Here is a 60,489-nt window from a genome sequence, read left to right on the forward strand (position 1 = left end):
AGTCACAACTGACTTCTGTATTTATGTCGAGGACTGCATACTAAGTGCCTTGCCTCCATTATTTTATATACCGATAGATGGCAGCACCATCACCGGATCGAACAGTTAATGAGAATTTAGAACTAGTCCAGGAGCTAATAGCTACCTGGTGCTAGCACCCCCAGAGGTATCGTTTCACTTGGAGGACATTGAGACCACGAGCATATTTAACGTCGCCCAGTCCCCTTTAATGACGACGTGGGTCTTCGACCATCGAGGTTTGAACTCAGGACCCTTCGGCCCCGAATCCGACACTCTACCGATCGGGCTACCACGGCCCTTAAATTTATTTATATATTTCTTTTTTTTTACCGTTTGGAGGGGCGGCACTTTGCAGATTTGTCCGGGACGGCGAAACTGCTAGGGGCGGCCCTGACCGAAGTAATGTGCAATGAAGGCTACTTCCCTACATAGTCATTGTGACGATTGGACCATTTGTTATGTATTTGTGAACAAGCTTTGAAATACCCTCCTCGTAAAATGTTGCCCCCAGTAATTCGAAGTGAGTAGTGACGCTTTCTTTGATTCCTTGTAATTCTGGGAGCTTTACTCCGGAAGCCATTTCTTTCATAGATAATGCACCCAGTGGCGGATCCAGCCGATTGTTTTGGGAGGGGCCATCCGACATTTTTGAACAAACTCCGAACTTCCCAGAAAATTTATTAAAATGAATTAAAACCTCAATTTTCGGGGTATCGAGACATTAGGTGAGAGGGTGGATTTAGGAATCTCCCTCGAAAATGTTTCAAAATTTAACTTTCTGAGTAATTTTTGGAAATTAGGAAACTAAAACGCATTTTGTTTCTTTTTGATGATGTACGGAGAAAGGTCAGGTTTCAGACGCTACCCCCAAAATACGTTTTGAAAATAAAGCTTAGAAACCAAAATATTCTGTCATTATACATTGAGAAGTTAGAAGAGGAGGGGTGCTCTTCTAGCTCTTCAGCTGTCCAGCCTAAAAATGCCCCTTTAGGTAATGTTTGCTTACATTAAAGGAAGTGTGAAGGTGCTTAGAATCCTTCCTTCCTGGAAATATTTTGCCTTTGAGGCTCTAAAAATTCGATTTTTAACTATATTTATGCATATAGTCCCAAAAAATTTCACTTAAGTTGCTTTCAAGCAAGTTAAGTGATAAGGGCTGGATAAGCTAGTTTCCGTTGACATTTTTTCCAAATAAAAGACTTAAAATGCAATTTTTTGCTACATATCAAGGCATTTGTGAAAGGGCATGGGAAAAGGGGGTTCTCTCCCCAGTTCTGAAATTAAAACGATAAAAGCAAAAATTTAGACTCTCTTTGGTCTTGTGAACAAACGATATACTATGAGAACAGCAGCATTTAGAGATCGTCCAAGTATCTGTAGTTGGAATCTAGAAATGATGTAAAAAATGGAGAAAAATTTTGGAAATAAAAGTTTTGTTTTGAGGATAGAGATATAATTTATCTTTCAATCAAGGGCTATACTTCTTTTTTCAATAAAACACATGTATTACATTTTGTTATCTTCTCATAATATTTGTCTTTTTTCTTCTTAAAAAAATTCCTACAATCACAAGGCTTTGGGAGGGGCCATGGCCCCCATGGCCCCCCCCTCTAAATCCGCCCCTGAATGCACCTATGGGGAACCTTCGATTTTTAACCACTTGGGCACCTTGTTGAACAAGGTATCGTCTTCAGAGACAGACTTGCGGCCTTGATCCCCTTCATCTTGCACCGACTACTTTGAAACTTTCTACACCATTCAGGAACAACGCCATCACCACACTGCCAATTCTGATTCGTTCCGGAGACTCCCGAATTTTTATGCCTCCTCTCTAACTCCCAATTGAAGTAAATGTCTCCCGAATTTTCATCAAAATAGCTAAATTTCCCATAAACGGATTTTTTCCAGTAATTGAAATTTCGGGAAAAATTCCACAATTAAATTGATTGCGATCGTAAAAATGAAACTTTTTTTACACAAGACCCCGAAAAATGCGGGATAACGTTCCCGATTTATCTCTGAATTTCCTAAAATTTTACCTGCTGCAAAAAATATTTATTATCACTTGTAAACGAAAAAAAAGAAAAAACAAATAATGTCTCTTAAAAAAAAAATCAAATCTAAAACTTCAACAAAGTAAAAATAGCACCAGGCGTACAAGTATGAAGTGTGGATCCCCCCCCCCCCAAAAAAAAAAAGATTACGTATTACATTCGGAAGAAGGATAAGAAGCATTGAGAAGAGATAAAATAGAGGGAGTGAAGACTTTCATTCATGAAACCAAGACCCCAAGTCACGTGATAGATTTTAAAGCAAAGCGTTGGAAGAAATCAGGTTTCTTTCGCTTGTTTCGAGCAAAACGTACCAACCATTCGTCGTTGTTGAGCCACGTGACTTGAAGTCTTTGGGTCAGCTTTTGTTAAGGCTATGATTGGACTTGCTCCCTCCATTTTAATTCCTGCTCTATGATAAAAAGCGCTACATCCAAAGTATGCTCCATGACTTGCTGTACATTTCATTCATCTTTCTCACTCGATTTCCTTCAACTTCAACTTGTTAATACCATGCTAGTAAAAATATTCCTCGTTCGTTGCGAATCGTTCACAGAAATATTTTTTCCAAGCGCTGCTGCGCAAGTGCGTGACCCATCAGGCAAACAAGTGCTAATCGGAAACAGCCAAATCTGGTGAGTAAGGGGGGGGGGGTATAACTTCTCACAGCTCAGCACTAAAGTCTGACCACCACTTGACCCTCGGTTCCGCCTTGTTTCAGAAGCGTCCATTTTCGTGAAGGGGAGATATGAAGAGGAAAGTTAAAGAACGGAATTAGCAAGTGCGTCATTAGTTCTAGGTTCTAGAGTTTGAATACGTCACCTTGGAATTTAAGAAATTAGCCAAAGAGTTAAAACATTTTAATTTTGTGTTATCAAAGCAGATGTCTCATTGGACAGGTCACATCCTACGTAAGTGGATGGGTCTTGGTTTTACTTCTTTCAGCAGCCATTGGTCAGAGATAACAACGCCTACTGGAATTAATTTCAATCGAAAATTGGCGAGAGTAGAGTTGCAATAAATAATGCAAAGCCAACTCAATGCAATTATTGCTGCTCTGTAACTAAAAGAAATCTTAGGAACTGAAGTTTCGATTAGCGATAGTTTTGGGTTTGACAAAAATGGTAGACGGAACAATACGTAAGTTACCACAATTTCAATGATTTTTTTTTTTTTTTTTGTACAAGAAATTATTCACTTTTTCTGTTAAGAGTGTCATAACTGGAATAAATAGAAGGCACAAGCAAGTATTCATTAAAGAATATAAATATATATTTACAAAACTTTTCAAGCACATAACTTCATGATAATGAAACAATAGGTTTTCTTCAATAACAGCTTTTAAATTTCGGTCCTTAATAAAAACTTCATTTCATGATATACACAAAAAATATGCTTTCATTCTTAAACGTTCGAATGTCTGTCTTGAAGTTGAGCTGTGGTCAGCGCACATCTTTCGCACGTTCATTTTTCATACTTCAACTGAGGTTGAGCTGCTCACTGTAGATACGGCCCATGGTGACATCAACTGCAGCAATTCTAAGGATAAATAAAAGAAAATAACTCTCTAAGTTTTATAAATTATACACTCAGTCTGACCACCGATGAGACGGAAAGGCAAACATCCAGTGAACAGCCGAAAATGGACTCATATATTACTTTTCTGGGAAACCAGTTTTTGCAGGATGTATGTTAGCCTCTAAATCAAGCTGAGTCGAATTGAAATCGGCGGAGTACGCGCATCAAATTTTTACTTTTCCCCCTCATTCAGATAGACTCGTCTTAACTGGACGCTTGCCAATTCCATATTATCCGTGGGAAGACTGTAATACAGTGAAACCCCGTTACAACGAACTTGAAGGGACCGCAATTTTTGTTCGTTGTAATGGAATTCAAGCAAATGTAATGGCAATTAGATCAGGACTGAACATTTATTTCGTTGTAAGGTATACTTCCTTGCATTAGTATTCGTTGTAACGGGTTTCACTTTTGCTTCACCAACTTTTGCTCTAGAACTAGCAATTTTCTAGGTCTATCTGAACCAGGATTCAAAATGAGCACTCAAAAGTAAGACTATTGGGAACTAGCATTTTTTTTGGTGTAGTCTCCAAATAGTGTTGCTTGGACGTAATTTTCAAATGCAGTAAAATCCCATAACAACGAATACCAATAAACCGAAATATCCGTTTCAACGAACAAAATTTGCGATCCCTTGAGGTTCGTTGTAACGTTACTTCACTGTAATTCTTATCACTTAAGCAGAACTGCCAACTGCTAAATGATTAATTATGAAATAGTATTTCAAAACATCGCAACTTAAAATTACCGATAGGTAAGCGAACAGTTATTGAAAAGTATTTCACTATTGAAAATATTTGGGAAGTTATAATATTATTTAAATGTATGCAAGTATACTGATTGCAATTTTCTTCAGCAGACAGCAAAATAAAGTGCAAGATAATAAATAGTCTTGTAACGCAATATTTTTTACTTGTCTTCATGAACTAGTAAAAATCCACAATACAACGTTTTGAAATTCAGCGAGGAGTTGAACAAATTTGGGAACTGAATAAAATCCAGAATTCCATCAATTCTAGTTTTTCCCCATGAACTTGTGATGACCACTGTCACATGCCACTGTTAAAAATTTGAGTTTAGGTTGAAAAAAAAAGAAAAAGCTCCGCCCCCTGCTCGATTCGGTCGCCAACCCTCCGTTTACCGCGGGTGCTTTTCGAAGCGCTTTTTACAGTAATTTTGCTACGTGTCTTTTAATCAGGTTCTTTTTTTTTTCTTCGGGTGGGAGCGGGATTTTCATATTGCTCTATTTATAATGAACTCTAATTCCAGTTAAACTCTATTTTTGGCAAGAGAGGAAGCGGAACTTTCATTTTGTGATTACCGTAAGGAGTATTTTAATTTGATTCTTCCTATCAGACGATTCAATTCATTGCGAAGCAATCTTCGGCGGTTGGTGAGCGTGAACGAGTAGAGGGAAGAGCCCCCCCCCCCCCATTTCAACTAAATATATATTGAAAGACAAAATGTTTAAAAAAAAACCGACAGTCAGGTGCAATTGTATACGCAAAACTGTCATTCTTGTTCAAGTGAATTGAGCAAGTAACAGGTGTATTTTGTTGCCACCGTGGCTGGCATCAAGTCAGCTATAAATCAGTTTCCAATCCCGCGTCGAGTTCAATCCCCGCGGGATTTCGGGATTGTAAGGACTTTATTCTTCTGAAAGTTAAATTTTAATGTCAAATAGAAAAAGTTGTAGTTTTTAGAAAGGACTGCTTTTGTTAGCTTTTTTTAATTCCGTGCACCAACTGTAGAGTACTACAAAGTCATATAAACTATTAGCAACTATTGTTCGGTACACAAAAGTGTGTCCTAAAAAGTCTGATGCGCCTTAAGAAAGCATCGCTCGTATGGGATGGCAAAGAAACTTTGCGGGAAAAAAAAAAAAGCGCTTGATGAAAACGCGCGCTGTGGCTCCACTTAAGTTGGTTTTACGGTTTTATCCAATTTCTTCCCAGGTTTCTCCCCTCGAAACGTCACCTGTCAGATTGGCCATTGTATGCACTTATTTTACTGCTGAGATTAAATAATTGTCGTCATTTAGCAAAAAATTCTTATAAACTTCATCACCTTCAAAAATAGATTCTTTTTTAATGGGGGAGGAGGGGGCGGGGGCATGATTGTTTTTTGCTCAAGAACTGCAAATTTCAGACGAAAACGATGTCTTTTCAATTTGTGTAATGCTGTAACTAATTTAACTTGCATTAAGAATAACCTTGTAGCTTCATTAACGGTGGATAGTATGTGTGCATTTAATTCATTACAGCAGGGGGTGAACTGAACACTGATCGGTTTGCCCAAGTCGCTGTCTCAGTAAAAAATTTCGGACATCTTTGCTAATTCTGCCTTTTACTTTAGAGACATTCAAAAACTTCAGCAGCTTAACGTACTGCACTGTTCAGAGAAAAATATTGTCCGCTTTTAGTAAGTTAAAAGTTTTAAGTGTGTTCCTTAAGCTTACTGAAGTATTCCAACATTGTATTCAGGGTACTCCAGCTGGTGTGGCAATCTGTAATGCACTTTCGAAATTTTTTCTAAAGCATAACTTTCTAGGTTTCGAATTTTAGTGATGGTTTTCTCAAAACGTTTATAATTTATAAGCATTTTCTGCTGAACGTTATAAAAACAAAAACCTCGCATGAGAGAACCAACTCATTTTTAGAAAAATATACTCTTTTTTTTTGTGTGTTCTTCAATAGCGAATTCACCATTCATCATATGGGACAAAGTTTTTCGATCTCTTCTTGCAGAAACACGAGGAAGGTCACCCAAACTTCAACTGCTGCTTGTGAAGATATTAAGTGGCTAAAGTTGGAAAACGTTTGCATTGAAAATCTTTGCGGGATTGGGAATTTTGCTCTCAATCCCGCGGAATTTATTCCGCTAAATAGCATAAGGGATTCCCCGGGATTCGGGATTGGAAAATCTAGTGAGTACTTTTGCAGTAAGTTACCGCCCAAAGCCAGGGATAAGGCAGAAATACATAAAATACACCTCCAGCTCAGTCATTCCATCCAAGGACTGCAGTTTCGTGATTTTTAGCAGTCAACAGTCAGGAATACGAAGTAATTGAGCTGGAGGCGACAAAACCTCTTAAAGGAGCCCAGAGAGCCAAACAACCTAGTAGCTAATCTAGAATTAGCACTCCAGGCGAGTGGCCGCAGCAATGGTCTTCTTCTTCAAAGCCTTCAATCTTTGAGTTGAACCGCACCATTGCTGATGTCACTCGTCTGGTGTGCTAATTCTACATTAGCTACCTGTTTGTTTGGCTCTCTTGGCTCCTTTAAGAGCTTTTGTCGCCTCCAGCTCAGTTACTTCCTATTCCGGGCTGATGAGGCTAAAAAGCACGAAACTGCAGTCCTCGGATGGAATGACTGAGTTGCCGGTGTATTTCATTGTACCAGTGAGTACTATTGAAGTGATGTGGTACGGACGTGAATATCTACCAGCAGAGTGCATGTCGTTTCATCCGAACACCAGGCTCCACAGGGGCACGACTTTGTACTTATAAGTGTACCCAACTTTTCGAGTGCAGGTGGGGGCGAACCCGCTCCAGACCCCGTTCTGCAGGCAGGTCCGGACTCTGGATCCGGATCGCAAATAACCGTGTTCGCAGACGACCACACATCGACCACCGGGCCTGTTGTCGCATTCCACCAGTTCACCGTTCGGTGGAGGATACAACGGGGGACAGTTCTCGCCGTTGCCACCTTGTTCTCCTGAAAAAAAAAAAATGAAATCGATCGAAAGTGTTCTGCTATGGGAAGGTAAACAACAGCACTGTAATTTTTTCCTTTTTTTCCGATTTTTGTTATAAATTTTACTTAAGCTTTATTGCCTCATTTGCACTTACTTTACTCATTTGGAGTATGCTGTTCAGTTTTGGTCGCCTAATCTGAAGAAAGATATTTGTGTATTGGAAAGGATTCAAAGAAGGGTAACTAGACTAGTAAGGAGACTTTCAGATTTAAACTATGATACCAGACTTGATAGGCTTAATATGTATAACCTGGACCAAAGGAGGGTCAGAATGGACATGATTCAGTTGTTTAAATTTATCAAAATGAAAGTTGTTAATGGATTAAATTTTTGCACGGAAAGCAGGACAAGGGGACATTGTTTTAAGCTATTTAAATCTCAGGATAACCTGGAAATAAGGAAAAACTACTTCTTTAGTAGGGTCGTGGGCACTTGGAACAGCTTACCGGAAGAGGCAGTACTGAGCAAGGGGATGGATAGCTTTAAGAGGGCCATTGATCTTCATTGGGGACTTATAAACTGACTAGAAACAGCCTAGCTGGGCCCAGAGCCTGTTGCTGGTCGTCACCAGTGGCGGATCATGCGATTTTGGGGCCCCAGGCGCAACCTATCCGGAGGCCCCCTTTAATTGACACAACGAAAGTGATATGGTTTCCTATATTTACAATGCAAAAAATCATATTTTTTTTGAATCAACAAGCTTTGGGGGGGGGGGGGGATTATTCTTATTTAAAAAGGAAAAACAACGATATTTCTGACAAAAAAAGTTTACTGCGAAAAATTTTGTCTTTGTTTTTTGGTAATTTAGGTAGTGCAGGGTGTGAGATCCGAACCCCGATTTCAGACCATCTAACAAAATCCTAGCTTTCCCCTGTTTTTCAATGCGCATCATTCAGTGGCGCAACCAGAGAGAAAAAAAAAATCTTAGGGGCGGGAGTTTTTTTCATTTGGACAGAAAAAAAAGAGAGAGGAGAAAGAGAACCTTTAATTGGATAGAAAAAATAAGGAGAGAGGGGGGTTTTCCCGGGGGTTCTCCCCCGGGAAAAATTTTAAACTCGTAGTTTTAAAAACGCAATTTTAGACTTTCTTTGATGATGTTAGGGGGCACAAAGGTGCAGCTGCAGCAGGTCCGGATCTGCGCACCCGCAGACCCCGTAGTGTGGGAGTGCACCTGGTCTTTTTACGGCCCAAGAAATTGAAGAAAAAACTGAAAAAATCTAGCCCTCTAAGACTTATTAACGTTAGAAATATACACTGCTGGCCTCTGAGGCCCTACAAATTTTGTTGTAGGGGGTCTGAAATTTATAGATCCGGTCCTGGGTGCAAGGGTCTCAGCGGAAAGTTGTTGAAATTGAAGTCCTAAAAATACGATTATAGGTTATATTTATTGACGTTAGGGTAAGGGATGGAGCTCAGGGACTGCCTTTAATCGATTTTTTTCAAAACAATAGATAGAGATCAATTCCTCCTCCCCCCCTCCCAATTTTCGAAACTGTATAGTTTCAAAAATACAACAGTAGACAAACTTTACGGGATATTTAAAATCTGATGAAAACCTTCGTGAGAGATTTGCTTTTGTTTCTTTCTTGAAAATTGTACAGTATAATGAAATCCATACTTAAAGGATAACTTAATAGGCTAGACCGGTTATAGTTTAGACACATTTTACATTTTGATTTTTGTTATATTTGTTATTTTATATTTTTCGTTACGAGGGTTACGTACCAAATCAAAATTTCATCGGATGCAAGCAAGCACTATTTTCCTATTAAATAATGATTTCAAACCTTTGTAGAGATAATGTATTCGCAACAATAATATCTTAAATTTCTTCTCGAAATGTATTAACTATACTCAACGTGAGTCAAGTAGATACACAAAAGAATAAACTGTTGCGCTGAAGTAATAAGCGAAATGAAGTTTTTAAGGGTTGTTTTGAAAGAAGATTCTCACAAAATATTTTGTTCGAGTGAGATGCTAAAAGTAAATTTGATTTAGTTAATGTAAATAAAGTATGGCTATCTTCTCCAAATTACGCTCTTTTAAATATTTCTAGAGTAATTTCATTCATTTGAGGGTTTTTTTTTTTTTTTTTTTTTTGAGCAATCACGATTGCTTATTGTTCTCATTTGACTGTTTTTGCAGTGTTGCCAGATTGGGGGAAATTTCCCCATTTTGGGGAAATCTGGTGCTCTCTATGGAAATTTAGGGAAATTGGGTTTTGAGGGGAATTCTTTGGGGAAAAATTTTTTCCTTGGGGGAAACCTGGGGAAAAATTTTTTTTTCGTATTTAAATTCGCGTCTTGACATCTGGTAGTTACGTTGTTTGTATCAAACAGCGTTGGCGTAGCTTTGCTCAACTTTATGGAATTCGCATTTCGCATTATGTGGAATATTATGCTACGGAATTCGCATTAATAGTTCCGCGTGAGTAACTAGTTGATACGTGAAACAGGCAAAAATAAGTGTGATGAAGAATGTTCTTAGATAAATATATACAAAAATCATAGTTTAAATGTACATATAGAAGCAGAGTAAGTAAATGCGAGTTGAAAGAAAATATTAGGTTATTTCTTATCTTTCGGTCTTGTATTTATGACTAGTGGCACCCGCACGGCTTTGCCCGTAGTAGGAAATTAAAAGTATTTTGGTTCCCCTATGTATTTACAAATAATGCATGATGAATTTCTCGCCAATTGGTTTGCCCACGTCACGGTTCCGCATTATGATAACTTGGTAATTTAGTCGTCCATCTTATGAAAATTTTGCTCGGGAAAATGTTTGTAAAATTGGAATAGTAAAGGAACAAAATCGAATTTTCGAAAAATCGCTTAAAGGTGCACACCCCCAGCTACAAACTAATTCTTTGCCAAATTTCATGAAAATCGGTCGAACGATCTAGGTGCTATGCGCGTCACAGAGATCCTGACAGAGAGAGAGAGAGAGATCCGGACAGAGAGACTTTCAACTTTATTATTAGTAAAAATAAAAAAAAAAGATAAAGATAAAGAAGACAAAAAAAAAGCGAAAATGGGAAGAAAAAAAAGTTGGGGAATTTTATAAGAAAATTTGGCTATTTGGGGGAAAAAAAATTTTCAAGAGACAAAAATATCAGAGAAAGTCAACTCATTTTATGAAAATATTAGTGGAAAAATAATTTTTGAATTTGGGGAATTTTGGTAGAAAACATCGCTTTTTGGGGAAAAGTTGGAAGGGAATTGGGGAAATCAGGATTTGACCCTCTGGCAACACTAGTTTTTGGCGTTACGCTGATTTTATTTTCCCGCCAGCACCCTCTGCCAGCACCACCGTCGTGTCGACCGGCCTCACGATGCTGCTCCTCTTGCGAAAACCGTCTCCAGGTTGCGTCCATCTCCTACACACACACGCATACACACACGCCTACACACTCATGCCTGCGCACAGACACAAACACACACTCCTACACACATACACACACTCATGTCTGCACACAAACACATATGTCTACATACACACACACGAACGCCTACACACACAGCACTGCAGACACAACACGCACACACATGCATACATACACACACACGCACCCACACACATGCGCCTACACAAACATACACGCTCGTGATTGCGAAAAACATAGTTTGAATTCAAGATGCCAAAAATTCAAATTAATATATATATATATATATATATATATATATATATATATATATATATATATATATATATATATATATATTTTTTTTTTTTTTTTTTTTTTTTTTTTTTTGAGCAATCACGAATTACTTATTGATTATTTACTTGACCAAAGTTGATGTTGCTCTGATTTTTCAGATTACCATGGCGATGGCTGTTTTTATTATTTATTTAGAGAGCAAAATTTTCGTAGTCATAGTTACAAATCGTCTGAGGCCAGGGGCGGCAAATAGGGAGGAGGGTGAGAGGGGTGGTTGCACTCCCAAATTTTTCACTCAGAATAATAAAAAAAGGTCAATTCATTTACGATAACTTATAAAATCATTTGCCTGCATTTTCAGAACAGAAAAAACTGATTTAGAATAATTATTTTCCTTAACTAAAGAAGTAGTCTCTTCATATGGGTTAAATATGTCAAAAATGCGTAGTCTATATGATCGGGCCTCTTGTATGAGATGCCGGTACAGTGCTGAGTTGCAAACAAAAAAAGACAGCTTGGAATAATCATAACTCGGCAACAGGGCTGTGGAGTCGGAGTCGGGCTCATTTTAGGGTAAAGGAGTCGGAGTCGTTCGAAAACATGTCGACTCCGGGTTTCATTTTTTTTTTTCTTTAATTTTCCCTGACTCTCCTTGAATTTTTTGAAAAAATAACTACCAATTAATTTGATTACATGTATAAATACCTACTATTAAGAAAATAATTCATTGTGGCAACCAGCTGGCTTGATTGTTTATCGAATTTTCTGTAAGAGCTACCAACGCCGTCTCCTAGTTTGCTTATTTTCTAACTTAATTTAACTGACAGCAACTGTCAGCAAACAATTTTGTTGCCTAACATTTTCTAAATAATCACTTTGAAATAAAAGTAATATATTTTTTATCTCGTTCTCTGTTATAAAATAGTAAAATGAATACATGTATCGCTTGAGCAAGTCGAGAAACTTCTCAGGGTGCTTGGTAAATTCGAAAGAGTGTTGGTACGAAAGCACAAATAAAAAAGATCCAATAAAATATAGGGGATAATGTTGTACTTTGGAACACTTTTCATATTTTAATTTTTAACGTCAATTATTTGAATCAAATTTAAAATCTAAAAGTCACATTAAAATAGCTCAACATACTTCTATAGAATATATATTTTTTAATTCAGACAATTTGAAAATAAAATGTTGCCAGCCATTTAAAGTATAAGTTCCAAGCTACCCCAAGGTTCAACATCCTATTGTACCTTGGGACACATCCTGTTGTTCTATGGGAAAGTCTTCATGATTCAGGAAACAGCCTTATTATACTTGAACAAATTTTGCACCAGAAAAGAAAAAGTTGTTTAAAAGACTACATATAAGATTAGAACATTGTTCCATGTTCCATGTCTTAATTATTAAGAACCATGCATATGTTGTACCTTGGAACGTGTCCTAAGGTACAAAATGTTTGGCTTTCCCAAGGTACAATCACCACGTGGTTTAATGAAAACCAAAATGATGGTCAATCTAGAAGCACTATAAATAATTTGCTTATGAGAAAATAATGAAAGTACTTCTCTTTTATAACAGAATAAAATTCAGTTGACTGAATTTACAAATACATACAAAGACGGAAAATGAAATGAAAAGGAAGAAAATATCTATTTTTGAGTCATGAAATTCTCTTTCTCTCACAAAATCGTCAATTTTACTCATTTGATGCTGATTTTTACTATGGCACCATTTATGGTGAAAGGTTACTATTAGAGATTATAAAAACATGGCTGCTAAAAATAGATTCTTAGAAATTAGCAGTGCCCCAAGGTACAACACTCTCCCCTAAATGTTTTTTTTTTTTAATTCTAAAAATTTTATCTAAGAAAGCTTGGTTAACACTGAAAAGTACAAAATAAAATTAGTATATGATTTATTGCTTATAACACTCAGTAATTATAATTAATCCTAAAATCTTCATATTAAGGTTAATTCTTAAGCCGTCAATTAAAAAATTAAAATTAAAAATTGAACCAAGAAATGTAGGTACAGTTAAAGCTATTCGTACAAAGCTGTATACCGCAGCATTTTGTGTAAAATTTGCTCCAGACGTACATGTACACGACCTCTCTCCGCAATATAGTGCAATATTTTTGTTGAAATTTTTAAGATGAAATTTAAGATTTATTATTGGGTAATTTTTTCGGAATTAAAGAATCTCAATTTTTATAAACTCTGAAATTAAGTTGAGGTGTCACCCACCAGATGAGTGCCACCCGGGAGGGAGGGGGAGGGGTGCCACCTCTCAAGAAAAGTTTTTGACTTAGCAAAAAAGTTTTTTTTTCTTTCAAAACTCTTTCTCTCACTCTTCTCAGTGCTTTCAAAAATTGAAAGCACATGATTTTATCAGCATCTGTTAAACATTAAAGGAGAGCAATTTAATCTTTTTCATTTTTTTAAAAAATGGGACTTTTTAGTAATCTTACTTTAGAAATCGCACCTACCGGATAATTTGATTTTTATATTGAATTTCTAACGTTGTATGCATCTTAGGTTTACAATAAAATACAACGCGAAAATTTCATAAAAAGGAATTAATATTTGAATCTCTATTTAGGAGTTTTCCCCCCTTCCCATAAGGGGGGATTTGAAAAAAATAAATTTAAAAAAAATAAAAAAGCCGCAGTCGGAGTCGGATGTTTCAAAATCTTGGAGTCGGAGTCAACCATTTTCCTTCCGACTCCGCAGCCCTGATCGGCAGCAGGAAAAATTCAGCATCGTAAAAAGAATGTTGCGTAGGAGCATTGCCTCAAAAAGAACTTTCCCGACTCTTTTGAAACAATTTTGTTTTTAAACTTATGACCAAAAAGGAAAACGCATTGGAGAAAAAAAAAAAAGTGTGATTGCTCACCTAAATCCCAGGGCTGTTTTATTTTTGTAAATGCTTTTTTCTATCATTAAACTAGCAAGATTCTGAACACTGTTACAAGACAACACTCACTGACTGAACTACTGAATTGGATAGAAATGTACCGGACAGAATAGTTCTCGCGGCGATTTTCCAAGGTCAACCCAACCCCCCTGTCTTAGTGCCATAAAAATGCCTTTCCTTTTGTTACTTCTTATCTAACACCCCACTATCTCAGGGACAAAATTCGACCTTGAAGAAAGAAGGGGAATTCTCCGATCTCGGAAAAAATGCTGAGTTAGTGCGAAATATGCTAGATGAAGTTTTCCGGAGGAAAGAAACAAATATATATTTTGAAACTTTAAACCTTATACACATACAAAAAAAAAAAAAGTCAAAAATTTCTCTTCTGGAAAAATTCAAACAAATCCACCAGAAGCCTGGGGCCCCTTTAGATGCAGGGGGAATTATTGGGAGCAATCAGCCCGCACCTAAAATCCATGACTAACTGTCAATTTCCAGGAGTTTCGGGCATTTTCCACTCAAAATTATGATTTTCCAAGGCATATCCACAAAAAAAAAAAAAAAAAACTTTTTTCTTCCAGAAAAATCCAAACGAAGACAACTGAAGCCTGGGGGCCCTTTAGATGCAGGGGGGCCTATTGGGAGCAACCAGCCCGCGCCTAAAATCCATGACAAACTGTCAATTTACAGGACTTTTGAGCATTTTCCACTCAAAATTTTGATTTTCCATGGCAAATTCTCAAAAGAGAGTTTTTTCTCCCCAAAAAAAATCAAACGAAGGCAGCTGAATTCTGGAGCCCCTTCAGACGCAGGGGGGCCCTATTGAGAGCAATCAACCCGCGCCTGAAATCCATGACTAACTGTCAATTTCCATGACTTTTGAGCATTTTCCACTCAAAATTATGAATTTCCATGGCAAATTCTTAAAAGAAATTTTTTTCTCCCGGAAAAATTCAAACGAAGACAGCTGAAGCCTGGGGCCCCTTTAGACGCAGGGGGCCCTATAGGGAGCAATCAACCCGCGCCTAAAATCCATGGCTAACTGTCAATTTCCAGGAGTTTTGAGCATTTTCCACTCAAAATTTTGATTTTCCATCTTTGAGGAAGTGACGCGGCTCCGAGGCCCCTTGCTTTGCTGGAGGCCCCAGCTAGCGCCTCATGCGCCTATTCGGTGATCCGCCACTGGTCGTCACTTTTGTATTTGTACAAACTTATGTGTTTGGTTTCCACTTAAAATAAAACACGTCAAGAACGTCAGACTAACATTTCATCACAGTCAGTGCAGGGAATAAAAAACGCGTTTCTTCAAATATCGCAAAAACTCATTTTTGTAGATGCTGCAGTTGACCTGCCCACAGCAGGACTGATTGGTGCATGCTCGTTCATGAAAGTTACAACTTTTTAAATTGAAACAGAAAGCATCTTTTTATATTAAAAAACTTTCACTACTACTATTTACAATGCCACGTCTTAGGTAGCAAACAAAGTAGTAAAATACCGTAAATAATAAAATAATATACTTCGTTCTGGAAATTTCGTTTTGAATGCCTAACATTTACTTGAATGAAGGATAGAATAGAAATAAACTGCCCAGTTGACTTGAAGATTCGATTTTCGTATTGTTGAATGATGAGTTGTGTGAGTTCAGAACGAAATGCCACTTCGCTCGGTCTTCTCGAAAGTAGAGTTCAATTTAGCGCGGGGGTGGTCGGTGAGCACATTTCTGTGCTTGTAGTAGGACATTCTTTTAAATATTTCTAGGTATGTAACTTTGAATGGCGGTTATTCTAAAGATATATGCTGTTTGCGAAAGCATGTACATCCAAAGTGGGTTCGACAAGCAAAGAGAATATTTTCTTGAAAAGTTTATGAATAAAAGTGTGAACGGACGTGGATTTGGAGATCAACTCTCCACAGAACCCTCAGTTTTATAACATACTGGCAACTTAATAGAGTAATTTATATAATTCGAGGGATGTGCTGACCTCCCCCCCCCCCTCCCCACACACGAAGGTAAATTCTGAATGAGCTATCTTTTTTTTTTTCTAATTTGGGCTGCGTTTTAGGAGCACTACCTTTTGCAGACCTCGAGCGTTCCCCGGAAATAACACCTATTCTTTCATGTAGCACCACTATCGGCGGATGCTTTTACCACAACAGTTTTGACTCCCAGTACCCGATTAAGATATCAAGGGGCCCAAGGCCAAGGAATTTTTTGGGGCCCCTTGTATTCAAGCATTACAATTTTAGCCGTTTGATAAAACAACTTTAGCCACCGACTAAAACAGGTTTTTGCCATTTGGGGGCCCCTAAATAGCGGGGGCCTTAGGCCAAGGCCTAGTTGGCCTATTCAGTAATTAGGACCTGTTGACTCTCAATTTCCCCACCAGATGGTGCACCTCTGTTCCATTTCATACGAAATTGCTCTATGTATTTCATTTTCCCAGGAGATACGCAATGAAAAACGTGTACTCGAGGCATGCCGCATAATCATACGACATGGACACTGTCGATTTTCTACATCTTGAAAATCCACTGATTGGAGTCAGGACCGAATCTGCACCTTTGGGCGAGAGAGAGCAGCGTCTAACCACCTTACCACTCTGTCGGTTGAATGCACTAGTGGCAGCAGCATTAGTGAGGATATGGTCAGGAAAAAATGTCAAAGCAACCAATACGGAACCAAGAGGTATGCTGAATTCTCATTGGCGGTAAGCAAAAGTATGTAGAAAAATAACTCAAATTAGGGACTATAATGTCCTAAGGAACCATACATGTTCAGTGATTGAGAGAAATCGATCAGGGTTTTGAAGGGACTGTGTACTCACTTTGGCAGTAGGGTAGTGAGCTTGACCATCGTCCGTCAGGGAGGCATGTGAGCGTTCTCTGTCCCACCAGCTCGTACCCTTCGTCGCAGGCGAAAGCACACGTTTCGCCCACTCTGCCGGGCGAACACACACCAATCAATATTCCTCGGCTTGGAGCAACAAGACTGGGACAGTTGGTCGAGTAGGTAGAACCTAGGAAAGGACTTTTTAAAAGTTTCCTCTGGGTAGAATAATATGGTGCATTAACAAAGAGCTCTGATCGGGTTGAAAGGTAAACTTTTAGTTGAGGGGTTTGATCATCAGCTTAATTAATTTTCATGCAAATTATTTTTAAAATCTGATGTCTACACGCGTTGCTTTCTTGTACGCCTATTAAAACATCTATTGTCTAATACAATGATTTCTATTGAAATCTAAAATTTGAAATCTTTTGCCATGGTAAAACTTGTTCAACTGCTTACAGCAAAGTAATAAAAATATTATTGCTTAAAGATAGGCCAATACCCATAACTCTATGCTGGATATAGACGCACTATAAATCTCAAAACATAATAGCACATAATAATCCTATGCATGATAGTATACTCTTCTCATTTATAGTAGGGTTAACACCCCCCAGTAATTGGCAGGTCACCAGTGATTGGCACTTCCAACAAAAGTGTCCTAAAATAAGATTCGTATCCAATCTTTTTAAAGTAGAAGGCTATATACCAACTGAATGTACATTTACTTTCAGTGCATAGGAAAGAGAAACAATTGTGGCTTGTGTCAAATCAGCCATTTTTGTTGCAAAAACTTTTCCTCTGGCTTAAGGGGAAGCATGCGCACCAATCCATTAAAATCTGATTTAAAAAATATTTTAAATTTTCGTTGCCAAAAGTTTTGTTTTGTTGAAATTGGTTACTTTGAGTTGGTAGAAATATATTTTTGTCCCTTTTTGGATTTTTGAAATAATGATGGATGCCATTTAGTGGTGCTTTAGTTTTGCTAATCTCCAGTAATTGGCACATCTGCCTCTAAACACTAATGTGTTGTGCAATATGTCACTAGTTTGATTTCTGATACTTTTGCAGCAAGTATATTATATAGGTTCTACTATTGATTTGTAACCTACTGAATGTAATGTTAAATTTTTAAGAGAAACATTAAAAAACAAATATATGCGTGGCCATCAGTCAAGTACTGCAACTGTAGAGAATCGGTTCATTTTTTCTAATCCCTTTGAATCATCGGGTCAATATTCCTTTTTCTGAGGAAATAGCTATGATTCGTAAAATCGAAACTGCATACCGACTAATGAAAAAGCAATAATCTCGATATTTTTTTCCATGCAATGCTCCAAATTTATTTTTATTTCTCTAAAATACTTTTTCAACGTCAAAAAGTGTGATTAAACATTAATTTATGTAAAATTACCTACTTTAAATTAACATTAATTATGTTTCTTATGATGATAAAATTTGTATGTAATCTAAAAGTGAAAAATAAAGTGATTTTCCGGGTCTATTAATGTGTGCCAATTACTGGATCACAAGGTGTCATACACGGGGTATCAGGTGCCAATTACTGGTGATTTCGGTAACTTTTTACATACCTATTTTCATAAAAATATCAATTCAAATGTTTTTTATTTTAGTGAACGAAATAGATGCTCAGATGTGCATTCTTTAATACAAAAATATTTGCAAGTGAATATTTTTTCTAAGTAATGAAAACAGAGTTAAGTTGAAGGACATACTCTTAAAGTGCCAATTACTGGGGTCGTTACCCTACGTAGTTTTTTTCCGGATTAAAAAACTGCAATCATGGTGTTCTTTGACTGGGCCCAGTAAAATATAAGAACTACATTTGCTGAATATGGAGGTCCAATGGCTCTGAAAAAAGAAGAAGAAATAGAGAATGCAGGAAGAATTTCTGACCCTCGTAGACCATAGGCGGCTGGTGCACCAAAAAAGTGGGGAATCAAAAAAAATGTGGGGGTTAGGGCTGGGGGCAGTGTCCTTGAAGTTGATTTTTATTTTTCTGTAAAACTGTATTACATTATTGGATTTTAATATTACTGATTATCTGACCCCTAAAAAATTTGCAGTATGACCTAAAAAATCGGGATGGATGGCCACTGTAGACTTCCCCATTCCAGTTCAAAGTTCCATTGCTATGGAATAACATGATAGAAGTCCATTTATCTAGAATTTTTGATTTTTAATTTTGTGAAATAAATCAATCCACCTTGTAAAAAAATCATTTTTCATCCTATCATTAATTTTCAGCTCTGAAAAGTGAGGAGGCAAGGTCCTTTTACTTTTGGAAATGGGGGGGGGGGGCAGTTGCCCCCTTGCAGCCCCCCTCCCGTACGAGCCACTCGCCTATATCGAAGACGGTAACGACAAACTTAGCATCGACAGAATGAAGCACCGTTTTCGTTCGCCGACCGACTGATTAATAAGGGAGGCGGACAGAACGTACAAATCCAAAACGTCCATGGACAAAACATCCAGGTCCAAAACGTCCGAGGGACAGAACGTCCAACGGACATAAGTTCCAACGGACAAATAAAGGTCCACGAACAGAAAGTCTATATTTTTGGACAGCTAGCACATAACGTCCAGTTATCTGAGCAGGCTGGACAAAACGTCCGGATTTTAAAGTTTTTTCTTTGTCTCAACTAATTTTGTTGAATATTTGAGTAGAGAGAGAGAGAGAGAGAGTTAGTTCCTTCGCTCTGAAGTCATTCTCAGGCATGTATTTTGTGGTGAACCTGAGAAATTCTTTAGTAGTTGTGTGTTGAATTAAAACGCATTTTTTTTTTTAAATTTGATTTCTGAAAGAAGGTCATACGTCGGTTTCGAAATTGATTCATTTATAATGTTTTGTAAACTATTGTTTAGTTTTAGTTTGGCAGCAGATAAATACTAATGAAATAAAAATTAATTCCTTAGAATTGTAATTAACTTCAACGTAAGATGTTGGACCTAAATGATGAAATAGCGGTTTTTTTTAATTTAAAATAAAAATTAGTATGAAATCAATGTAAAAACGTTTCTGACCCAAATCATTGTGAGCATATAGCAACTAAAGGATCTACTCTTCTGCCAAGAAGTTTTTCAACAATGTCGTATCACGCAAACCAAGTTAACCAGGCAATGAAATTTCGTCATTAAGCCAAGAATAGAGCCAAATATGGGGCTCCGCTCCTTTCGCGACCACCATCTATGCTACCATCTTGACAGCAGATTTCTACTTTTCTAACAATAAAAGGTGCACTCCAACAGCAGGGATCTCACGCAGCTCTTGTCACTGCAATGAGGTTTTACACCAATTAGGGTAACGGCAAATGTAACAGCCATGCTTAAGACTTCGCTCTCAGGTTAACTCAATTTTCAGAACCTATTAATGTATTTAGACTTTTTGAACAATCATGATTGCTTATTGCTTTCATTTGACTGTTTTGATGTGTTATCATTTTATTTTCCCACCAGCACCCTCTGCAGCACCACCGTCGGCTGGGTGTCGCACCTCACGATTATTCTGCTCCTCTAGCGAAAACCATCTCCAGGTTGCATCAATATCCTACACTTACACGCATACATACATGCACGTACACACAAACCTACACAAACACGCACTCAAACACATACACACACACGCATACATGCAGACACCTACACATATACACACGCCTACACACAACTACCCACACACTCATGCCTGGACACAGACACAAACACATGCCTACACACACATACACATTCCCCCCACACAAACACTCATACACACAACTACCCACACACTCATACCTGCACGCAGACACAAACACACGTGCCTACACATACACATACCCCTACACACAAACACACATACCCCACACACACACATAAACACACGCCTACATACACACATACACTCGTGATTGCGAAAAACATAATTTGAATTCAAGAGATCAAAATTCAAATTAATTTTTTTATAGACTTTTTTTCTTTCACGCAGCTACATCTCATCTAAAGTTTGGCTGCTTCTGGATCCTCTAAATTAGTTCATTCTACTTTTATTTGTTCAATTCCAAAAAAAAAAAGGTCTGACCCTAGTAACAGACACCGAAAAATCTAATGATACCCAGTAACAGATAGGATGAGGAAAGGGTGAGTGATGGACAAAAGTCACTTTTCTCTTAAAGTTCTCTATTTTTAGAACTTAAACCTCATTAAATTCAAATGAACAGGAAACATCAGCTAATCTCGAGAGGGTTCATAGCCTTCCACCACTGCCTTGTAAATACCAACTGGCTCGTAACATTTACCCTGATAACACTAGACGATTGCACCGTATTTATGGGCCAGAGCAATATAAGTTTTACCCACCTAAAATTCTTATTATTTAAATCCAAACTTGTGACTGTCTGTTACTGGACCCTTGTCTGTTACTGGTGCCCGTTACCCGATATGCAGATCTTTTTGACTCTTGCTTTCAGTTGTAGTTTTTTCAGGTTTCTACCCGGAATACTGATAGTGAACTTGTTTACGTCACTGGGAAAAACTACTTTCCGAGGCAGAACATCATTTTACGTGTGGAATGGTTTTTATGGGACTGGTTCATTCTGGAGCAAAAGAAGGAAATTAGCGAGACATAAAATATCTTCTGAACGGGGTTAATAATCAGGGTGATTCTCGTACATGTCAGACTTCTTTCAATGTCATTTTCTACCTGTCACATGGGTGAAATGGCAGACGAATCACCAATGAGAGGTCAAATTCGTCCCTTGGCCGAGTTGAAAACCAAAGCGAAGTTAAATCCGAGAGTACGAGAATCGGAGTGTCTGTCATCGTTCTGATCATGGCCCCACTAAATTTCCGCTTACGCTAATCAGCCTTGACAATTGCTGACTTTTCTGTGTTAAACGAATGCAGCTCAAGCATCCACCAATCAGTGTCAACGTTTTAATACAGCTCATGCATCCACCAATCAATGTCAGTGTTTCAAAGTTTGTTTATTTTTGATTGGACATCGCCCATTTTGATCGCAAGAGGGAACCCCTGCATCAACCAATCAATGGAAAAATAATGGAAACAGTCGTGCCCTGTAGCTACCCCTTCTTTGCCATGGGTTTCAGCGATTGCCACGGCCTATAAGAATTAAGTGCTGCCATGCTCTGATATTCATACTCACGTATGCATGCCGGAGGTAGGGAGGACCACTGTCCATCAGGCTGGCAGTAGAGAGTGGCTATTCCACTGAGGGTATAGCCTGCGTGGCAGGAAAATGTGCAGGTCTGTCCTGCTAAGGCCTGGACACACTGGCCTGAATATTCTCCATTGGCGGGGGGACTCAGAGAAAGACAGCCCTGTCCTGTAACACATAGTTTGGAAGCATGTTAAACTTCGCGCTTATTGAAGTTGCATCAATTAATTTCTGAAGGAGGCAAACACAGAAATCTGTGGTATATACACTTAAAAAAAACGGAAACGTTTCTAGGCTTTTGAAAGGTTTCTGAATATTTCAGAAACGTTTTCGAATGGATAAAAAGAGGTGTAAGTAAATAAAACTAGATTCTTAGTAATTGAATGGTTTGTTTACCATTTTTGTATAAAGAAACTACTGCTGTCCCGGTTTACGATAATTGTCTGTCGGTAAATGGTTGAATCTAAACTTACACTTCTATCGTATGAAGTATGATGAAGCTAGAACTAATTTCGGATTGTGAAAATACAAATTATGATTCAATTGTCTTACACCATGTCTGCTCTCAATGGCTCATACATAACATAAGAACTATCTGTAGTTGGGGAAAACCTAACCTGACAGCATTGTGAAGGCTATGCAGATCTTAATCACAGCATTACGTCGCTGCCAGATAAGGTTTGCCCAGTTACAGTTGGTTTAATACTGTAGTAGTCGGTATGCGGAAGAATACATTTTGCAGATTCTATTCTCTAGTTTTGGGTTCAAATGCGCTTTACAACGTGCTTAGTCCATTCAGTTTCAGGGCAATATGGTAAAGTGAAATATGATTTTTTTTACTGAAACTATTTTAAAGGTATTTTATGCTCCTTAAACCGTTTAATAATGAACATCATGTAAAATTTCTCATATGTAAGGCATTTTACTTATTCAAGATGTTTGTTACCCTTCCTTCATATAGTAAAAAATATACTCTCTGAGTCGAAATGCTTTTGCGCAAATATACGTAAGGAAGTCATTCTTTGCCCGATAGTTATTAATTTATGTAGTCAAGAGCGTACTTTTACTTAAAACGGAACACGGATTAAGATCAAAACTCGGGATTCATTGCTGAAAGTGAACTTCTTCTAGGACTGTTGTATCTATGATTCGAAAAGATTGCTCGGACGGTATTTCAACTCGTTTTGAGCAGAAGATAACGAAACTGCTAAGCTACCAATCTAATTCGAGCAGAAGACGATCAACTACTCAGATTGCCTGCTGATTCGATTCGAATAGAAGACAACCAACCACTCAGATAGCAATATCCAGCTAACTTCTAGCAGAAGACGACTAACTCCTCAGGTTACTCCCCAATTTGGTTCTATCAGAATAAGACCAACAGTTCAGATTCAGCAAAAGGCGACCAACCACCCAGAAAGCATGTTAGTTCGGTTCCAGCAGAAGATGACTGCTCAGGTAGCATTTCAGTCAATAAATATATCTCATATAGCATTTCAGTTAATAATATAGTTCAGCTGTCCAAGCAAAAACTGAATTCTGATAACAAAAGTAAGAATAAATTCGACGGCTTTTCTCTCTCCATCAGACGATTATAATATTTAGTAAAACGAAAGACATCACCTGCACAGTAAGGGATTGATCCCGACCATTGTCCATCAGATCCGCAAATGAGAGTAGAGTCTCCCACCAGGCTGTAACCAGTGCTGCAGAAGAAACTGCAACTTTGTCCCACCAATCCGGGACTACAGGTGCCGGACGTCCCGCCTGACGCTGGTGGCGGCAATGGGGGACACGAGCGAACTGAAAGAGAGACAAGAAATGTTCATTATGCCTGAAACTTTGCCTAAGTTAAATGCAATATTCTGTACCTCAGAACCAGACTAAGTGAAGAAATTGCAATTTTCCGTTTCTAAGTGCATTATATGTAGGATATTATTCCGTATCGAGCCACTCCTAAAACGTACTCCTAAAAAACTCCTTTGTAATAACTTACTAATGATAAAAGAGCGCGAGTCCAACCCTTTATACGCTCCAAGCGACCGTTTTTCGCTCTCCTGTAAAATAGCGATAATGCGTAGGGTTTCCGATCCCGCGCCGAATTCAGTCCCGCGGGATTTCGAGATTGTAAGGAGTCAAAGCTCCGGGATCCCTTGGGAATGATTTTATTCGTCTAAAAAATTAATTTTAATGTCAAATAGAAAAAGTTGTGTTTCTCTTAGGAATGACTGATTTTGTTACTTGAATCAGTAGTCTTACCGAATTCCGCAACATTCATTGTAGAGCACTACAAAGTCTGATCCCAATTTGCAATTATCATTTGGTGCGCAAAAGTGTGCCCAAAGAAAGTTGCTAGCAAGTAATGAGAAAGCATTTTTGCTCAAAAAATACTACGTTCGATGAAAATACATGTGACTCCAGTGCAGTTGGTTTTACTGAGATTAAATTACTGTGGACATTTAGCAAAAGATCCCCAATTAACTTACAAAAAGTGCACAATATTTTTCTTATCAAATGCACTGATACAATGACAAACATTAATGAAGTCACAAGGGTATTTTCAAAGAAGTTAAATTGGATACAGGAAAACACATATCCAATAGACATCGTTTATGTCCGAAATTTGCAGTTCTTGAGCAAAAACTATCCATAAGAAAAGCAAAATCTCAGAAGGTGATGAAGTTCAAGATGTTGAGTGTATTCCTTAAGCTAACAGAAGTGTTCCAACGTTGCATTCAGGTTACTCCAGCGGGTTTCGCAATCAGTAATACACTTTTTACTTTCTTCTATATCTATTATATAGAAAAAAGTATTGGATTCGTGCAAATTTTCGAATTTTGACGGATTCGAACGTTTTGAGGTATACTGAGTCCATTTCGACCATTTTTGAGAAAATGTCTGTCCGTCTGTGTGTGTGTGTGTCCGTGTGTGTGTGTGTCACATCTGTGTGTGACCAGTTTTTTGTGGCCGCTCTACAGCAAAAGCTACCGCATGAAATCGAACGAAATTTGGTACACATATGTGCCGCTATGTTAACTTGTGCCCATTGGTTTGGGCGCGAATTCCTCCAAGGGGGGTGGAGCAATGGGACGTTTTTTGAGTTATAAGTGCCTGCTATTCCCCAGCAAGTAACTGTCGAAATCAAACAAAATTTGGTCCATATGTTGCCTCTAACAGGTACAGGTGCTGATTCAATTTTGGTGTCAATAGCTCAAACGGAGGTTAAGCTGCAAAACATTTTTTGTTGTCAATTGTGACTGCTGTATCTCCAGAAATAATGAACGGAATCAAACAAAAATTTATCGACAAGTAGCCCATAGAGGGTATAATAGCTGATTTTATTTTGGTGTCAAAAGCTGAAAAGGAGGTGGCGCAATTGAATGTTCTTTTTTTTCATTGTGAGTGCCATATCTCAAGAAGTAATGCTACGTTCTGGATGAAATCTGGAAATCCTGCGGGATTTTGCTCTTAATCCCGTGGGATTAATCCCGCTAAACATCATGTGGGATCCCGCGTTATTCGGGATCGGGATTGGAAACCCTAATTATGAGACTTACGTTAGTCTGGATCAGAGGAACAGAATTAAGCCTTATTTGCTTGCTACCGTCAAAATTTTGGGCTCAGTATTTGCCTATTCGTGATATTTCCGGGCTAGAGCGTACAAAATTCAAGCTAAAAAAAATTCCAAAAACTAATGCGTATGTTGTACATCTAAGAAGCAAAATTGTTTTCAGCAGTCTGAGACGCATGTCAAAAATAGTCTTTAGATATACTGACATTCGATTAATTGTAAAATCTAAATCGGCACCGGGAACTGCTTAAGTGTAAGAAGCTATTGGACGTATATATTACTTGTAATGTAGACCATATCCTGGAGCAAAACGGCACAAATCTTCTTTATGTTCAGTAAATTACCGCCCATTAGCCAGGGCTAAAGCAGAAATGGAACCTTGCCTTGCGTCCAATCTTCGAGTTGAACAGAACCATTGCTTCGGTCACTCGTCTGGTCTGCTATATTAGCTACCAGTTTGTTTCGTACTCTTGGCTTCCTTAAGAGGTTTTAAATCTCCAGCTCAGTCACTTTTCTATGCCGGGCTGATGAGTGCTAATAAGCACGAAACTGCAGTCCTCGGCTGGAAATGACTGAGCTGGCTGTTTATTTCACGTAAATCTTCTTTAGCTGAAATTCAAGAAGTTTACCTTTAAAAAACTAGAAAATCGCCCTTCAGAATATGACGGGTTAAAATTACTTCTACATTTGAACGAAGCAATTGTATGTTTGGTGATATTTTGATAGTTGAAATTGTAACCCTAACTCCAGTGAATTAACCCTAACTCCGGTGGATGAAACCTAAACTCCAGTAGATAGCGTTCATTGTTGACCACTTTTTCGTTTCTTCATTCCTCTGGAATGAGTCTTACCAGCAAAACAGTTAAGTGACTGGATCGAGTTCAGCCTTGTCACAATAAAGCCTGCAACTGATTTTAAACATTATCTAAACATATTATCAAAATATCAATCCGTGGCGGGTGTTTCATTGTTGATGACGTCAGGAGCGTTACTCGGTCATTGGCTATTATATATATATGGGGATTTTTAGGTTTTTTTTCCTCTCACAATTGCGAAATAGCCTGCCCCTTATTATTATGGCTTATGGCGCAAGTTGCACCATCAAAATGTTTGGGGAGATTTTTTAATTAATTTATTTAAATTTATTTTTTTATTTAAATTATGAATTTTATTTTATCTTACCCTGTTTATAGTTTATTTCATTTATTTATTTAGTTGGAGTGTGTGTGTGAAAAAAATTCAGACTCTTTTAATAAAATAATTATTAAAAATGATGATAATTAAAAACAAATTAATAAGTAAATAAACATTTTTTTTTATAAATAAATAAAATATAAAAGAGAGCTAAAAAATAAAAAATTGGGGGGGATTTGCATGGGGGGGGATGGGCACCCCTGCTTGGTGTGATAACTCATTGGCAATCAATGATAAGAACTGATTTATTACTAATTTAGTGATATCAACCCTAGAAGTACAAATAAATAAATAAATAAATAAATAAAACAAAAAAACCTCTAAGATGTAATAAGTGGTTTTCTAACTCTATTTAGTTCAGCGACATGATGTGTTGTCCCATGACAGTTAAAAAAGAACTTGTTTGATGTTGACGATGAAGCAACCCCGTGCTATCTCTATTAGATGTCTGTTCAAAATACCCCCCGTATAAATTTTCTCACCTGAGCAAGTAGGTATCGTTCCTGACCATTCTCCAGTAGAGAGGCAGACGAGAGTGGAACTTCCCGCCAGCGTGTTACCGGATTGGCAGGTGACAGTGCAGGACTGTCCGGCCCTCCCTGGATTGCAAGTACCGGAAGTAATGGCTTGGGGAACCACGATGGAAGGACAGTCGGAACCTATGAGAAGAAAAATCAGTTTGCAGAATTCCAAAAAAAAAAAAAATACTACTTGTTTCACTCATTCCATGAGCGTATCCAGAGGGGGGCAAGGGAGGGCAGTTTTAAATCTGCATAGAATTCTGTTTTTTACTATATTCCACTTAATATATATATATATATCAAAAACAATGTTTTTGTGCCGAATGACGTAATGAAATTTTTTTTTTCTCAAAAATTTACAGATATCAAAAGTGAAATTTTTTTACTATTTTTTTCAAAGTGTCAAGTTAAATTTCTTCTTTTCTCTGATTCAGTGGTTTCCAATACAAATGTATTCATTATTAGCTCATATATTGTGTATGAATGTCTTTGTCAGGGTTTGAATAATTTTAATTGATCAATAGTTTAGAAAAATGCTCAAATTTTATTTCACATCAAGAGTATGAGCCGTGAATGATAGTTTCATGAAAAATCTTGCATATTTATGTTCTTCATCAATAAAGATTAGAAATTTTTCACAAATATTAGTTTTACTCCGTTTGAATTGAACTGCTCCTAGGACACTGACTAATTAGCCTGCCTACCTTTTTGTGCAAAATGAAAAAAATGTCGTCAAATGAGAAGACTTCCAACGATGGAGACGACAAACTTGCTTTGCTTCATTTCGGAAAACTTTCGGACGGAAATGTTTGGCGAGTTTTATGAGCTTAATCTTAATTTGGCGGTGATTTCAATCTTTCAGTTTTACGGAAAATGGTTGATGGGATAACATACGTATGTAGTACATTTTCAGTGAGATCCACACTTTTACATATCAATGAGCCCAAAAGTTATAACATATTTCACATCAGTTGTGATTGCAGATTTCTGATATTAAAGGAAATTTATTCCATCTTTTTTTACTTCCTTTTACAAAAAAGGAAGTATTGTATTCGCGAAAAAAAATTCACTCAAAAATCGGCCTTAATTTCCATTTTGCTCACTTCCGAATGAATGTAGGGTTTTTTTTTCAACTCAACGTGGATAAGTGCCTAAAAACGTATAAACACCCAAAACATCCATTTTGACCATCCCCGAGGTAATTACATCGAGTTTTCTCGTGACGTCCGTATGTATGTGCGTATATGCGTATGTGCGGATGTATGTCGATAACTCAAGAACGGTATGTCCTAGAAAGCTGAAATTTGATACGTGGACTCCTAGTGGGGTCTAGTTGTGCACCTCCTTTTTGGTTGCATTCGAATGTTCCAAAGGGGGTCTTTTACACCTTTTTGGGGGGAAATCAATGTTAATTTCAATGAAAACTCAAGTTTGTTACAATTTGGCAAACACTTGGCGATATATCGCCAAGCTTTTGGTAGTCAAGTTTTGTCGCCAACTTGGCGACAAATTTGGCGGTTTTTTTTTTCAAATTTGGTTTTATCTTGGCCACCATTGGCAATATTTAGAGTGTTGACCATTGAATCCCATTAAAATGTCCAATATTGGGAAAATTAATCTGTATAAACGTTTTTTTGCTCCGGTTCGCAACAAACTTGGGGTAAAAATATTTCAAGTTCTTCTTTGCTCAATCCAAGGCACTATTATCATTAAATTGACGTAAAAGGAAGCTCGTTTTTTTCTGAAATCTGAAAAGAGACCATAATTTCATAATGTTTCCAGTAATATACTTACCCACACATCTAGGAAGATCATTTGACCAAAGCCCGTTCGGTTGGCAAACCAGGACGCGTGTGTCCGTGGGTCTGTATCCGCTCAGGCAAACTAGCTGACACGTATCGCCACTACCAGCAGACCTACAACTACCTAGTAATCGACCACCAGGTGGGGCGGTAAGCGATGGGCATAGCGCAGTAACTTCAGTCACAGTACCTGAAATAAGAATACTCTATTTGCAGTAATCAGTATCTGATTCCTATAAGTTCAAGATGGTGTTGAAGATGTCGGAAGCTATTGAATTTGTCACGTTTTGTAGACTTTTTAAAAATTGGCTATGGGGGATTCTAGTAGTTAATATATCGGACTAGGGTATCAGAGGAGCCATTAAGACCGACCAAGTACATGTGGGGTAAGTACTTGCCAAGTTTATCCGCGCGAAAGTCCTGTGACCGGTTGCTAGGCAATATGTCATGGGTACGTGGAGACTGGAAATCTTAAACCTCGTGTCTAAATTATGAAGGTGGAGAGATCTGGTTAAGCCATTTTTCGACTGTTACGCCATGGCTTGGAACCATGACCATCATGCACACGACAAAAGGCAACCTGAGTTGTCTTGTCGAAACAAACAATCACGATACTTTATATATATATATATATATATATATATATATATATATATATATATATATATATATATATATATATATATATATATAAATTATTTGTCCTTGTCTCCCTCTTATCTAGATATAAGGTCTTAAAATCTGCTGGAGTTTTGAGGAAAGTTCTCAAATTTAAAGACTTGACTAGAAAGGAAAGTATCATGCGGCATCAACATCTTCATGGGACTGCAAGATGTCTTCCATTCTCAGTTTGGCGACATTTCTTAAAATTTCGACAGAATCTAAGAATATATATTTTGATAACGGGGACACGAGGGCAAATATAATTTTTGCGTACAAGAACATGTTTTACAATGCTCTATCGATTGTTACTTATTTAGAATGTCACTTCCGTATGGTTTCCTAGGTATATTCAAAAAAAAATCAATCAACTGAGACGCAACCCGAAACTCATCTTCACCAGTCCGCTGCTCGGCAAATCACGAGTTTGCGAAATTTGCTTTAGCAGTCGATAGCCATAATAAAAAAGTTATGGACTTTTTGGTATATTTATAAATCAATTTGACTCTAGATTCGTAATCAGTGGCGGCGGATGGGTCTTATAGAAGCGGTGGCAAAAAATATTTGGAAGTTGAAGACTTTATTTTAGGCTATATTTGTGTGACTCAGGCTTCTGAGGCTCTCACCAAGAAATTCTTTCTAACTGAAATCGTAACAGAAACGCTTGGGCTGTCTCTGGTGAAGTGAGTGTAAGAGGATGCTCTTCCCGAAAACAATCCCTAGCAGATGTTTCGAAAAGCAAATTTAGGCTATCATTAGCAAACTTAGGGCTAGTGGTTCAAGGATTCTCTCCCGAAAATTTTGCGAAAATGAAGCTTTGAAAACTTTATTTCAAGCTATCTTTGGGTGACTTAAGGTGAGGGAATGGGTTTTTAGGTTCTTGATGGTAAGTTTTTTTAACTGATCAAGTCCTAAAAGCTCAATTTTAAACTTCCTTTGGTGACTTCGGAGGATTTTTCACGGGGCAACTTCTGGATTTTCTGCTGAATTGCGGTCTGGTAAAAGCAACTTTGTATATCTTTATTAATGTAAGGCTAAGGGTAGTTCGCTTTCTAGAAAACATTCAAAAACTGCAGAGTTAATAAAACAAGTTTAGGCATCTTTGAGGTTGGGGGAAGAATAGAATGCGTTCGGATTGCTCTCCCCCGGAAATTTTTCGATATTGAAGTCTTAAAATTTCAATTTTAAGCTATCTTCGATGACGCTAGGGTTCGGCAGATCTCTCCGGTAACTTTTTGAAATTAAAATCTTGAAAGCGTTCAGGCAATCTTTGAAGATGAAAATAGAGAAGGTGCGGTGGCCCCCCTTGCCCTCCGAGTCGCCGCAACTGTTCGCAATGTTAATAATTGAAGCCTGATCGGTAGGGCATTGGGCTCGGGACCGGAGGGTCTCGGGTTCGATCCTCACTGGTCGAAGACCCACCGTCGTCATTAATGGTGACTGGGCGACGATAAATATGCTCGTGGTCACAATGTCCTCCAAGTGAAACGATACCTCTGGGGGTGCTAGACCAGAAAGTAATTCGGCCTCTGGCCTGGTTCAAAATTATCGAACTGTCCGTAGATGGTGCTGCCATCTACGGACTGAGCCAAATCGGACTTCCACCTAGAAATAGGCGCTCGATTAAACGGAAGCCGTAACTCCTCTGCTTAAAATCGAGTAGCATTGCTACTCGGGCTCGGGTTCCCGAGTGGCATTTGTAACATAACACAAGCAGAACTAAACGTGAAACATTACTAATCTTCATGAATACTTAAGTGTTCATGTACACCAACTAATGAATTATTTTCTGTCCCATTAGGCACAAGAGATACAAGAACTCACGCCTGCAGTCTGGAATCTGTTCGCTCCAAACTCCCGTCGGGGTGCAGGTGATGACGGTGGACCCGACCAGGACATACCCGTCGTGGCACCTCACTCGACAGACAGTCAGACCACCCTCCAGAGCACATCTGGCATATCCGTGGCGAATGGTCAGACTTTCGCACATGAACACTGCACAATGGAAAGAAATAGAGTAGGTGGATGGCAGGCTACCAGAAAGTCAGTGGAATTCAAATAAGATGATCACTGATTTGGGAGAAGGCTATGAAATTTTGTGCCTCACTTGGAAACGGATGTTTGGATGTAATGTTCGGGTTTCTAAACAAGATTGTATTTTTGCATATATCGTCGCCACAGAGCAACATCTAATCCCAGGAATGACACTAAGACATCCTACTGTTGCTCTGAGGTGGCGATATATTTTTGTCTTTTACTACTTTTTGCTGTGACAGCTTCAGAGAAAGTATTAGAATAGAAAGCATGAACCCTTTTGGAATCGCGATAAAATTTTCTGTGAAGACCGGGCACATTCTTCATTGTTACGTGACAGGGCTTTGCATTCTCTTTGGCGCAAGAAGTCACTTGCGTTCATCAATTGCTAATGGTTTAATTTGTGTAACCGTTTGTGTAGTACCGTAAGAAGATAGAGGACAATATCTGCATTTTTTTTCTTTGTTCTTTTGTCAACTATTGCACTTTAACTTTATTATACATGCTTACTTATTTGGTTGCCACTGGGGGAAAAAAAAGCACGGAAAAAAAAAAAAAAACAAAAACCCTTCTAAGTCCCTATTGTTGGCGGGGAATCCAAAACGCGTTTCTACGTTCTCAAAAACTCATTTCTGGAGATACCGTGCTTTATCTTTCCATGGCAGAGCTGAACAAAATATTTCGAAGCGATGAATTGCGTTCCAGTTTTAATGAACGCTTCATATGCAAGAAAGTACTTTTTCGTAATACAGGCAGACAGCCTCTGCTGTATGTAGGGCAAACGAGAAAACGTTCCCGCGCTTTCTGATTAATAATTACGACGTCCGGGGGGGGGGGAGTGTAAAGGCACATATTGATCTGTTGAAGATATTAGAGGTTCTAATATACATCTGGCGAGCATCGCGCTTCTGGGGGTGCACCATGTCGCATTCGAAGGGGTGCGCCATCGTTTTTGGAGTCCATCCCTGGTGTATGTTGGTAATGTCTTCATGGAGGTGCAACAAGATGATCTGGTTTTTGTTTGCGTCCAAACCCTGTTGCAGTGCTCCTTGTAATAACTTTTACCTTAAATCATAAGCAGATTCTGTATGCGTTTCAAAAGAAATAGTTAAAATATAATTTCCGAGTGTCTGAGAAACAAATGACTGCTTTCTAAGCAAAGTAACAGAAAAGATACCAATGCGTACAGTCAAAATTGGGCCTGTTTTCTTTTCTTTTTCGTGTTAGCGAACTCTCAACCTGGATGATTAAAATGAAAAGTCATAGGCATTAGAACCTTTCTGATGCCTATGACTTTTCTGGCTTTTCAGAGATTTTGTAGACATATGAAAGTTAAGTCAGAACAAACAACGGAAGTAGAAGCACAAATTTGTAAATTACAGCAGACACGTGTTTCGGCGTAACGCCTTTTTCAATGCAAAAAATAATGAGCTTATGGATGAAAAGACATCCGACAAAAGCCAAGAGCAGATAAGCATACAGCTTAAAAGATAAAAACAGCAGATTAGACAAACACCAATGACAAAGTTATAAACCGATCAGGAACCAATAGGAATGCAAGCAAAGTCCAGGAGCTTTCTCTTAGGTACGAACCCAGAAAGAAAGAATTCAATTGGACAAGGATTAAGCCGAAGCTTAAAAAAAAGAAAAGAAATTGTCAGTAACCGTGAACCGCAAGAAAGGAAAAGCAGAATGGAAAACCATGAAATAAAATAAACAGAAACAAAAAATATTCGAAAAAAGGAAAAATAAAGATAAATAGAAGAAAATTGGGGGGGGGGGGTGTCAATCAAGACAAAAAGGTAAAAATAAACAAAGGAAGATAGATAAAAATGAGTGGGAAAAAAGGGGAGTATTAAAGATATGGGAGCCAAATGTTAGAAAAATATGGAACTGAACTAAGATCGTTAACTAAGTTAGAACTGTTCCTCAAAATATGAAAGGATTCCCAAAAGTCAAGATCTGATGAATTGGGGCATTTTTGGATAATCTGATAAGAGTTAAAATCAAAAGAGTGATTCGAATCCCAACAATGTTGAGAAATACTAGACTTATTTAATTGTTGTTTTTTCACATAATTTTGATGCTCTTTCAAGCGAATTTTTAAAGCACGCCGAGTCTGTCCAATATAGGCAAGTTTACAACTACAATTAATTCTATAAATTCCACAACAATTAAGAGGGTGAATAGGATCTTTAAGAGAAGAGAATGAAAGTTTATTAATAGGAGAGAACACCACCTGGAATTGGAAACGTTTTAGAATCTTAGCAACCTGATAGCTTACAGATGGAAAGAATTTATAATAATTCCCTAGCCCTGAAGACTCATTTTTGCCTTGTTGTTATCGGATCAAATCCAATCAATTTATAGTGTAAGAGACGACTAAAATGGGTACTGGGGTACCCCTGTCGGGGAGTTTGTCTGGACATATCGCTCCTGGGGAATTTCTCAAGAGACGGGTCCTCAGGTTTGAGTTATGCGTGGGGCTGAAAACGCCGCCCTTTGAGTGATTTAAAGCGCGTTACTCCGGATTGTCTCAAAGTTCTAAAGTGGACAACTAGGAAACGAAATAAAGGATTTACAATTAGATCATGGATAATTTGCACTGCCGTAGGAAAAGCTGAAGCAAAGACCTCAATCACATGGCTCAATTTCAAGAAATGGGAGACACGTTTTACGTTAAACGAGTGGAAGAAACCTGATTTATTCCAACACTACTTTGAACTTTATCACGTGATTTGGGATCCTTGCTTCAAGAATTGAAAGCTTCCCTCTCCACCTTTTATTCCGTCTCAATGACCAGCAGAAGTGCAGAACAGAGGAAAGCTCTGAGGGAAAGCTTTGGCTCGCCATCGGCTGTAGTGAAGTTATTGAGAATGAGTATGAAGTATCAGGTGTTGCGCGAAACATGAGTAACGCCTAATCGATCATTAAAACATTAACGGTCAACTTACCGCTGTTTCGTCGGCACCATGGCGCAGGGGCATTCCACACACCTCCGCTCAAGCAGGTGAGTCGGGACTGACCCTCCAGTGCGTAGCCATGGTTGCAGCGAAAGAGGCAACTTTGACCCACCACTCCCTGGCTGCATTGACCCTCTGCATAGCCATTATCCGGGTCGGGCAGACCCGGACACCCACGATCTCCGCAATCTGTGCAGCAGTTATCGCAACCGTTGAGTTCTGAAGAAAAAAAAAAGACCTCATTGAATTCACTTACGAGAGGAAGAGTAAAAGTAAAACAACATTGTTAGTATTGTTTTTCAATTCAGAGTTGCGCTTGGGTCAAAATAGCAATAAGATGACGCTTGTCTAGTTTTTTAACGTTGTTCTTAAAACGCAACTGAAAGTTAGAAACGAAATAAAACCGGAATTTTGAAAACGTTCACATCTACTTAAAGTTGATGTAAATAGATAAACTGAACTGATTTAGCACCACCCTAATTCATGATACGTACTCGTACACGTTCACGTTACTGAAATACATAGTTTTAACCTAAAACAACGAACCATCTTTCAACCATTGACACAAATAGGTTTTGAATTGAAATGAACCAAGATAGGGTTATGGCAGAAAGAGGACCTTCAATGTGTGAAATAGGTTTAAGAGCAACCGTCTAGATCAAAGCAGCATGGAAAGTTAAAAGTGAAAGACCCTCATAGGTATAGGTCCCGTTCGCTATATCTGGGTATAAATAAACGCAAACTTGCATAGTATCCATCACGAGTAAAAGTTACACGAAATGCCTGCCAATCAGTGAGAAACATCCCTGTAGCTATTAACTTGAGAGTGCCATTGTCAGATAAATGCAAATTTTTCATATATTTGTTCTTTTTGTTCAACTCCATGCATAATATTAACAGCTTTATAAATGCCTGATACAAAACAGCTTTTTAAAGCCTTATAAAATATGATTTTAGCTTCGCTAAATATTTATCTCAATCGCAAGAAAGCATCATCCAGTGATTAAACATTGATTTATAACTTACCATTTTATAAATTGAATAGCAATGAAAGATTTAACTTGTCATTCCGATTTTATCACTGAGTGCCGTTGCTCGTTTTGTAGCTGTAGTGGCTATAAAAGGTCATGAAGCTGATACTCACCACAGGCAGTGTTAGTTCCACTCCAGGACCCGTCTTCCCTGCAAACTCGGGCGCTGCTGCCCACCAGGACATAGGGCTCTCGGCACGCAAACACGCATTGTGCCCCTACCAAGCCATTACACGAACCAATGACTCGTCCATTCCAAGGTTTCTGCAGACGAGGACATTCTGCAACATAGTAAAAGCCATGAACATTGACGGATTCACTGGGTTCTCATTAGTCGGGCTTCAATGACATGAAACAAAACGACGGACGTTAAGAATTAAACAACGAAAGGTCAAGCCCATGCCTGTTTTTTCGGGACTGCGGTGTTGTTGTCACTACTTTATATTCAGCCCTCATACTGTCCGCCTCTGAGAAGTTGAGCTATGACCTTGAACAAAGCCATTTCTTTCAAGAGCAATCAGAAAGAAGATGAATTGTCAGTCGCAGAGTTAGGGCTACCATTGCAACCCTTTTATTTTCGATAAAATCCTGTACCGCTTGCTACTTCTCACCTGAATTATATTGGTCGCCAAATGAGCAATAACACTGCAAACTAAATCGGCAAGTTCTTAAGCCGTTTTTCCTCACCCCTATTTCAACAAATGGAATCGTTTAGAGGTGGACAGTATTTGCTCTACCATCATCAATCGCCAAAAATTTGTTATTGATGTGGAAGTGAGCGCAGAGCGACCAGTAAAAATGCCAATCTGGCATTTTTAAGTGATGTTATTTAGAAGGAAATTTTGAAAAGATTCGTTGTAGGCTATAGCAAAGGCATCCAAAACTGTATTCCACGGCACATTTCTAAAAGTGCCACATAATTCTAGAAGTGAATAAACAAAAGGAAATACTTCTATGGATTTATCAAATCTGTGTCGAAGAGGCTTTAATGGGGATGCCAAACTCTTATCATCATTGTCAAAAGTTGAGGATAACAAAAGCTTACTTAATTAAACAATACCGAGAGGAAAAACTCTTTTCAAAGCGGGGACAAATAAAAATTAAACAGCATAGGGAATGTAAAGATTTAGGACTCGTTCCACTTGACACAGTAAGCATTCTTATTTCCGTTTTCAAGTCGCTGTTTGCTCACCTGAGCTTCAATGGCAAGATCTTTCCTCAGCATTTCAGGAATTGGCAGTTCGTAGATTCGTGTCGTATTCTGACGTTTGATGAACAATTTTCACTATCGATGCTCTGAATTCGTAGGATGTAAGCACGCAAACACGAATATACCAGGGTTGATCAAAAAGTAAGGTTTCCATCAATTTTACCAACATACAGCCTGTCTATTCTCATTGAAACTTACGTCTTTGGAAAGAAAACACGTTTCTCTATATTTATACATAATCGTCATCTTTTTCTGTGCATTATTCTCGACGGTGCCCTAACTTCTGTATCGAGTGTCACAGAATTCCACCGCCAAACCGTTGAGCAAGCGTTTCATCCCTTTTTCGACGTCGTCGTTGCTCCGGAAACGTTGGCAATCAAAGTGTTCCTTAAACTGAGGAAACAAATGGTAATCACTAGACTCGAGCTCCGAACCGCAATGAAGAACGGAGTGGTTTGTTGACTGTCATGTCCCACTTTGGCGGTGGAATTCCGTGACACTCGATTCAGAAGTTAAGGCACCGTCGACAATAATGCACAGAAAAATATGACGATTATGTTTTAAAATAGAGAAATGTTTTTCCTTTCCAACGATGTAAATTTCAATGAGAATAGACAGTGCTGTATATTTGTAAAATGGATGGGAACCTTACTTCTGGATTGACTCTCGTAGACAAGAAGAAAAACAGTCTGGGGTGCAAAAAGCAAGGTTGTGTTTCGGAAGCTGCTACTGTTCGATTATATTTCACAAAAACGATTGCACAGGAGCAATTTTCATTGTGGAAGAGCAATTTTAAGTGGAAGCTGCCAGCAAGGTCAGAATCAAAAGGAATCAGATATGCTGAGGGGAGGATGTTCATTGTTCAATTTCAATTAATACAGTTGACCTCGCTTAACGAGGGGACGGCGATATTTGCTCATTATAACCGAGTGCTCGTAAAAATGAGTTCATGAAAAAAATCATTAAAATTCATCATAATTGCTTTTCTTCTTCTTTTTTTAAAAATTAGTAATTGTTTTCCTCTTAAACTCTTACTTTAATGAAATTCAAAAAAAAAAAAAAAAACTGAGCTATGCTTTCCACTAATTTACTAAAGCCAACAATTTACTGATTATGACCATATTACCTATTGTGACATTCTACTGATCATGACTTTGTTACTGCACCAATATATTTTTAATCATTCTTATCTTTAATCACAACTGTTTTTGAAAAATATGTTGTTTCTAAAATGTTAAATAACTTTTAATCATTTTATAAATAATTCTCCTTATCATTTATGTTTCTGAAAGTAACATCATTTTCTCTTCAAAATTGTACATAAAAAAGAAAAAAAAATCATTTATATGTTTTTCTTCAGATTGCAATCAACCTTAATTCTGTACACAAAATGTTGATTTTGATGGTGTTACTGTATTTTGTCAAAATTTCCATCAAGTCAGCTGTAGTTCTGGGTTTCTTAGTTGGACGGCGTTGAAAAGTCACTCCACATCTCACACCAAAACCGAGTAGGTCTTGTTACCATTCTGGGAAGAAGTGGAGGAGTCGTCTTCGGTTGTCTTTTTTTTAAATCTCTGTACAGTTCCAGGATAATTTGCTTTGTCAGACTGTCTCTTTCTTGTGTCATTGTTTTTGAGAAACACACATATACACACATACATAATTTTTAAATGCTTCATTTCTCCACAAATTAAAAGAGAAAAAAAAATGTTATCACTTATTCTCAGGATTTATGATTCATCAAAGTTTCGCCTGACTTCGGAATGTTTAAGAAAGTTACCCAAAAAAGTATAAACTGAGCTGGAAATCAACAGAAATTTTATGAATCACAAAAACTATTGCTCGATTTAAGCTGGGTTTGCTCGTTAAAAGCGAGTTATGCTCCCATAGACTTAACAGTGTACCAACCAAGTATTTCTGATTTCCTCTCTAAATCCGAGTTCTCGTTTAATCAGGGCTCGTTATAAGCAAGTTTGACTGTTATATTATCGTTTTGGAATTTCCGCATTGGCTAGGAACATCTTATTTATAAAACAACAAAATTGATGGAATTTCCATTAGTAAACTGTGTTGCTGTTGTGTTACACAACTCTGAGAAAGACAAGTCCCATTGTCTCACAAGGAGAATGGACATCTAAGACAAAACTCGGAAGATGACAGCACCAATTACCAACAATCGACTTTTTGATCCAGAACAGAGGTGGGTATATACCCACAGAGGTATTGATTTGTTTTGCGAACATTGAAGACTTTGTGAACAAGACAAATTTTACGTGCATTAGTCACTATTAATCTACATGAAGGATCTTCGTCCGGCTGGCATTGAACCTGCTACTCTGCCACGACGACATCAGTTTCCACTATTTCGTTACAATAGGGAAGTTGCAACCTATTAAATGTTCATATTTTGGCTATTGGATATTGTTAATTGACCCTCAAAACTAAAAAATTCACCATCGCCGAATTTTAAAACACCGTGGTTGATTTTTAATGAATTTTTAAAAATCCACGCGCAAAAGTGCGCGCTTCTGAAACGTCACGAGCCTACGTCACAGGGCGCGAATGGGCAGCCTTCCGCCGAAGAACCCTTGTTTTCGCTAGGAACATTTTGAGCGCGCTGATATTTTTATTTTTCAGAAATTCAATAATCCTTTTGAACACATTATGGAGGCCGGATTCGTTAAAGCACAATCTAAATAATTTTCCTCAAGCAACACCAATGAGATATTCGAATATTTTCGAGAGGATGAGAGGTTTAATGTTCCAGAAACGCGAGGAGTTAAATACGAGGAGAAAGCCTTTTACGTTTCGTCTTCGAAGTCGAATGCGTGACCTTCGCTTCTCCTCTATCGGAAGAGGGGATGACGTCACTTCCTATGCCATTTGACGTCACAAGAGCTTGAACTTTAAAAATTAATTTAAAAAAAACTATTTATCGTATCGCAAAAATTTTTTCACCTATGATGTTCATACATGTTACTCTATCATATAAAAATAAAATTGAAAAATCGAAAACTTCTCTATTATAAGCATTTAACTTAGAGCTTTAGACTTTGCAGAGAAAAAGCTGGCGCCCCTAACAACTGAGGAAACAGTCCGCTTCCCTTAGAAAACGGATTCTACTTTTGCAGTAATCGGTAGTAGAACAGTATCACAAATTAAAAACTACTGAGGAAACTTGGGAAATTAATTTTTCCTCATTGCTTTACATTACTGATAAGCTGCTTCAAGGGTCCATCAAAATCAAACATCTTTTAAAAAGCCGTGGTTTTGACTTTACATAAATGGGATTGAAAATGATATCATTAACTCACATAAATGTCTATTTACCAAAGTAAAACGTCTCGGCTCATAATTGAATTTTTTCTTGGCAAAGGAGCCAATCAAGCGGTCGTTGCATCAAATAAATCGACAATTCTGCCGTGGGAAGATAAAAGCAGTCTCTGCAAACTTGCCTTTTTTTTTTTTTTTTTTTTTGCATTTTTGTTATCTATTGTACTTTAGTTTTATTGCACAAGCTTGCTTATAGGCTTCTGCTGAAAATAAAGCACGAAAAAAAGTCTAATCCTAACTTTTCTCTTTTGTTAGTAAGTAATCCAAAATGAATTCCTTTCTGCAGATATACTGTCCTTTACCTGATTGTCTGTCAGAAATGTAAAAAAAAAAGTCTAATCATTGGCTTAGCTAAAGCTAACCCAAAGACCCCAAGTCACGTGACTCAAAAACGACGAATGGTTGGCGTGTTTTGCGTGAAACAAGCGAAAGAAACCCGATTTCTTTCAATGCGTTGCTTTAAAATCTACCACGTGACTTGGGGTCTTGGTTTCATGAATGAAACTCTTCACTCCCTCAATTTTATCTCTTCTCAATGAGAGGATCATGTCGGTCAATTCGCATTGAAACCAAATGTGAAATGCTCACTGAGTATTATAGATCACAAAGAACCACCAATACGAATAGATTCCTCCACGAGTTGCTCATCACGCCACTTTATTTCGGCAACTTCAAGTGGCACGTCTATTGTTATCGCGATCGGTACCACCTTCCCTCAAACTCCTCACCTAAACTCACACAGTGCCCTCTTAAAACACGGGAGGTTTATACGCCGCACATTGTATTAAACACATTCGGGGAGGAAAAAAAACCACTCTCATTGTACATTAGATTCGAATGAGAAAAAGAATGAGCGGTGTGACAATTCTTCGCCAAGAACGTGCTGAGATCGCAGCACAACTATGCATATGAGGCAATTTCGCCTTTTACTGCTTTGCCTTCCAAAGAACAAACAAACTCTTTACAGGTCAGACCTCATCTTATTAAAATTGGTTTGTACTAGTTTTTCAAACGGCAATTAACACCATTGGCAAAAACAAGAACATCTGCTTAGAATTGAAGTACAGGATTCACCTTGTTGTCCTCTGTGAGGGCGAGGTGGACGGCGATCATCACAGGGGCTGCTTCATTATTTTCAAATTTTTAAACGACAGTTCTAAGGACGCTAAATTACATTTCTATACTTCTGCGTCTTGTTGGGATACTCGTCCATTAATGGCAGAAATGCTGCGGACACGCGTAGGATGCAAATAACAGATTTTTTTTTTAAATACCCAGCACTTTTCATAATGCATTCAAAAGGACCAAATAACTTTTCTGGATCAGAAAAGACAATTTAAGAATTCCTCTAGTTTTCGAAAATGACACCACAAACGAAGAAAAGTGCGGCTCAAGTCATGAAGAGAATTTCTTATCATTATCTAGCTTTCGATCGTAACTTTGAGTGTTGAAACATGCATATTTTTCTTATTGGGAAAGTTTGGTTTGAAATTACTAGAATCGCACTTTTCTTCGTTTGTGGTGTCATTTTCTTGGAATTTTCGAAAACTGCAGGAATTCTTTAATTGTCTTTTCTGACCCAGAAAAGTTATTTTGTCCTTTTGAGTGCATTATGAAAAGTGCTTGGTATTTTTAAAAAAATTCTGTTGTTTATTTTTTTTTAGTGTAAATGTATTTCAGAAATGGAAAAATTTACCCTCACGAAACTTCATCTTGTTTTTTCATGCTCGGTACTAAAAAGGAAAAAACCTCTATAGGTATGTGTCTATAACTTTAAGCAGTTGGCCCTAAAATTTAATCCTTGTTCCTCTCTAGGATTTATGCTTGTCAATTTCATGCTAGCTTCAGAGAAGCCTTGATTCAAAATTTTCTTTACGATTGCTTTTAACATTACTGTTGCAAGGCAACGAATTTTGTAACAATGGGTTTTATATTTGAACATTTAATAGAGAAATTGCATGAAATTTGCTGTTTTCCATCCTAACTGAACTGATAATTTTGTTCTAGAATGTTCATTTTTCAGCGCTAAGTTGTACCTTAAGATTAAGCAAATCATTTAGTGAAATCCCGAAGTCTCTAAGGGGTTTAGTTGCAGAGATATAAACAAAACGAGGCCTCAGATTTCTCCGTGACAATCAGGCCAAATATAATAAAAATGCTAAAAAATATATAATTAAAATTAAACTTACGTCTTTGAGCTCTTGTATGGTACACCCCTAAAAAAGAAATGAGAGAAAAAAATTAGTTTCTACCACAAGAAGTGAAATGTCATACTTTTCAATCATTGCCAAACAAAACATTATTGAATTGATACTAGTAATTTAAGGAATTATTTTCAGGTCTATAAATTACTGTGTGTGTATTACACTACTATTTACTGTATCTCTACATAGTATAAAATGAAGTCCCCAAAAAGTGTCTGTGTGTTTGAACTCGCAAAATTCGAGAACTACCCGGCCAATTGCGCTGAAATTTTCACAGTTTGTTCCTTTAAGTCTGAACAGGTTTGCGAACCACTTCGAATAAAATTCGATGAATAGTTCTTTTTTTATTCCAATTTACGTCCAATTTTCACATAAAGTCTCAAATATGGGGTGGAAAATTACTTACACATATTAATATTACATATCGTTAGAAAGGGTAGAATTTTCCGCGTTCTACGCAATTTGTTTCAATGCTCTAACTTTATTACTGCGGGAGTTGTTTGCGGTTTTAACTCGAATTTTTTTAGGCTTAGCTGAAATTTATGCACTACTTTCTTCATTAAATACATCAATAAAAATTGAAGGAATTGTCTCACAGCTTTCTTTTTGACGCCATTGGAAAAAGCGACCTTTTTAACTCCAGATCTAACTCGACCTATGGTCGAAAAAATAAGCTTTTATCTCGAAAGGAAAAAAAGTTACAAACCTTTTTAAATCAAGTTTAAGAAATCTCAATTCCATTCAAATTGTGAACCATTTTCTTTCGCATTTTAATACTTAAACTTATTTTATTTTGTGTTTCCATGGTTACGCATTTTAAATCCATCTTTCCGGATTTAATTTCTTAAGAGTATTTTTATATCTGTCGTCATTGTTTGGAAGGGAAATCATGAAGTTTTTTTTTATTTATTTATTTTTTACGCCTGATTGTTGAATATACGTCACATGACGCAATTTTTATTTTCAAGGTAGACCGGGCAAAGCCGGGCAACGCAGCTAGTCAAGAATAAAATCGTTTGTAACAAACAATTTTGAGCGGAAAATAATGAGCTTTAAATTTTCAGGATTCATTCAGTGAGTCAAGTCTCAGATGATGATCCAGATCAGTGATTCTCCACCGGTGGTCCGGCGAACCGCCACCGGTCCGCAGAAAAATTTGCAGTCGGTAAAGGTTTTAGCTCTTTCAAGTTAAAAAAAAAAATCCTTAAAAGGAAATAAAATAAACCACGATAATAATAATAATACCCTACACGCCATCATTTATGTGAGTTTTGTGATTGATTTTCGTAGTTTTCCATGACTTTTCAGCAAAGTTAATTGCTTATGCATAATTATTACAATAATTACTTATGTTCTTCTTATCATTTAAATTTTTTTGTAATTTCTTTGACATCAGGTAAAGTTTAATTTATGTATGTATTAATTCAATTGTTATTATTTTGTAAATAAGGAAAAAAAGGAAAAAAATACCTGCCGTTTGCAAAAACTTTTCCCATGTGTTTGATGGTGCCCGAGTGGAAAGTTTTTTTTTTTTCTTTTCTTCTTTCTTTTTTTTTTTTTGCAAAAAGGGAAAAAGGAAAAAATGTAGAAAAAGAGGAAAAGCTCACTGGTCCATTAAAAAAAATCTCTTTTTAACGGTCCTCAAATTTAGGGTTTGTTACTTTTTTGTAAAAAGAAAGAAAGAAAAGAAAAAAAGAGGACGAAGGGAAAGTGTTATTGAAGTTAAACACAGAAATGCGTTTTTAGGGTTTCGATTCAGAAAAATGTTGTGCGAGAGCCCTTGAATCTTCCCTAACCTCATAAATTCATAAATCACCAAATCCAAATGTAGCTTATAAGTGCGTTTTCAAAACTTCAGTTTTGGAAAAATTTCCGGGGAGAAGCGCCAAATCTTTGACGTTTTCTAAGGAAACCCAAATTGACCTCAATTTGAACCAGGGTTGGCCGGATTGTGCAGAATTGGGTTGGACCCTATGGGTTTTTTTTCAAAAAACCCATTTAAAAAAACCCCATTATTTAGCCCACTTTTGAGTTTTTTTTAAATTTTCCGAGAAGTTTTTTAAAAAATTAATTAATTTAAATACTTTAACAATTTAAATTTTTTTATTTGTTCTTCACCACAGCCAATGGACATAAAAAATGAATTTTGAACTTTAATAGTATTTTTTAACTCTTAACAGCATTAAAAAATACTTCAAAGATTTTAAATAAATATATTTAACTTTTTTCTTTGACTGCTCAATAAATAACTCAAATTATCTAGACTAAGTCTTGTCATGTCTGATTTTCTCAATATTTGTAGATTGTACAGAGGAAAGTACTCTAGCTAAAAGGCTCTAAAAGGTGAATTAAAGCAAACCAATTTTCTGCAAACCAACAAGTCACAAATCTCGAATAAACAAGGTATATTTTTTAGAAATTAACAGGTTTCACAAACGGTCGGACAGAAAACAGAATAGGATGTACAGTATTTTCATTATCTTACGAAAAAGTTTAATATTTCTTATTCTGTACACAGAAATAGAAAAACAGGCAACATAAAATTCAAAGAAATGTTTTGATTAAGCTGGAACTCAGTAAAAAGGGATTTAAACTAGTTGAGGTTCTACAATAGTTTTGCGTAACAAAATGAAATACAATAAAATAAAATGCAAAAAAAAATGTAGTAATTACAAACGAACAATAGATTTTACTAGGGGGCTATCGCCCCCTGCTCGCTATCGCTCGCCAACCCCCGGAACTGCTTACGCAGTTCCCTGTGGATCGCTTCGCGATCCATGCTCGCTTCGCTCGCTCGCTGTATGCCAATACATTAGCCTAGCTAAAATTTTCCGTAAAAATTAAAGTTGGTAATTGCATTTAGGTCACCATCCATTTAACCAATATGAAAATTACGTTCATAATGTTAATTTGTCTGCTTTAGCCAGATTTTCGACAGTTTAACTTTGCTGTATGTAAGATGACTGCCTTGGCAATGTGCACAACTTTACCATTATAGATACAAAAGTGTCTGTCATTGCTTTGGAGAGATTGCACTTCTACCTGTTGGTCCGCGGAAGGTATTTTATTTCCCTTCTACCACCCATTGGAAAACCAATGAAGGCATTCCCCTATCCGCCACCTGGGGACGCGCCCTCTAGGGGTTACAGGCTCCCCCGAGGGATGTATTTACATTATTTACACTCTTATATATATTTACATATTTACACTCTTATATATTCTAATCTGAGAAAACTTCCTCATATACACAATTAAAAATGTCCCGTTTGGGAGCCACAACTGACACTGCTTCAAAAGATCTTGTTCTTGATAATGCCACATAGAGCTGGCCATGACTAAAAACAGGCTCAGAGAGCACCAAACATATTTTCTCAAACGTTTGTCCTTCTTGTTGTTATTCTGAATCCTTGCCACGTCACGAACAAAAAATGGTTTAACTAAAAACGCGAAAACTCGCCAAGGCTACTTTGCTTGCACAATACTAAAACTACTATAACCCTAAACAAATTTGGCGAAACCTTTCAGCTGAGAATAAAAGGAATAAAGTAAATTCTTTCTCGGTTATTCATTTTGAACTGAACTGTCGTACTGAAGCAGAGAATAGACGACGCTCAAAGCGCCTACGCGTTCAAAACAACATTGCCGATGAACATGATTGTGGAGCAATGTGTGAAGAATGCGAATTTTGTGGTGCTCTTTATAGGCAGAAAGAGCGTAATACTGCAAATAAATATACTAAATGTTGCCATGACGGAAAGGTGCGGTTACCGGCATTGTGTGACGCACCTGATCTGTTGAAGGAACTGCTGACTGAAAATTCCCCAGCCGCTAAAAATTATCGGCAGCGAATCAGAGAATACAACTCTGGAAATGGCTCCTCTTAAATTGGATTCAAGAACGGTTTCCTGCCTTCTTTGAGCTTTTCTTTGCTGATTAAGGTTGAAATGGGCCACAGCCCGACTCAAACTCATCTCAAAAAAAAAAAAAAAGTTCGTTGAGTATTCTGTGATTCAAGATTTCAAAACAACGTAGAAGTTTGTTTACATGATTTATCGGCGAAGTGTTGCCAACAGAGGTTTAGAAATTCACCCCTTCATTTGCCGGCACGTAAGAGAATTATATATATAGATAACTCGAGAAGTAACTTTTTCTTAACTGTTGGCAATCATGGAAACTAAAAAATCTGAAACTTCACCATTCTTGGGTTTCATAGTCTTTTTTACTTTTCTTCAGAAAACGCTGAATTTCCCAGCTTTTTTTACTCCAAGACGATTTTTTTGCTTTGTCCATATACTTACGCTACAATATGCTACAAGTACCCCACATTTTCCCTAAAAAAGACAAAAAAAAACCACATTTCTTATTAAAAAACCCAGCTTTAGTTGGGTTTTTTGGGGGGGTTTATTTAAAAAAACCCAAAAAACCCTGAGTCCATGGGCTTTTTAAAAAAAACCCGGGTTTTTGCCAACTCTTATTTGAACAAGATATCGGAAAGGGAACCCCAACACCCCTTATTGTAACGATACTATAATCGCCAAAAACTGCGAATCTTGACAGGAATTTTCAATATTTGTTTGGAGCTGAACCCTGAAACCTCTTCCACGACCATCTCTAACTCGTAACAAAGATCGATTGAAATAGGCGATCGTAAGACTTCAAGTAGGAAAATTTTCGGGGGAAGGTCCCTCTATCCCTCCACATTCGTCCTTCCTCTGATGTTAACAAAGACAGTCAAAAACTGTTCTTGGGGCTTGTAATTTTTAGTATTTATTTTTCCTTCAAAGCAATAAGTTGCACATAAAGAATTTCTCTGTACTGAACTCGAATTAGGTTTTGTAAATTCCCCCTTAAAAAAAGTTTTTAGTATAAATTAAGAATTTCATTCAAGATGGGAGAATGCGGCAGTATGAAAACTTTGTCTCACCTCGGAAAAAATCCAAGATCCAGCACTGGAGGGGGGGGGGGGGGATAAAAAAAAAAAGGTGACGGAATTCTTGCTACGCCCATGGTTCTGGACCACGAGAATTGTTTTAATACGAGGTCCGGCTATCGGGTAAAAAATGATTGAGCACACCGGTTTAAGATAATGCAAGAAAGTAAAAAACGAGATTTAATTTTGCTTTAATGCATAAAAAAACGCTGTTTCATCACGTTAATGCTCCCTTTATTTCAACTGTCACCATCCTCATTATTATAGCAAAGTTTTGCTGAGTCATTCATTTTAATGAAATACTGCAATCAGTCTCTTAACTTTTTCAGGTTTGTTTCTCAACGGCAATATGAGCACGTGATACAGAACAGCGAATTATAATTTTTTGGTAACACTCAGGTAATGATTTAGGGAGGTGAATCCGGTGATTGTGCCCGAGCCTTTAAAAGAGAGACAACAACAACAGAAAAATGGCGTCGTTTCCAAATTTTAAAAGTATTTTTTTCTGAAAGAGCATGCTTAAAAACATAGGATCAGACCATTTTTTAAATAATTTGTTTACGTTTAATATTTTTAAACAATTACTTAAATCGGAGCGCCTTCATTGTTTACGACTTCTGCCGATGACATCACAAATGATGAAATGTTATTCAGTGTTGCCATTCACAGTGCAAAATATTTAATTCGCATCTTTACTCACGTGTATTGGCAACGATAGGATTGATAGCAATCGTAGAGCGCAATTTTAATTTGCTGTTTGCTTATCATAACGTGGAAACGTAGTAGAAAGATGCGGCAAAGTGCATCATTTGTGACGTCATCAAGACCACGCCTTGTTTGAAAAATCGGACATTTAAAAAAATTCATTAAAAAAAACTGTTGGGAAAATGAAAGTGTTTTCTGGGTCCATGCTATTTTTTATTTTGCTCATTCTATCCATTTTAATGACTAAAAGTAGTACTTTTGACTGAAGGAAACCACCCCATTATTGTAATCAAATTAGAATTTTCTAAATTATTTTCAATATTTTATGATTTTCGCATCAGTTCTGAGATTACGCGTTTAATCTAAAAGTTAGTTTTTAAATAAATTAAAGTGATTTAATTCATGCTTCCTAATAAAATGTACAAAAATATCACCATTTTAGTTCTGTTCATTATAAACTACAAAAGGGGCTAAGTAACTTTAAAGCATTTTGTTTTCATATTAAATATGTTTGTATGAAATAGTTTTAACAATGTAATTGCCACAACTAATACTAATATTTACTCATGCTGATTAAAAGGTCATTTTTAACAGGTGTGTTATTTTAGTTTTGATGTAGGATAGACCGGGAAACGTTTACGCGGATTTTTTTTAGTGAATTTTCCAATTTTTATGTTTTAAGTTGCGAAAATTTTAGATATTGTGGTTTTAGGAAACAGTTAATAAAGTCCAAATTTGTATATTCAGTTGTTGCTCAATTTGTGTGTTTAACCGTTTTTTTTTTTATGTGTGTCCAAGTCGGTTGTGTAAACGTGCCGGACGCGGGGTACGCTCCCCCCTCCCCCCCCCCCCCTTCGAACGGTCCTGGTCCTCAGGAATGGATGTTCTGCTCCTTAAGGTTCAGAGGAGTGAGACAGAGAAAGAAGAGTGTTAAATGGTGAATGTTTGTTAATATAGTAGATCCTCGCTTTTACGCGGGTTTATTTTACGCGGTTTCCATTTATAAGCGGTTTAAGATTTGACACCATTAATTTATTTTTCGCGAATGAGTTTCGGTTTTACGCGGATGCGGTGATGCAAACAGATAACATTTTCCTCCCTTTCAAAATGCAAACTCCTAAAGATTGCAGATTACGCGTAAAACTGCACTTTGGCGTGCTAACAACCGAACTTGGGCAACTGGAGACATTTTATGCGATTGGTTGCAGAGGTCTTTCTAGAAGTAAAGTTATTAAACTCCCACACTTCAGAACTCACTGGAAGAAGAGCGTTTCGGAGCGACCAAGGATACCAAAAACCAACGAGGATACCGACTTCGGTGACACACACCCAAAAACGTTCACATTGAAAATTTTGAGCCATTCCTAGACAATAGAGATGATCTTTCTGATTTGTTAATGAAGGAAGATTCTATCATGGAAATGACGCAAGTGATCATGCATGCTTTAATACTCTGAAAAGAATTACAGAGAAAAATTCTTAAGGGCTGCCAAAAGACTATCATAGCCAGCTCTTCTTTATAAACAGAACACGAAATTAGTTTATGTTTTCTTTATGCATGTTGTGCATAAAAATCGATATAAGTACACATTAAACTTATCATGTAATTATTCATCACTAGAATGATTTTTTTTTAATCTACGGAACCTAACCCTCAGTTTAACACGACTATTAGGTCTCAATTTACGCTGTTTCGATTTACGCGGCATTTCTGTGGAACGTAACCCCTGCGTAAAACGAGGGTCTATTGTACTGCAGTTCCAAAACGCTAATTTTTTTTTTAATGAAAAATAATTTTTATTGCTTTTATTATTATTATTTATCTCTAGATTCAAATAAATTGATCATTAACTTATCTCCCATAATACATAAAAATTTAATTCAGAAATATTAAAGAAATCCGAAATACGAGAGGCAGAAAATATTAACTAATAAACTTACATGTTACGGAATTAAGATGGAAAAAAAAATCTCTCTTACCTCCAAAGGCCAGGATCACCAAAATTAGGGCAAACCAATTCGCGTCCATCCCTGTCCGCAGAAGAAGCGAAAGTGCGCCACATTGTGTATATGATTTTTTTTATTAATATGTCAACAAGTGGGAACAAAAGACAAAAACATGTGTCGGAAATCCCTCGTCTTTTCAAGCGAATGCTGTTTACGCTCGGTTACACTTTTCTGCAGTTTTTGTTGCATTGCTGGAAAACATTCCTTTTTGCCTTTTTACTCGCCCGAGCGCTACATTGTGCGCGGACAATTACACGTAGCTCGTATGGAAGCTGTATGAAGATGGGGGCGAATTCTAATGGGGGGAGGGGGGGGGGGGTGATTATGTTTGTGAAAAAAAAAAAAAACGCAGAATTTCCCTAAATGTTTGCAGAAAAATAAATTGTGGAAATTCTTTGTTTTTTTAACGGACTTCAAATAGGAGGCGGTTATCAGTTCATACCGTACGCATGTTTTTTTTTTTTTTTTTTTGTCCACTCACAGCGTCTCACCTAGTGAACCGATTTTGATGATTCTTTTTTTAATGGATAGGGGATAACTCAATTTTGGTCCCATTACTTTGATTGTCCATATTTTTTCTTTAGAAAAAGTTATGGTCAAAAAACAGAAGATTTCGTGCGATTTCCCTATTAAATGACTAAATATAAAACCTATTGTAACAAAAGTTTGGTGCCACACAACAATAATATTAATAGTAATGGGGTGGTTTCCAAAATTTTAAAAGTATTTTTTTCTGAAAGAGCATGCTTAAAAACATAGGATCTGACAATTTTTAAATAATTTTTTTAAGTTTAATATTTTTAAAAAATTTCTTAAATCATTGAGCTTTCATTGTTTACACTTCTGTCGTGTGAAATCACAAATGATGAAATGCTATTCAATTTTTCCATTCACAGAAGAAAATATTTAATTCGCATCTTTACTCACGTGTATTGGCAACGATAGGGTTGATAGCAAGCGTAGAGCGCAATTTTAATTCGCTGCTTGATTATCATAACGTGGAAACGCGGTACAAAGATGCTCCCAAGAGCATCAATTGTGACGTCATCAAGACCACGCCTTGTTTGAAAAATCGGACATTTTAAAAAATTAATTTAAAAAAAAACTGTTGGGAAAATGAAAGTATTTTCTGGGTCCATGTAATTTTTTTTGCTCATTCTATCCATTTCAATGACTAAAAGTAGTACTTTTGACTGAAGGAAACCACCCCAATGTGGTGATAATTTTGAATGAAAGCTTCTCTGAAGCAAGCAAAAGTTTCTTCAGTGTCATTGCTTTATAGTGGGAGTAAACCTAATCTGGAAGCGAGATAATGCAGTGATTAAAATCTGCTTAGCCGTCACAATGCTACCAGGTTAGGTTTGCCTCAACTATTAGTAGTATTTTAATCGTTATCATCTATGCCAATAACAGATGATCTGGGCTAAGTAAGGAGATACAGGATTGCATCACAAGCAACTTGTATGCTGTTAAATGTAAATTAGTTAGGGAAAACGGAATATTTAAATGGTTATAATTAAATTAACACACAAATGAATTCCAGAGAGGAACAAAGATAAACTTTTAGTGCCAATCGCTTGAAGTTTAAGGCGTGTTCATGGTTTTTTTTTTTTTTTTTTTTAGTATGGAGCATTTTTATGAAAAAAATAAGGTGAAGTTTCGTAATGGTAACTTCTTACTATTTCTGAAATACATTTACACTAAAAAGAATAAAATAAAAACATTTTGAAAAAAAAAAAAAAAAAAGAACCGACTTCAAAATTGCTCTAAAAAGTGAAAAAAAATTTTATTCTTGAAACACTATCGATAATACTGTTAACAAGAACGCACCCAGGATTGTTTCCAGGGGGGGCTAGAAGTTTGGCGAGGAGCTCCGTTAAATGAAGTTTCAAAAGGCCCTCCCCTGGGAAAAAAGTTACAAGTCACAAAAAAAAAAGCCTAATTTTGGGGAATCCTTAGTGACTTCAGAAAATAGACAGAGGTGGGCGTTTCGGGAGAACTGCCCCGAAAAATTTCTGAAGTGGAGCCTTAAAAAATAAATTAGGGGTGACAAGAGGCTTTTCCCCTGGAGAACTTTGCTAAATTGAAATTTCTACATTTTGAAATTTTAAGCTATTGTGGTGACGTGAAGGTGGGGTTGGGGCTCTCAACCGGAAATTCTTTGAAATTTAAGTCTTAAAAACGCATTATTGGCTATCTTCGATTGTGTTAGAAAAAGTGGGTCAGGGTTCGGGGGCTCTGCCCAGAAATGTTTTGATATTAAAATTATAGAAAAGCAAATGTATACTATTTGCTGAGATATTAGGAGATAGATGGGGGGCACTCTCGGTAATGCTTCGAAGTTGAACCCAAAAAATACATTTTTATATTATGTTTGATGATTTTAGGCGGGTAGGGTTTGAAGGTTCTCATAGAAAATTTTTCGCCATAGAGGGTCTAAAAACACAATTTAAATTTATCTTTGGTGTACCAAGGAGTACAGATTGGGAGACTGAAGAGTTATCTGATTTAAAACAGATTTTGCAGTTATCTTCCTGAGATGATACACGAAGGAGGGAAATGCGGAAGTTCCCTACTGGAAATACTTTGAAAATAAAGTTCCCAAATTTCATTTAGGGCTATTATTGAACCAGATAGAGGAGAAAGAGAGGGTAAGTAGCTCTCCCTCGGAAATTTTTCGAATTTAAAGTCCTTGAAAAACATTAAAGTTATCTTTGGGGAAATGAGGATGTGGGTTGGAGATTGAGTGCTCGCTCCTGTTAAATTTCCAAAATTTAAGGCCAAGAAAAACGCAATTTTAGGCTTTATTTGGTCAAAGGGGTTTATCTTCATGCTTCAGGGAGGGGCTTAAGCCCCTTAGCTCCCCCCGTGGGTGCGCCACTGACTGTTTAACATAATTTTTGAAGTTGGCACAAAAAGAATAGATAAAATCATTCACAGCCATAACTCAACTACAATTAAAGGGTGTTTTTTTTTTTTTTTTTTTTTTTTTTTTTTTAAGTTATAGAACTTTAGGTTCAAATAAAACACCGTTAAATGATGTAAATTGCCTTGAATTTGGCTTTATTCGAAAGATGATTCTTTGCCATTTTTATTTAAATGTGATTTCTGGTATATGGCCACTTCGGCTGGCTTGGAGAACGTCTAATCGGGAAGCCCAATTTTCTATCACTTTTTGCAGCGATGGGGGCCGTATGTGAGTGATATGTGGCGAATGTTCTTGTCCAAGGCGTCAATCGTCTGTGGCTTATCGGTGTGGACCTGAGACTTCACACAGCTCCACAAAAAATTGTCCAGCCTAGTTAAAACCTACTATCGAATTTTATTTGGCGACTGGGGTGCGCTTGAACTTTTTTTCTTTTGCATGAAGTGTCAAACTTATTGTTCGAAGACAATTTAGCTCTAGTCAGTAGAATAAAAAAAAATTAACTTTTTGTTCAAAATGTTTTATTTTTACAACTTTTCGAGTCAAGGAGTTTATTTAGATCTCCAACAACTACTTGTAATCTAATTAAAAGCGAAACATTTTAGCAATTTTAATTAATTTCACCAAAAAGTAAGTACAGAAGAGCCTCGTTTATTCGATCTCGGTTTATCCGAACCTCCGGTTTATCGGGATCAAATTTGAACAGTTAAAAAATATTATATTCACTTAAATAATAATTCTAAATTGTAAGAGCAAAAATGAAACTGGGTCATTCCACGAAAATGTCAAAATCAATATTAATGTGTTATACATCATTTTAGAGATAACCTTCTTAATTTTTGAATCTGGTAAAAGGTTTTTCAAGATGGATGCCGTGCATAGAATAATTACTGCTTGATGATCTTCAACAACAACACGTAAATTTTAACTTTTAAGCATTCAAGAAACGCGACCCGTAATTTTTAAAGCATACATTTGATTTAAATATTTTTTTTTCCAGTTATTGGCTTATATTTTGACATTTCAGTTTCTTGAATTTCTTACATTGAATTTTATTTTTTTCTCGCTGTGCCTGCTTTGAATTCTGTGTTAAACTACCTGTTATGTTCTTCACAAAACGTCGTATTTTCCTTTCCACACTTTTCATAGGACTATAAAAAGAAAAATTTTGCTTTATCCTCTTCCTAAGAGCTGCCTAGAATGCATTTAAAATGTTAAATTTTTATTAAATTATTTAAACAATTAGTTATGAGCGTGACGAACGTAATCACTTGAAACAAACACTGCAACTTTCGAACGTTTAGTTCAATACAAAATAAATGAAATTTTTATTTTGAATTAATTTATTTTTTTAAGTATCACGGTATATTTTTGAAATTTTTACAATAATTAACTCGATTTTTTAACACATATTTGTGGAATTTTATTGGGTTGTAATTTAAAGATAAAACGGCACCTAAAAAAAAAAAGTTAAAGTAGAGCAAAAATGGCAGGTGAACAAAGAGAAATTGACAGGAAAAAAAACAGCAGAGCGTATTCGAATATTGTGGTTTAAGAAAATAATAATAATAATAATAAAATAAGAATAATAATTTTGTTTTCGTAAAGAAAACATTTCTTGATAATTTTCTAGAAAAAGAAGTTCCGCTGAATGTTACGTTCGGCACGATGGAATGATCCAACTATAATTCTGCAAAGTATTCCCTCTTTATTTTGATTAAATACACATCTCTTACATAGGTCGCGCAATAAATTCAGTAATCTAATAAACAACATGGCGCACTTGGAGTGTCAGTGCGACTCCAATGCAGCTGAGCTATAATTGCCGTGTGCTGGTAAACGGCAGTACCTACAGAAATGAGTTTTCGAGACATTTGAAGAAACTCGTTTTGGATTCCAACACTAACAATAGGGAAATGTTGGAATGTGACTTTTTTTTTCCAACAGAAACCAAATAAACAAGCTTGTACTATAAAGCTAACGTATTGGCGACAAAAAGCCAAAAAAAAAAAAAAAAAAAGACAGTTACTGCCCTTTACCTGGTCAGGCAGAACAATCGTATATAGCAAGGCTGTCCAACTGCAAAGAGCCCATGGGCCAGAATTCCGGTCACTGATCACCTGGCGGGCCGCAGATTGAAAATGTTGAACAATAACCTCTTACCTCTTATACAATAACAATTAATAGTTAAATTATCTATGTATATATAAAGATGACGGTGTTTTTTTGTTTGTACCCGATAGCCAGAAGACCCCATAGCACCTACAGCCCTGAAACTTGGCACAAAATTCGAACGTATCCCGGGGGTGTGTACCTTGAAGTCCGAATTCTAAATTTGGAATTAGTTTTTTTTCTAATTAATTAATTAAGCTAAAAATTCACATGTTTCGCCAAATTGGTAGTTGAAAAAATCCCCCCACCCCCAAACATTATATATCGTTGGAAAGGGTTTTCCTTCCCAAACAAAATGATGTTTGTTCCATTTCTCTCAATTAATTAGAACCGGAGATATAAGCGATTCAAATTGGGCCAATTTTTAAGGCTTCTCTCTCGAGAAATTGCTATAACAATAGCTCCACTTTCCAGACAATTTTCAACTCTAGCACTAGGACCATTGTCCAGACAATTTTTCAATTACTTTCTTTTTGAACATTTTGGAGGAAGTTGCCTTTGTTGCTTATGAATATTTTACTGTTATTATTTTATTTTAAACTAGTGGTACCCGCACGGCTTTGCCCGTAATAGAAAAATTAAAAGGTCTTTTGGTTCGCCTGTATATTTACAAATAACGTATGGTGAATTTTCTCGCCATTTGGCTTGTACCCATGTTATGGTTCCACGTTATGATCATTTCGTATCTCGCCAATCGGCTTGTGCTCATGTTATGGTTCCACGTTATGATAATTTCGTAATTTACTCGTCCATCTTATGATAATTTTGTTCTTAAAATTGGAATAGAAAAAGAACCACATCGAATTTTCGAAAAATCGCTTCGAGCTGCACATCCCTATGCTACAAACTAATTCTGTGCCGAATTTCACGAAAATCGGCCGAACGGTCTAGGCGCTATGCGCGTCACAGCGATCCTGACAGACAGAGATCCGGACAGAGAGACTTTCAGCTTTATTATTAGTAAAGATAAAGATAAAGATTCATTGTGCGTATGTTAATTGATTTTCTTTTTAATTAGAAAGTCGCTTGGGGAATTTGGCGATGAATTATGAAATTTTTTACATTTGAAAGCTACTGAAAATGTAATTTTGATGTAATTTGTTTTTCTTTAATTCAACGGATTTTCTTTAAATTTTTAGCACAACCATCGCTGTGCGGGTACTGCTATTTTGTATAAAACAATGAAACAGAAGGATTATAAAACAATTTGCTTACTAATGGGAAAACTGAGGCCGATCCGCCTTCTTTACAAGTGCAGGAATGTCAACATCGATATCATCAACGGAAAAGAGCGGAGAGTTGACGAGAACAAGTTCTCAATTTCTTTTTCGAAATCAACAAAGGCCGTAGAGTCAGTGAAGGGGGTCTTTATTTTAAACCAATTTCAGGCAGGTTTTGCTCATCTGAAAGGTTTCTCTCTTCCCCTCTGTCTCCCCTGCCAACGCGAGGCAATACTATTTCTAGGAATTCGCTTGGACACCAGAGTGCAGGGTAGGACTGCTTGACCTTAATCTGTAGATGTCCTGAACCTTTTTCTCCCAATACAATGAAAGGAGTTAAAGAGCGATCAAGAGGAAATTTCGGGGACCCCGGTTTGACCAAGAATGGTTGTCTCGGATGCTTCTTGATACCATAAAATGTTGAAAAAAGAAATATGCTGAATAAGAAGTTGGTGGGCCGCACAATGTGTTGGCGGGCCGCATACGGCCCGCCGACCGACAGTTGGACAACCCTAGTACATAGATTTGTTACAAAGCATCGGTTTTTGCTGTTATTAAAGAAAGGTTTGCTTATTTACGAACGTATTTTACTTGTTACCCCGGATTATCCAGATGTCCAGGGCCTGATTACTGAATAGGCTAACTAGGCCGTGGCCTAGGGGCCCCCAAATGGTTGAAATTACTTCAGCTTATGGCTTAACTTTTTTTTCAGCCAACGGCTAAAGTTATAAAGTTTGAATGCAGGGGGCTCCAAAAAAGTATTCGGCCTAGGGCCCCTCGATATCGTAATAGGGCCCTGAAGATGTCCCTTTATCCGGATTGCCTTTGGTCCCAGTTAGTCCCGATAAACGAGACTGCTGTACAAGTAGTCGCCACTGGCTGTTTAAAGGAAGCAATTACGCAGAAGTTTCCATATCATGGCTCGCAATCTTCATTCCATACTTTCAATTTCAAAAAAAAAAAAAAAAAATCGCGTGCAACAAAGTTTGGAACATACTAAACGAATTCAATTACAGAAAATTTCCCGTCCGTCCTCATATTGTGGCAAAGCGGGTTGACAGCATGTCCTCGATGTTGTGTCCACCCCCTGATGGCAGATGACAGTTCGGATTGTCATGGCTCGCTTTTGTGGTTCCGAATCAGGATGTTCCACAATGCACCTCGAGCAAGGTCAGGTGAATATGCAGGTTAGTAGGGGGAAGGGAAACCGTATCGATTGACAATAAATACGAAAAGATCACACAGGTTGTGTTGACGAACTGACATTCCTTTTTTTGGCACCACTTTCATTTTTCATCAAGATTCATGTGAATGTCATCTTTCCTGGAAGCGCAGCAAGTGAGTCACGCGATACTGGTTCTTTTTATTTGTTTTTTAACCCTTTGGCGACATTGTCTCCTTTGAGGGGATATCGTAGTTCTTGCATAACAGTGGTATGTCCACTCTGAGGACAAAGTTTAATGGTGATTCACTGGAGTCAAATATTTCCAACGTAACCTTTTGGAACTGAAAATAAATACCAGGGGTGCTCCGAACTCAATTTTTGGAAGGACGAAAATTCTCAATTTGCCAAATATATGTGGAATTCCAAATTTTGCTAAAAGAAACTCCAAATTTCGCCGAAAGATGATAATTTTGTCGAATCGTCACACAAAATTTGCCGAACAAGGAAAATTTTGGAAGGTCACGGTCACCTCCCATCTGGGAGCCCTCATGAATATTGAGCTCAAATTGAATGAATTGCTACTTCTAAACACCCGAGAAAGGGACACTGGTTTCTTCTTGATCTTCCAAGGGACGAGATTGCTTCTAGATTACTTTTGGAGTGTGTTGCTAATTAACATTTACTTATCATCAGCTACTTTTGTTACAAAGTTTGTCATTCGATGTTTTATTTATGTAGTTAACTTATTGTAATCTTACTAAATTAGGCGTTTATTCTATTAATTTTCATTCAAAATTATCGCAGTTTTGAAGTTTTATGTGCAAGGTTTTTTGAAGCTTATAGTTAGCGGTTAATATGAGTTTTGCAAGAAATTGGACCCTTGCTACTAAATAAAAAATTGAGTTTTCAAGTCTACCTTTACATACATAATTCCTGAATAACTCCTTTTTTTTCCAAATACCTCTAAAACCTGTCAAACGCAAAAAGGGAAGCTATCTTTTTCAGGGAATGACGTTTTTAATCATATTATTCAACAGTAAAAAAGTCAAATGTTACCAATGACTAAAGATTTAATTATTCTGATTAAGGGGCTAATATTCTTGTAGAATGTAGAGCAATGAATTTTTAGAGCTACCGAAGAAATCCTAATGACCGCGGGGCAATTCCTAATGATTATGATTAAGTATGATAACTTAATGACCAAAAGCAAAACCTAACAATCAACAAGAAACTCTAATGTTCAAGATCTCAGTGACTAAGGAAAACATCCTAATGACTGAGGGATAAATAAGGATTATCTAGGAAATCAGGATGGCATATCAAGGATAGCATCCCTATCCAGAAAAAATATTACATTCAAAAATGTTCCTCAATCCTAGACACATTTAATTTTCAATTTGTTAGCAGAGGTCACGTGGTACCGCCTTCAGCGTAATCTTAAAATTTTGAAGATAACGGTGTCGTTTCCGAAATTTTAAAAAGATTTTTTTTTCCTGAAAAAGCATTTCAAAAATAATTTGGCTAAGTTTATTATTAAAAAAAATATTTAAAACGGTGCGTAGACTCAATTTTATTTTTACGCTTCTGCGCATGACATCACAAATGATGAACTGCCATTCACTGTTGCCATTAGCGCCGAGCGCAATATTTATTTCACTTCTTTATTCTCGTGTAGTGGCAACGATATGGTTGATAGCAAGCGTAAAGCGCAATATTTAATTCGCTTCACTATTATCATAACGTGGAAACGCGGTAAACAGCAAGCTTAAGCATTCAGCGCGCCAGTGAAATGCGCCAAAGTATACATCATTTGTAACGTCGAAAAGACTACGCCTTGTTTGAAAAATCAGACATTTAAAAATTTTTATTAAAAAAAGAAAATTAATTTGAATTTTGACATCTTGAATTCAAATTATGTTTTTCGCAATCATGTGTTTTTTTTTTGCGTGTGTGCAGGCATGTGTGTGTGTGTGTGGGTATGTGTGTATGTAGGCGTGTGTGTTTGTGTCTGTGTGCAGGCATGTGTGTATATGTAGCTATGTGTCTATATATGTGTGTGGGTGTGTATGTGTGTGTAGGTGTGTGTGTTTGTGTCTCTGTGCAGGCGTGTGTGTTTGAGTGTGTGTATGTGTAGGCGTGTGTTTGTGTCTTGTGCAGGCATGAGTGTGTGGGTATGTGTGTATGTGTGTGTGTGTGTGGGTATGTGTGTGTATGTGTGTGTGTGTGTGTGTGGGTATGTGTGTATGTAGGCGTGTGTGTTTGTGTCTGCGTGCAGGCATGTGTGTGTATGTAGGTATGTGTCTATATATGTGTGTGGGTATGTATGTGCGTGTAGGTGTGTGTGTTTGTGTCTCTGTGCAGGCGTGTGTGTTTGAGTGTGTGTATGTGTAGGCGTGTGTTTGTGTCTTGTGCAGGAATGAGTGTGTGGGTATGTGTGTGTATGTTTGTGTGTGTGTGTATGTAGGCGTGTGTGTTTGTGTCTGCGTGCAGGCATGTGTGTGTATGTAGGTATGTGTCTATATATGTGTGTGGGTATGTATGTGCGTGTAGGTGTGTGTGTTTGTGTCTCTGTGCAGGCGTGTGTGTTTGAGTGTGTGCATGTGTAGGCGTGTGTTTGTGTCTTGTGCAGGCATGAGTGTGTGGGTATGTGTGTGTATGTGTGTGTGTGTGGGTATGTGTGTGTGTGTGTGGGTATGTGTGTGTATGTGTGTGTGTGGGTATGTGTGTGTATGTGTGTGTGTGGGTATGTGTGTGTATGGATATGTGTAGGCATGCGTGTGTGTATGTATGCGTGTAGGCTATTGACGCAATCTGGAGAAGGTGTTCGCTAGAGGAGCAGCATCGTGAGGCTGGCCGACGG

The 60,489-nt window shown here is 37.3% G+C and overlaps 1 protein-coding gene across 1 annotated transcript; it reads right to left on the minus strand.

The window, feature by feature from the left end:
• Nucleotides 1-3,389: 3,389 nt before the first annotated feature.
• Nucleotides 3,390-50,168, minus strand: LOC129226306 (P-selectin-like). Its single transcript, XM_054860909.1, has 12 exons — nucleotides 50,120-50,168; nucleotides 35,871-36,038; nucleotides 34,718-34,945; nucleotides 31,554-31,724; nucleotides 29,062-29,259; nucleotides 27,229-27,405; nucleotides 25,790-25,798; nucleotides 23,605-23,784; nucleotides 21,970-22,149; nucleotides 16,807-16,998; nucleotides 7,094-7,366; nucleotides 3,390-3,611 (listed from the first exon to the last, which is right to left on the minus strand). Exons 1-11 carry the CDS (start codon nucleotides 50,166-50,168, stop codon nucleotides 7,113-7,115), a joined length of 1,806 nt encoding a protein of 601 aa, XP_054716884.1. The 3' UTR covers nucleotides 3,390-3,611; nucleotides 7,094-7,112.
• Nucleotides 50,169-60,489: the final 10,321 nt, after the last annotated feature.

This window comes from Uloborus diversus, chromosome 7 (assembly GCF_026930045.1).
Source record: "Uloborus diversus isolate 005 chromosome 7, Udiv.v.3.1, whole genome shotgun sequence".
In the NCBI taxonomy this organism is placed as follows: domain Eukaryota; kingdom Metazoa; phylum Arthropoda; class Arachnida; order Araneae; family Uloboridae; genus Uloborus; species Uloborus diversus.

Coding starts and splice junctions, on each gene's coding strand:
- LOC129226306 (XM_054860909.1), bottom strand. CDS start 50,168: ATGGACGCGAATTGGTTTGCCCTAATTTTGGTGATCCTGGCCTTTGGA. Junction 29,260..31,553: donor ACAGATTCCAGACTGCAGGC/GTGAGTTCTTGT, acceptor TTCTTATTTCAG/GTACTGTGACTGAAGTTACT. Junction 27,406..29,061: donor TGATCTTCCTAGATGTGTGG/GTAAGTATATTA, acceptor TTCTTCTCATAG/GTTCCGACTGTCCTTCCATC.